Genomic DNA, 60,948 nt, shown 5'->3' on the forward strand with positions numbered 1-60,948 from the left:
TCCACGCACTAATATCCACCAGAAATCATTTCTGGTAACGGGATCAAAATTCTGGAATTCTCTCCCTGAGGATCTTAGACAGAAGGGCTCCATCCATGCTTTTAAAATTAAATTATACATGGATTTACTCAGTGGAGAGCTAAAATAAACTCCCATGAAAAATACAGCCTACATATTCTGTCTGCCTATGATGTCAAATTTCAATCCTTGTTACGTGTTATTTCTTTTTTATGTGTGTGCATCAAACAACTTTACTTGACATTTTTCATGAACTTTTTGCTTTGATGAGCCATTTTATTGTAAATTGTGTTTTTGCTCCAAGGGTTTTTTCCCAGAGCATAATAAATATCTACTCTATTCTATTCTATTTTGTTTTTAATCTCAAATATGAGAGGACCTGTCAGACCCCTGCCCCTCCCCCCCCCCTAGAAAAAAATCCTGGATCCATCCCTGAATGGATACAATTATTCTCATGAATATCAAGTGATCATTGAGAAATCATCAGGAACAGTATTAGCAGATTAGGCTTGTAAGAAAAGGAAAGAGTGTAGAGAGGATCATTGTAAGAGATTGTAGAGAAAAAGCTTGTCCAGAGTCTGATACAGAGCTTATCACAGTAGAAGATGTACCTACCTGTGTTTGCTGAGAAGGGTAGAATAGGTTCTAAAGGTTCATCAAGTGTGAAGGAGATTAGAGGAAAAGCAATTAGGAAGTGCAACGTATGATTGGTGACAAAACTGATAAAAAAGATAATGAGGAGGAAGATGGTGTGACTTATGGCTGCACTGAGGAGTGAGGCTGAAACAGAGCAGCGTACAAATTCAATAACGCATGACAAATAACATTTGCAGGACCATTTTTCTTGCAGTTATAAACTGACGCTCACAGAAGAACCTAACAGATATTCAGACCAATGATCAGACATAATATGATTGACCAATCATGTTATCTTTCAAAACCCATTGTGCAGTCTTCATTTTCTTAATCTCTTTCAGCAGCAACAGGCAGTCATTGCCACTTCAGTTACCACCTCTGTAAGGGCAGTCATTGCCACTTACAATTTAACTACAAATCCATGATCTGAGAACCCTAGCCCGTTTCCTATCAAAATAAAATACATCTTGAATATTCAGTTCCAGCAAGAATGCTACTGATATACTTTTCAGGTTTAGACCCATAGGATTCTAACATTTTAATAAATTAAAATTTACTGCCAATTTTCCACAGATACTTTAATCTCACTACTGATTTCACTACATTTTGTGTTATCTTCACAGCTAGGAATTAAGGCTAGGGGTGGGGGGTTTTAGGAGCAACTTATACTGGGGGTATGGAGTACGGGAGGTGCGGGTGACCTTCCCCAGAAAAGTTTTGAGATAAATGCTTCACAATGGTGAGTTTTACGGCTTTCTGAGGGGTATTATATTGATCCTTACCCTATTCTATAAGTAATATTTATCCAATTAGGTAAAATGGATTAAATTTTAAAATTTCTCTGAGCTCTGGAGGGGTTATCCCCCAAAACTCCCCCCTTGCTGCGCCACTGCTTCAGGTCACCTCACCTCAAAACATTTTGTTCGAATACCCTCTACGGAAACCAAGTAGGTGAGGGCGCTGAGGGAAAAGAGGGTCTTCTCCCACACTCTGCCTCTTCCGTTATTCAGGGTTCCCACTCGAACTTCATTATAAAATTCACAGTTTTTTCCAGGTTTTCACGGTCTAAATGTCTTCAAATTCACGGTTTGTAGATAAGGCATTTTAGGCAGAAATATTGATCATGTAACAATCATCAGCCGCATGTTAACTAAAAATGTAACAAACGCAACAGATGTCTTGAATGCAAACGTGGCAATGAAAGTGCTATCTCTCCTGACGTCACATATCGTTTGCAAAATTCACGGCTGGCTAAAGGTTGTGAGTGGGAAAATGGAGGGACCAGCATGCCAGGAAAGTTAAGAAGAGTCTGAGTTTTTGAAAGTGCTAATGAACACTTTGGTTACCAGTCTTCCGGCTTTAGTACAGGCTTAAGGTCAATGTGTTGTCGTGACACACGGAGCAATAATTGCGCTTAATATAAGAGTGCAGATAAATCCAGCACGTGACTGACCTTGAAATATGGTCGAAACATCAATTTTTCTTTTAATCCGTCAATCGTTGTTCTACATTTTCAAAATCAAGATTGAGAGATTTTTAAGGTTTTATGACTAAATTCACGGCTTTTTCCAGGTTTTCAAAGTTGAGCGGAAACCCTGGTTATTTGCTTAACCTCCAGGGTATTAAAATGAAATTTTTTGAGATGATGCTATCTGAAGATAATCCTAAATGTACAGTAAACAGTTATGAGATTATAGTATTTGCAGACAATTGCCACTTTCTTATAATTTATTAACAAGCATACTAGGTCCTTAGCTGGGTCAAGTCCTAACAGACTGGCTTCACGGACTTCTGACAATAGCAAGACTCTCAGTTGCAAGCAGAAATTCAATAATCATCAGCCACAAATCTTACCTAGAGGAGTATGCAAGATGAGCATAATTTACAGAAAGCGTTCAATCATTCATCCTAACAAAATAGAAAGCCCAACAGGATAATCAAAATAGAAAAATTCTGTCAAGACCATTTTATTAGTGATTTTTTTTTAGAACATTCCATTGACACATTAGTTCAAAAGTGAGCGATGATAAGAAATGAAGAATTAAGTAGGGTGGGTAATGAAGAATAGGGGAAAGTTTCAATGCACTGGTGATAGGCAGATAATTCGAAGCGCAATTAATAAAATGGTTGAGAATCAAGGCTCTACTGCGCTCATAGCAATACTATCAGGCTTACAGAGTACAGAAATCTAAAATTAAACAATAATAATGATGAAAATTCTCCAAAAGCTTATGTGATCAGACACAGAAGGCGGTGGCCAGAAAAATTTTTATGGAAAATAGGGGTTGATGTGCAGGTGGGGTGTATTTCCAGGGTGGAGGAGAAAAAATATTATGAATTGAAATACAGTTGCGTGCCTCTTTCACTTAAAAGTAAATATGTATGTATAAGAAATTAAATTTGGTGATACATATTTAAATTAAAATTATTACAATAGCCCCCAATGTGATCACAATACATACAAGCCCTCTCATTGTTTTACTCACGGTACAGCATTTCAAATGAAGTTATTCACAATGTTCGATTCCTTCAATGATTTTGATGACGCAAAGCTTGTAGGAATTTTTAAGCTTCACACCTGGTTACAAGGTACATCAATGCAAACGCATGTGAGTTATTGTCTAAATGTGAAAGAATGAAAAAAGCAACATGTAACCTAACTACTTGTGCACATGTCTGTACAGAAAATATAACCCGTTCTAATTTCATTCATGCGATCACACATTTTTCATTTCAGTCCACCAAAAACCATTCATGTACTTAGACATTAACTTGCATGGCTCAATGTACTGCATAACCAGGCCTAAAGAAACTGAGCAAAGGATCATTCTTCAAATTATTTTCAACACTGTTCCAAATACAATATTGTAGCAACGACTAATTTACCCCAATCCCTCCTATATTTTTTTACTAAATGAGATTCAAGCAATGCATAAAAAAATAATCAGTATGCCACAGTATAAGTTATTCAACAATGCCATTTAAAAAAGTAGCAACAATTTATTTGTAAATCAAAATATTCCATGAAAAAAATAAACTGCTAGATAACTGTTGTTCACTGAGAAACAGCACACATGCTAAGTTTAAAGCAACACGCATTCCTTGCTTCTACGCAATTCTAGGATCCACCGTGAATGATATTCAATTTTATATTTATGCAAAGGATTTAAATAATTGCTCTCTAAGTGTATATTGCCACGCAAATCAGTAGTACACATTATACTACAGTCAATAACAAATAGGTATCCACAAAAAAATGATAAATCAAACCAAACAGGGCCTTCAATGCCAACAAAATACATGAGGAAAATGGAATGAAAAGTTTTATTTCCTGAAAGCAAAATAACCCCATACATATTCCTTATAGGAAAGTGGGATTAATGATTCATAAAAATACAACACACAACATACAACCAAACTTCACATTTAAAAAATATTGTGCCATTTCCTTAGACAAACCATAACAATCACAGGCATTCACAATCACTGAACTTATATCTGTCCCAAATAAATCAACCCAAACATTTTCACAATTAACATACACACATAAATGCATTCGCTATAAAGCTGTCACAAGTGCTTAACCACCTTTGCAAGACAATGCACAAAAACATAATAGGCTAACCTTTGTTCAAGTAAAGGTACATATTCCATACCTGTAATTAGTAATTCCACAGGATTCCTTAATTTGGAGTAAGTAAAGGTTTCACAGGGGCAGATCCAGGATTTTTTCTGGGGGGGGGAGGGGTCAAGGGTCTGATAGGTCTTCTCTCATTTGAGATTAAAAACAAAAACAACAATTACAGTAGAAAATATTCTTTGTTTATATGAAAGTTATTAATATTAAATTAAATGATTGAGGCTCCGTAATAAACAAAATAAAACGAACTTAATGATAAACTCATTAAAAATCTTGTCTATTTTTAAGCACCTGGTGGGGGGCACGAGCCCCTGTGCCCCTCCCCCCCCTAAATCTGCCTATGGGGTATCAAAAAACAATACTTGTCATCATTGGCGGAACCAGAGAGGAGCTATAAGAGGGGATATAGCACCCCCTCGGGTATCAAATTTATCTCATTTACGCCGGATAAAATAGTTAGTTGCTCGAACCCCACTACTGCTCGAAAGAACCCCCTAGGTCCCTCACCTACCTACCCTTGTACCTATCCAAGATCCACCACTGCTTGCAATGAATTTAATAAAATTGAAAAATGATAGAGGCCTAACTTTTGAGAATACCTAACTTACATCTTGATATGGCATACTGTTGAATACAACTGGGTAGAACGATAAGGACGTTAGCAATTTTTACGAGTTGGTAGTTCATCCCCATGAATAAAAATTCAAGTAAGGTATACATCTAGGTTACTACTGCTGTAAATCACTCTCTAATACAGCAAATTTTGGCATGCACCAAAATGGCAAGACTCTCACATAAATGGGACCAAGAATGAAAGCACCCCAATCTCAATGGCTGATGAGTAGAAGCACACCAAGATATGAGAGGTAAATAAATAATGCATACTTCATGATGTTTAAAATATGAATAGCTATGTTAAATAATTTCAATCTGTATCTTTGCTCTGCCTGAGTTTAAAACATACTTCAGTCTAATCGGATTGCAGTAAACTAATAGTATAAATACTACAACAATCACAAAAACAAATGTAAGGCACTTACTAGCATCAAACCCAACTGAAAATGCAACATTACTGTTGAAAATACCTATTTAAAAAATTTGTAATCCCACAATTCAAAACTGCATGTTGTCCTAACAATTTTTTATTACATATGTACGTATGTAGGGCTAAAATAACTAATTACAGTGGAACCTCGTTAAAGCGAGTACGGGCTATAGCGACACCCCCACTATTACGAGAGATAGCCGATGCACCGTCGATTGACCCTATAATAAGCGTGTTAAAAAATTCGTTTTTACGAGACCCTTTCGGTGTTGGCTCTCGCCATAGCGAGGGTTTCACCGCCGGAAGACTTTCATCAAGACTCCTTAACCTCTGTAATTGCTAGCGATCTGTTAGAAATGAAGTTAATGGAGTGCTCAGTCTCAAATTTATGTGGTAAACTGTCGTTCGATAAATATAATGATTGACGAAACAATGCTTTGCATGATTTTTATTCAGTGCGGCGCTTATAAATTGTTCGAATAGTTGGTCGTTATTTGAGTAAGGAAATTTAGTGATGCAAAAAAACATCGCCTTTTGCCTGGATTTATGCTTACGTTTATCGGATAGATGTTTATCTGTCGCCGCACCACTCCTGTTCCTGTATATCTGTTCGCAACAGGTATATTGGCTATTATTTGCTCCACCTCCGGTAAAGCGACAATTCGCTATAGCGAGTGATTATTAGTGAACCGTGGGGTGTCGTTATATCGAGGTTTCACTGTATGTCAGGCTAAGATGATACACTGGGCTAGAATGGAAAATTAACTGGAGACAATGTAATTTGGACTACTATCTACAGCTGAAACAGTTCAAATAATTTGTTCGACATAATGACTTAATTAAGTCCTATGAAAACCATGTTCCCATCAAAATATAATTTCCTAATAAATTACGACAAAACTAAGACATGCCAATCCATAAAAAGTATAGTCAACCAATTAAGACACAGCAGGTAAGTATCATGTCTTTCAATTGCTTCTGTCAAATAGGTAATTCACCAATAAAAAATTTATTAAAAAAAAAGATGTAAAAGAGCATCAGAAGCACAAGATAAAAATATTGAAGTCAACCGACTTTCCACACAGGAAAAAAGTGAAAGGCATAAAATAGATTTGAATATCTAGCTCACTAAAACACCCATATAAATTTTTCTAAAGGCGAGTTGGTTAGGAGTATGTAATATTTTCTGAAGAAAACAGCATTTTTATGAGCCATTTTTAAACAAAACAAAATCGTTATAACAAGAACAAAAAGTGCTCATCCACAATTCCTTTTATCATTAGTATTCCTCAGTAGGTTTCCTTTCTCAGGGCGGTTAAACATTGAATTTAAATAAGCCAAGAGTGCAAGACATTCCTGGATAATTTGTGAATCGCAGCCTCGAGGCAGCATCAGAGCTGAATGTGTCAAATGGAATAAAAAAAACTCAGATGATGCTCAATATTTTTATCAGACTCATGGCACACCATTAGGAAATTATTTTGGCTTTTCACCAGATCCACGCCAAATCAATAATTAAGAATACTCAAGTCTTTAACAAAACATGAGCTTTTATTACACACATTGGACAATAATTTAGCTTTTTCAAACAACTGGTGATTACTTAGGATTCCAACACTCATAAGACAACAAAGATTTGCTTTACATCACACAGCATACAGTGATTGCTTTCTCCAAATTTTCTCCATATCACAACAATTCCATTAGAACCTTCAACATTTGCGATGGACATGTTACCACAACTGAAAATACTAACTAACAGCACCAGGGAAAAAATGATAGCTCCCAAGGGTTGCAAAATTATTTTTTTAAACGAAAACCTCTTTAATCAAATATGGTTCTAATACCTTATGTTCTGCACTATTTTAGAAGCAATTCATGATTAAAAATATAAAAAAACAGATAATTCAGCAAAAACAAAACTAAACCAATAAGGCAAGACCAGCAACTAGAAGATTACGGACCTTAGAATTGTAACAAAAAAAAATTCGTAGGTGCCATACAAATTCATGGATTTGGTGAACATTTCCTTCATTGTAATATTAAATGCTATATTCTTTCAATGCAACGTACCCTTCGCAAAATGGCACGATGATGAGGCTAAGAACAGGTTCACATCAAGAGGATGATTTCCCAGAAGTCTTCAGTGATACTCAATCAACACACATCCACCAAAATATTGACACGAAGGAGAAACATGCACAAAAAATCATTGCATCCATTATATAAGTGAATCAGCAATGCACACTGCAGTCACTTTTATTGAAACTCTTCATGAATATTTACTCAGCTCCCATCATGAAGGGAATTTTGAAATCATCAAACAAACATGCATTGTAAGGTTTATAAGCCTGTAACCAATGTTTCAAGCTAGTTATACTTAGTGGATTAGGAAGAACAATTAATGTACAGTCTCTTGTAGTGATTTAAGGTTTAATTGGATGTTAATTTGAGAAAAAAGTGCTAAATAATTTAAACACCAGACAAAGAAACAAAAGACACAATTTTCTATTCTCGAAAGTCTTTGAAACTGAAACACTAATTAACAATATGCCTCTATACTGCTGATGGTTGAGGATCAAATAAGATACATCTAAATCCCACCAGTATGCACAAAGGAAAACAAAAATCGAATGTATGTATCTGAAAAATAGTTTACAGATTCACAAGAAAGACAGTTCACAAGTTATGACAATACTATCAATTACTGTTTTTTTCTAATCTGCCACACATTTTTAGCAAAATAGTGGCCTTCACGTAAAAAGCAAAATGGATTAATAAAGATAAAACTCACTCGCAGGAATGTTCTTTCGAAACTTTAATCATCCTCAGGTGGTAAAAAGTTCAAAATTATGGGAGATATATAAATTTGGAGTATAACTTTAGAGTTTGTATTCATACCGTGATTTCGGACACACATGATGTTGGTGCTTTAGAAATACACAGATAACCAATTCAAATAAAACTGGAATTTCGATTTACCTGCAATAAGGCAAGTACTGAGTGCAAATTTTTAAAAAGATAAGGTAACATAACTTTTCCCAAAAAGGATTACCTTTCATGCAAAAGTAAATTTAAATTGAAAACTGGAAAATAATTTGCATGAAAAAACTAAATTCGCATTGCAATTTTGGAAAAAATGCATAACCAATTAGATAAATACTGCTCCATTACGTATACAATATAACATTAAGACTTCCACCTCTGTCTCATTAAAGAATATTTAAGTCCACATGAAAAATAAAGTATGGATAAAATAAAATATTTATAAGACATCTCATACTCATCACAATAATTTTTATGGACTACAGTGGCAACAGAAGAATTCAGAGCACAATTAGCCAAAGGATTATCGCAGTATGATGCCCATTATAATGGCAAACAACAGTGGGAATGAACATAAAGAGATTCAAGCAATAGTCCCAACTATAATAAATTTACATTAACAACTAAAACATTATTCAACTACCCATAACTTATCAATAAGTATATAAGACACGTGCAACTAATCAGTCCCATTACATTGTCACTCCATCTTCTCCATCACGATCAGAAGTTTTAAGTATCAGTCTACAATCCTTCTAATTATTATTAATGTACACATTGAAAGAACTTCAAAATAATTTGGCAAATACCATGAGCACGATGGTTCATAACAACAAATGGCAATTGTTTTAATGTATGCTTATAATGTATTGATTAAAAATAAAAACCCCTGCTAGAGCTTATCTTCACATGTAGCACTCACTCGATCCAAATCAATGGGTATTAAACATCTTGACTCCACTACGCATAAAAATGCATGACTAGCAATAAAAAAAGTAAGCACAAGCCCTATCAACAAACTATATGCTCATGAATATCATGAGTATAAAAACATACAAAGTTGAAACAGGAACCATGAATTTAAAAAAAACAACATTTGTTCTCCATTTAAAGTCACCATAATAGAATTCTATGCGAATCATTATGGCCCAGGAAGAGATTTAAAAAATGATAAAATAAATATAGAATAACACGATCTATACGACACACAAGCACAAAATTTTTCCACAAAACAACACTCTTGATCCATCCATGGAAAAATTAATCACCCCAAATTAATACCCATAAATGCACTAGACAGTCTTAATACTCTGACGATAAATAAGCTCAGCTCTTTCTGGCATGAAGTTTACCCCAAATATGGTTTTCCAATTCGCCCTATGGAAGCTATATATATCCTCATGGGGCCACATACATAGTAATCAGTTAATTGAGCATCAACCTTACTCCAATCTTCACATTGTTCAACGACTGTGCAGTCGCAGCCGATGGGCTGCATTTAAAATTAAGGCAATCTCCAATGACTCTGCAAATAGCTCCACAAAGAGCAGAAGAGAACTTCTTAGATACCATATCACCTTTAGCAGGAAAAAATATGTTACCAGATGTTTTACAACACTTGAGGATAAAATTCTCAACCAATACATTCACAGAGAAAAAATTCTTCTGCCATTAATTGGAATGCATTTCATTTGTAATTGAGACATAGATCCTCTACCATACAGCCCAATACCCACATCATCTTTTTCTCTCAGATGATATCTGGTTTGTTATCCAATTTTAGCGGATATTTTAAATGCAAACCCTCCACAACACAGGCTTCCTGTATATCCAAATAAATCAAATGCCTCAAAGGAAACTGATTTTACAAATATCTCATAAACCTGCTCTCAATAAATACTGTAGGCAAATGCAAAATTATGGAAATCACAGCAAGGGACTTTTTCAGTTCAAAGATATTCCCACCTGGAAAATGAATGACCCTACAGCAATGACACATTCAAACCAGAAGATCTGGCGTCAGAGGAAAAGAAAGACCTTCCGGATGTTCACTCAGTAGCATAGCAGTCACCCAGTATAGCATTTCTGATGATGAAGTACCAGCAATTGTGTTTCCAAAGAAGGGTTTTTCTTTGCTTCTGCAATAAAAAAATACAAAGCCTGATTAGGAATAGCAAAAACAGAGAATACAAGTCTTAAGTTTTCAGGGGTCGTTTGTTCGAGACATTTTTCAGGGTACCAGAGGGATATTAAAAAAACTTCTCAATGAAATGGCAGTTCTAGAATACCTGAGGGTATTAAAACAAAAGATATAGACATACAATCTTCACCGAACTGGCCAAATAAATACATACATAATACATCATGATGATAACCTTTTTTTGTATTACCTCATGGTTTATGGATTACTAACACCTGATAGCCCTCTTTAATGTATGCCCTAATTGGTATACCATAACTATTTTAACAAAACTGGTAAGGAACGAATGACTTTGAAAGACTGTACGCATATCCAATTGTTAACATGGCAATTATCACTTTAAAGGCAAGAACAGTAGCCATGAGGACAAATTCAGAGACCAACTTATTTATTCCTCATCTAGAAAATGCACTACGTATGGTGTATTCATCACCACATAAAGATATTTTTTCCTTCCAAAGCCAAAGCTCATCCTTGGCAGCACTTAAAATGGTTGCAACAATTTTAAGTAAATTCCAATATAAATTTTTATACGTAATTATGTTGTAGAGAACAAATGGTTTCTTTTCAAAATCTCAAAGGAATACACAAGGGAGACATACATCTTGTTTTCACGCAAACAAAATAACAAATTACACAACACAGTCTACAAATTTATTTCACACATGAACATTACAAAATTTTACACTCACCTGCTTGGTTTTTTGGACTTGTCAATGAATGTAATGCACCACCTGAAATGATAAATGAAAAAATTACATCATAGTAGACAAGTTTTCAATTACCATTCAGTTAGATGAATAGTAAAACACAGCAGTTAATTTATGCACCACAAACATAATATTCTACCATGATTTGGCACAATAATTCAAAGATCTTCCTTGGATTTAGTAGCAATGAGATTAAAAATGAGGTTAAGAGCTAATTTCTGCTTCTTCACTGCAAATAAAGACATGTAAATATGCACTTGCAACGTATAAGCGGCATTTTTCATTACATAGGAATGCAACAGCACAGGAATCTTGAAGTTTTAGTATTTAAAACAATATTGTCACCTTCTGCCAAAAAGCCAAATCCAAATCTTGCATCACAAGCTCTATACTTTGCAAAAGTTCAAAATGTTGGCAAGTAAGTAAGTAAACTTCATAGCATGCAATTCTTTAAGCTGACATTAAATACATGAAATGTCAAAAAAATATCTTATGCATGAATAGAGGAAGAACTCTAGGGCTTCATACTGGGTCAGATTCTCTACACCTTCCAATTGATCAATGGGCAGCCAACAACAATGGAAGATATTACAGGTGATGTGTGCTCTCCCTTTCCCTCTCCCAATTTGCCCTTTCCAGGACATAGATGTATGTGATCGTCTGTTATTGACTGTTAAAACTCCCGATGTAAAGGCATCCCTGTGATGTTTTCGGGGGCAATTGAGATAAATAAATAAATACATAGAGTGTTTTGAAGGGGACTATAGGCCCCAAACCCCCCCCCCCCCCTAGATCTGCCACTGGCTTCAATTTATATTCTAGGGGGATTTTTTCCCATGCAAATCCATACATGAATAAGAATAGTTAATGACAGAAAAATGGAAGAAAAATATATTATCACATACCGAGATTGAGGATTTCTCTTTGGCTCATGTCCCAAATACCACAGTATATCTTCCACCTTCCATTCTGCAAGCTTAACGGCGCCCTAAAAAAAAGAAGGTTAAATAATTGATTAGAATCATAATGAATGGTTCACCAAAAAAAAGCAAACTTTTCAAGAAAGTCAGTAAAATTGTAAAAAAAATTTGCAGGCTCTCTCAGACACCAATTCATAAAATTTTTGGAAGTGAAATGTTCAAAATGTGTCTGATTTCATTGTTACTATGTATCTTTGGCCTGTACATGTAGGCCATTGTTAATTCTTTTTTAATTAACAGAGTCAAATTTATCAACTGAAATGAGTGAGTTTTACCAACATTACATAAAAATACTTGTAAAGGTGTGCACTAATGCTTGTTTCACAAAGAATATTGCTGGTAACACAAAATGCATCACACCAAAGACAATTACTTGTGAGAAAATAATATAATCAGAATAAATCAATGATGTACAAACTATATACGCAATGCCAGAAAAATGAGCCTAACTTACCCGCTTATCTTTGTAACAAGACAACTTTGCATGACTGAACTCAAACATGTAGGTCTTGAAAGACTTGGAACGCAAGTCAGCAAATCTTAACTCCCCATTCACAATGGTCGGTGGCTTAGTCTGAAAGTAAAGGTCTGGATTTACTCAATATGTACATGCAAAATATTACATAGAGCTCCTCACACACTGTTCAGCAAGAACTGAACCAATCAAACAAGGAAGGTCACCAAGTATCACCACCAGATCACGTTCAAACTTCCCAGTGTGATAGAAAATGAAATTTTAAGATATACATACATAAGTGTTTTTTCTCCGACGTCCACGGGACCTTAGAATAGGGTGGTTTCCTATTATTTTTTTGTTGCCTAAATCGAAAGATTATTACTCCTGGAGTACGTATTTCACGCTTTTAGATTTGTAAATGACGATATCTATTTTGACGCTTAAGTATGAATGTCGGGAAGTCTCTCCGCATGACGTATTTCTGGTTCCCCCTCCCGCCCTGCGAGGTGACCTTGAGGCGAGGCTTAGCGCTGATACGACGCAGGCTGCTAGCGGCTAGCCTAGTACCCTGCTGACTGGTAGCGCTTGGCTTAAATAAGGATTATTAATAGCTTATCAAACAAGGAAAACTTTCCGACCTTAGCCAGTTTTAATAAGTGATTATTAAGACATGTTTCCCTGAGCTCTGCGCCTCATGCATGCAATGGTAACCTCAGACGACGTATAACTCCTATCTTCTCGTGTAGAAACTAGGTCCCTGTGACGTCACGTGGAGTGGCATCGCATGGGCGCCAATCTGGCCCTTTTCAAATGAGGATAAAAATGGACCATTGCCATTCGTCTAACCCGGTATTTCTAAAACAAAATAATTTGTATATTATGAATACACTGATGGTGGGTAACGAATCACAATCAATGCCTTTCGTTTTCTTTGATGAAGGAAACCACCCTATTCTAGATATCTTTCATAGAAGGCAACACAGCAAACTCCCAATTATCCAGGCTACAGTCCAGCCGGAGAGAGTTGTCCAATGGAAGTTCAAAGGGAGGGGAGGAGAACCCTGCACCAGCACGGTTTGCAGCCAATCACTGTCCCCCAAACGCACCTCACACTCTTGCCTAGTAATACAATGTTGTCACATGCATAATAATAATATCAGGCCTAACTTTTGCACAGTGATAAACCAAACTAAATAATTAAAAGTCACGAAATATGTATAAAATTCGAAGAATCAAGCGAGATGGGGTGGAATTGATTCATCATGAAACACTGACTTGCAATTTTCCACAAAAATAAAATTTAATTCGACTTGAGTTTCGATGTTACTACATCATTTTCAAGGTACAACTGAGGCCTTGAAAATGATGTACAGTGCAACCTCGATATAACGACACCCCACGGTGCACTAATAAACACTCGTTATAGCGAATTGTCGCTTTACCGGAGGTGGAGCAAATAATAGCCAATATACCTGTTGCGAACAGATATACAGGAACAGGAGTGGTGCGGCGATAGATAAACATCCATCCGATAAATGTAAGCATAAATCCAGATGAAAGGCGATGTTTTTTGCATCACTAAATTTCCTTACTCAAACATCGACTAATTATTCAAACAATTTATAAGCGCCGCACTGAATAAAAATCATGCAAAGCATTGTTTTGTCAATCATTATGCCAATGCACAACCGACGAAGCCATTTTTCTATGCACTTAATTAGTTCATTTACGTGATCATTCTATTATTTTGGTATTTTCCACTGAAAATTCAAAAATGAACTGATAAAACAGTATCGCGGTTATTTAATGCCTCAAATGTTTCCATTGGTGTATGCTTATTGTTTCTGTACGTTAAGCGGCAATGAAGTAAAATAACGCATTACATTTGTTTCTACAGGCGAAAACGGTGGAAGGTTATATAACGTTCCCGCCTTGGAAGACATTTTCTATCAGATAATGTAATATCTTCATCATCTACGGTAAAAAGTTTGCTAAGTTTGAAAAACGATGTGATTAAAATTGCCGTTGTTGAAAAAAGTTTCTTTATGACTTTTACGCTCGCGACGTATTTGAAATAATACGCTGAGTTTACCACGGCACTGCAAACGAGAGTTAGTTGTTCTGTGAGTTCTTCCAGCGGCCACCAGAGGATGCTCGGCTACCCACGTGACAAAAGAGAGCGCCAGTACGACTCCGACCACTGACGTGAATAGTTCACCCTTGTAAATCCGCAGTGGAGAATAAATACGTCCATCCGGACAATTCACGCTGAGTATCATTGCTTCGTACATCCTACATCATCGCTAAGGCACACTATACCTACCTTTAGAGGCATCATTGCAAGAAATACCTCATACTGCAAGGGTTTTGTCGGGGAGTTGTATGTAACAAAGTTCCGTTTCGTGTATGTTATATGACGCGGGGAATACTTCTGAAGATACTTATGATCGGAGTCCTTTCTTCCACGACTTCGGGTTTACACCACAGGCATCACCAGCAATTATGAGGGGAGATAACGCTTTGGTGCTTTGCATTAGTATAATCAACCTTCCGCACTCTTAAAATTCTCGATTCGCAATCTATCCCTGATATACTCCGCTTTAGGCTTAGGCGTAGCCTCTTTCTCAGAAGTTCCCGCAGATTTGAGTGGACAAAACCACCCGAACAAAGCTCCTTATAACTCTTCATCGTCTGCATTCCCTGGGCGCTTTTGTTTGTTTTTAATTTTGCAGAGCGAATAGGAAGATAAATGAATTTCGAAACTCTCATATTACTCCTTTATTTTTATTTTCTCGCTTAGACGTGTTTGGTTTTTTTTTGGCCATGGTGACTGCCATCAAATGCTTTCTATTCACGCAACTCACGGACGTACGGGTATGCTGCAGACTGCTTTCTGCCGCCCGAGGAACAAAAGAAGATGAAGCATTCGCGAATGCTAATGCCACAATATTTTCACCAAAATTAACTACTTATTTATCGAACGACAGTTTACCACATAAATTTGAGACTGAGCACTCCATTAACTTCATTTCTAACAGATCGCTAGCAATTTCAGAGGTTAAGTAGTCTTGATGAAAGTCTCCGGCGGTGAAACCCTCGCTATGGCGAGAGCCAACACCAAAAGGGTCTCGTAAAAACAAATTTTTTAACACGCTTATTATAGGGTCAATTGATGGTGCATCGGCTATCTCTCATTATAGCGGGGGTGCCGCTATAGCCCGTACTCGCTTTAACGAGGTTCCACTGTAGTAAGCTCAGTTGTACCTTGAAAATGATGCAGTAACATCGAAACTCGAGTCGAATTAAATTTTATTTTTGTGGAAAATTGCAAGTCAGTCTTTCATCACGAAATATGAGTCTAAAATTTTTCTTCCTTTCAAAATAATCAACATAAATATTCTCTTTTGGGTCAAATTGACCCAGCCGGGCATTCTGGTGTTAAACGGACTGCTACGCATATCACGCTAAGTTCCCGAGTGCCTATTGCGGGTCACGGGGCGCGAGAAGAAATCGGAGGGGTGCAGTTTGGGGCAGGATTTTTCTTTTGAGATTTCACAGCCATATGAAGTACTGAAACAAGCCTAAACTACCAAAACAAGCCCTTTCTTCGAATCACCAAAGCAGGGGATTCTTCCTTCGGGTCCTTCATGCTCTTCGTCCCTTCCGGCTCCTTTCTTAAGGGAACCCTTTTGTTTACATGTGAGGTGGGCATCTCCCTTTCTTACCTGGCAACCTTGCCACCTGCCCCAAAATAGGCCCTTCTAAAAGTCAACGGACAAGTCTCAGCTGCCAGACTGTAATGATGGGGAGAGGCGACACAAATTACCACAAAAAAAAGATAATTCAAACTTTTACTGCAATTTCTCGTACAGTTCATAATTTTCAGAAATCAAACGAATTACTATTTATGCACATAGCCTGCCAAATTAGCCTGTTTCCCACTCTAACTAAATTATAAAATTCACGGTTTTTTCCAGGTTTTCACAGTCTAAATGCCGTCAGATTCACAGTCTGTGAATAAGGCATTTTAGACAGAAATATTGATCACGTAATAATCATCAGCTGCACATTAACTACAAATTTAACAAACATGGCAGGGTGGAAGGGAAGTGAAGAAGTGTCTGATTTTCCGCCAGGGTTAATGAACACTTTACCGGTTACCGGTCTTCCAATCACAGGCTTAAGGTCAATGTGTCGCCATGGCTCATGTACCAATAACTGCTCTTCGAATACACGTGTGTAGATAAATGCATGGACAGTGTCTGCACGTGATTCGGCCTTGAAACATGATCCAGACATCGATTTTTCTTTTCATCTGTCAATCGTAGTTCTACAATATAGTTTGAGAGATTTTTAAGGATTTATGACGAAATTCACGGCTATTTCCAGGTTTTTTCACGGTAGACTAACTTCACGGTTTATTCACGTTTAAGTGGGAACCCTGTCGATCTTTTTAGTGGAGATAACGTGATGGTATCCACATTCCTACCGCTCCATATACTCCAGCAAACCATCTGTCTGTCTCTAGATGATCGGGAGTTTGCTGTAATACTACAATGCCTAGAATGATGCAATCCACGACACAACAACACTGAAATATCGTAGCAATTAGCCCAATTCACATTTAAGGACTCTTCTTTCCTTGCTAGGCATAAAGAGCAATGCAGAAGGGGCTGTATTGCCACCATATTGTGGCAATGATGGGATGGTGCCATTTGACACAAAATGTGCAGGAACCCTAGGCTCTAGGCTGGCAGCTGTTGAGAGTGAACCGTTGAGAAAATAGCTGGTGCTACGATTACAGCTATTCGAAAGCAGCCACATAAAATGTCACCAATTGAAGAAAAAGTATCATACTTTTACCATAAAAATTACTGAATCAGCTAAGAGGTGGGGGAACAGCATTACAGTGCAACCTCGATATAGCGACACCCCACGGTGCACTAATAAACACTCGCTATAGCGAATTGTCGCTTTACCGGAGGTGGAGCAAATAATAGCCAATATACCTGTTGCGAACAGATATACAGGAACAGGAGTGGTGCGGCGACAGATAAACATCTATCCGGCAAACGTAAGCATAAATCCAGACGAAAGGCGATGTTTTTTTTGCATCACTAAATTTCCTTACTCAAACAACGACTAACTATTCAAACAATTTAAAGCGCCGCACTGAATAAAAATCATGGAAAGCATTGTTTCGTTAATCATTATGCCAATGCACAACCGACGAAGCCATTTTTCTATGCACTTAATTAGTTCATTTACGTGATCATTCTATTATTTTGATATATTCCACTGAAAATTCAAAAATTAACTGATAAAACAGTATCGCGGTTATTTAATGCCTCAAAGGTCTCCTTCCATTGGTGTATGTTTATTGTTTCTGTACGTTAAGCGGCAGTGAAGTGAAATAACGCATTACATTTGTTTCTATAGGCGAAAACGGTGGAAGGCTGTATAACGTTCCCGCCTTGGAAGACTTTTTCTATCAGATAATGTAATATCTTCATCATCTACGGTAAAAAGTTTGCTAAGCTTGAAAAATGACGTGATTAAAATTGCCGTTGTTGAAAAAAAGTTTCTTTTTGAGTGTTACGCACGCGACGTATTTGAAATGATACACCGAGTTTACCACGGCACTGCAAACGAGAGTTAGTTGTTCTGTGAGTTCTTCCAGCGGCCACCAGGGGATTCTCGGCTACCCACGTGACTAAAGAGAGCGCCAGTACGACTCCGACCAGTGACGCGAATAGTTCACCCTTGTAAATCCGCAACGGAGAATAAATACGTCCATCCGGACAATTCACGCTGAGTATCATTGCTTCATACATCCTACATCATCACTAAGGCGCACTACCTACCTTTAGAGGCATCATTGCAAGAAATACCTCATACTGCAAGGGTTTTGTCGGGGAGTTGTATGTAAAAAAAAAAGTTCCGTTTCGTCTATGTTATATGACGCGGGGAATACTTCTAAAGATACTTATGATGGGAGTCCTTTCTTCCACGACTTCAGGTTTACACCGCAGGCATCACCAGCAATTGTGAGGGGAGATAACACTTTGTTGCTTCGCATTATTATAATTAACCTTCCGCAATCTTAAAATTCTCGATTCGCAATCTATCCCTAAAATACTCCGCTTCAGGCTTGGGCGTAGCCCCTTTCTCGGAAGTTCCCGCAGATTTGAATGGGCAAAACCACCCGAATAAAGCTCCTTATAACTCTTCATCGTCTGCATTCCTTGGGCGCTTTTGTTTTTTTTTATCGTGAAGAGCGAATAGGAAGATAAATTAATTTCGACACTCTCATATTACTCCTTTATTTTTATTTTCTCGCTTAGACGTGTTTGGTGTTTTTTGGCCATGGTGACTGCCATCAAATGCTTTCTATTCACGCAACTCACGGACGTGCGGGTATGCTGCCGACTGCTTTCTGCCACCCAAGGAACAAAAGAAGATTAAGCATTCGCGAATGCTAATGCCACAATATTTTCACCAAAATTAACTACTTATTTATCGAACGACAGTTTACCACATAAATTTGAGACTGAGCACTCCATTAACTTCATTTCTAACAGATCGCTAGCATTTACAGAGGTTAAGGAGTCTTGATGAAAGTCTTCCGGCGGTGAAACCCTCGCTATGACGAGAGCCAACACCCAAAGGGTCTCGTAAAAACGAATTTTTTAACACGCTTATTATAGGGTCAATTGACGGTGTATCGGCTATCTCTCGTTATAGCGGGAGTGTCGCTATAGCCCGTACTCGCTTTAACGAGGTTCCACTGTATTACATAGTGAGGAGAAAAACTTATCTAGTTAGCTAATGGTTAGTATCGTAACAAGCTTTTCTTCTTTCTATCCTTCCAATGCAATTTTATTGAGCTGGTATCATAACCTTTTCATCTTTCAGAACCCAATTTTATACAAGGATCCAGAGAGAATATTTCACTCCTTCAAAACCACGAGATAATTTTTAGAATGGTAATACATATTGCTGGATATTTAGAATTGCCGAAGCATTCACTTAGGAAATATGGAAACTGGAATCGCTTTAAAGAATGACCAAGACAATGCAATTACCAATTTATTTCATCATGCCTGAATTACCAATTAATTGTCTGCAGCATGTCAAAGAGCATGAAACCCATTCAGACTGCTATGCACTAGTATCTTGGAAAAAAAAACATTTTCACCAAATTTTCTACTGATAAAACAGACACATCCATTTCATGAACATCAAAATCTTAATGTAATCCTAGCTTTTCAAGAATAAAACAAAATGTCAACCATCCATAAAAAATACACCTGTTAAACTTGTAAGACAACACCTATGAAATACGTCATTTTAATGAAACCGATTTCAAGAGGAATGTAAATGAAAAAAGGCATACCATTGAATGTAAGATTTAAATAATTACAAAGTAAAATCATAGAATTTTGACGAAAATCTACACAAAAAAAATGTTTTTGCTATCATGATGTCAAGTATGACTGCTCTACTATAAAAATTTTCTGCATGTTGATCCATCTCAATTGGGCAATGATTTATCAAAGATTGAGAAAGGGCTCTTTCTTCCATCTCTGCAAAAATTTTGAGCGATGTTTCAGAGATTCTTTTCCAATCACTAATCACCTCAAATGGATTGAAACAAATAATAATTCTATGCCAATTTAATCATAAATCAAATGAGCCCATCAAAAGATATCTGCCAGGCTCTTGGTCTAAAAATGTCTGCAACACAAGTAGATGTAAAGTAACTATTCAAATCTTGTTTTATGAGATACAATAGTGATAAACTCACCCTGGCCAGATGAGCAGCCTCAGAGAGCAACGTTTTTGGTGCCAATGCAAGGAGATTATCTTTGCGGTCCGCATCGTCCCAGGATGCCCAGCGAAGGACCGCATCCAGGACTCCCTCCATTGGGTGAAGGGGTCTCACGAGGGCACCACCCATCACTCGCTCTTCGAGGCCCCACGTCTCACCCTTCCCCTTCAAACCAAGCTGCTCACACAGGTCCAACACCAGCTGACCAGACAGCTTCTGAGGCGTCACCTACCCAAGGACAACAGAGAAGAGACGAGTCAATTTGGTAAGACCAGAAAACAACGATTCTCCACAGCCATCTTTAAGTGTGGCTTCAAACATTGGCACAGCCACAACAGGAAATCCAGGGCAGTGTTTCAAGTCCTCCAAAAGAGAAAAGTGATGAATTTTACTAAGGTTGGTTTGGCACCACTTCTTTGTTGGTTCCCATTCTGGTTCTTTGTTTGGCTCACACCATTGGTTGTCAGCACCAGTTCTAAGTTCCAGATCTTGATCATATTATGTAATTTTCATTACTTATTTCTTAAAATCTTTTGGAGATTTTTGTTAGGTTACATCAAAACTGCTTAAAATAATGCATCTAGTAATCTCCAAAAAGATTTGGGTTATGATATAAAGAAGGAATATAAGCACTAAATAAACTGCAGCAAGCATTGTATTAAAAATTTACATGAAAATAGCCAGAATCAACACATAACCTCCCCCTTCAATGCCATCAAAAGCTTCAATAATATGACTGATGTCTTTTTACTTTTATGTCCAAAACACCATCAGGAGACAAAGGCAATTGCGGTGATGAAAAATTAAAGATAACTGGCCAAGTGAACATCACCTGGGCCTCCTTGCTGAAGCTAAAGAGAAAGCTGGGCCCACAATAAGCTCCACAGAGTACCGATCCCAGGGAAAAAGAAGATTCAGGCCCCTTTCATCACTGAGCACAAAATGGGGCCAAAAATTTGACCCCAGGATTCTGGGACCTGAGGGGGTCTAGATCCCAGGGATTTTTCCCTCAGTTCCCACTCTTGGTGAGTCCACTAACACTACCGAATTTTTCTCAACCTTCACTATATGCTGTTAGTGAACTGAGGTGAAATGATTCATTTTCTAATGATGGAAGAAGATAAAGACAACAATTTGCCACTGTGGCAATATGGAAAAAGGACTCATAGGAAGCCAGAACTCATGCACAAATTTAGACAAGGACATTTCAAATCAATTATTGTTAACATAAATTAATGTAACACAAAATTTGATAAAGTTAATTATGCAAGTTGTTGAACAATTTAACGTCATTTTGATTTCAAAGGAAGAAAAAATTAAATACCACTAGTTTTATAGACTAACCCAGTTTATAATAAGCCAAGTGCATTATTTTTAGCATGCCCAACGTTTTGTGACCCACTGCTTGTCACTTAATAGGAAGGTTGGCTGCCATATTTTCCATCATACAGGTTTTGAAGCATTGATTTCCATTACGATGATGACTTCTACAGATTTTGCTTGCCCATTCCAGCCCTTTGAGGAGTATTTGATTGAATATATGACAATAGGGTGGTTTCCTATTACTTTTTTATTGCCTAAATCGAAAGATTATTACTCCTGGAGTACGTATTTCACGATTTTAGATTTTTAAAAGACGATATCTATTTTTAGCGATTAAATGAAAAGTGAAAATTTTCAAGCGCGTGAAAACGCCACGCGTAAGTGGGAATGATGGGAAAAAGTCCGTGTGATGCATTTCTGGTTCCCCCTCCCGCCCTGTGAGGTGATCTTGGGCGAGGCTCTAAGCGCTGATACGACGCAGAATGCTAACGGGTAGCTGAGTGCCATGCTATCTGGTAGCACTTGACTTAAAAAAGGTTTATTAATACCTTATCAAACGAAGAAAACTTTCCGACCTTAGCCAGTTTTAATAAGTGATTATTAAGACATGTTTCCCTGAGCTCTGTGCATGCATTGGTAACCTCAGACGATGTAAAACTCCTATCCTCTCATGTAGAGACTAGGTCCCTGTGACGTCACGTGGAGTGGCATCGCATGGGTGCCAATCTGGCCCTTTTCAAATGAGGATAAAAATGGACCATTGCCATTCGTCTAAACCGGTATTTCTAAAACCAAATAATTTGTGTATTATGAATACACTAATGGTGGGTAACGAATCGCAATCAATGCCTTTAGTATTCTTTGATGAAGGAAACTAACCTATTGAAGAATGGGTTTCATACCGTAACATGAACACAGCTAGTTCCCTTGTCACTGTTTGCCGATGAGTCTGGAGGGAAGATATGAATCCACACTTTGAGGTCTCCTGACGGAGGCATCCAGCCACCTGGGAAGGCCTTTTTGCTCTCCGAATCCCTGCAAGTCACTCGCGGTGTAGCGGTCGATTCTTCACCAACCGACGCAGCAGGAGATATGGATGCAGCCACAAAATGTCGCTCCAAAACCTCCCGCATCTTTTTTTCTCGTGCTTCTTCTTCAGGGGATATGTCAAAGAGGGAGTAGAAGAGGGAGACAAGGTCCAGAACTACTTCAGACTCACGCCTGGACCATCCAAGGGAGTCGTTGCCCTGGAAATGTTCAAGATACAAAAAATTAAAATTATTAATTATACTTCTGAATGTAAAAAATGCTATTAAAAAAATTCTTATGGATTACAAGTTGAACAATTGAGGGTTCTTTCAGAAGGTGCAGTGTCCACTGCACACTGTCAGCAATTAGCAGCATGGCTTTGAGTCCCTATACATTCAATAGGGCACAAAATACTGTGCCATGGCCGATAGAAAAGGGTGTCATATCATCGCATAATTTGATGAGTCTGAAGGCACCAATAAGAGCCCATTATTATTTCAAGTCATGACACCAAGCTGTCAACAACAGATGCTATAAAGTCAGTTTTGAAAACAGCCTAACCTTAACACATCTTGGTTCTGTGTTCTTCAAATTTGACCTCTCCAAGGAGACATTTCTCCATGATTTCTTCTACATTTTCTTTTGTTAAATATTTCATAAGCTACTAGTAGTAAAATTTCACCATGAATAAAATAACAAATGAACAGGAGGGTTTTCATATATGTACATCCGACACATCTGCAGCACTTTACCCTAATTTTTCACAGCCACACTATATCTACACATCCACTTGCCGAGTTGTTATAAAGTGCTAGACAAATTCAAACAGAAGGATGGTAAAAATAGACACACTAAATGGAGGGTAACCAAAAGCTGAAATACAGTGTGGTCATTAAAAACTGTGGACATGTGATAAAAATAATTTAACACTGGGATTTGAAGACTTCTAGCAGATATTTCACTAATTTCATAATAATGGATTTAATTGGATGAAAGAAAATCCTGATCAGATGCTAAAAAAAGTCAAAAAAATAGTAACAAATGATATGGTAATTTGCATCAATCAGTAATAATAGCTTTAACCTCACCTCTACATGCATTAGAGTAGGGCCCCAAATAGCAGCCAAATTCTCCACTGGCATCAAATTCCGCTCTTGCTGCGAGTGAACATAGTTCAAGTGAGACAGGAGACGACGAAGTGTGAGATGATTGACAAGCGGCAGTTTCTCCAGAAGAATGCGATACAATTTCACTTTTTCCTCTTTGTCCTCCGACTCTGAAAAGAAAACAATACCAGGAGAATAATTAAAACATTGAAATTTCAAAGAAAGCAATCATATTACAATAACTACCGTATTTACCCCTAGAAGCCGCGCATTTTTTTTCTGGAAATGCCGGTGAAAAAATGGGGTTGCGCAGCTTACACGAATCCTCCAACTTTAAATGTAAGCCGCATTCCATTTTTCCTCAAATTCTTAACGTTTATTTCTCCAGAGTTAAGCATTGAAACTAGGACACCTTCGCAGGAATTACATTTCCAACATTATTTAACCGTATTAATCATGGAAACGTAAATTTATCGATTTAGCAAGGAATTACGAGGTCCTATATTAGACCGCACCCAAGAACCATCAGGAAGTTTTTTTTCCCTCACGAGCTGGCCCAAAAATGGGGGTGAGCGAGATACACAAGGGCACTGCATACACAAGTAAATATGGTACTAACTTTAAGTCTCCATCAAACAATCGAATAGGGTCTTTTAATGTTACGAAAAATAGCAATGCAAGAGAAAGTAAAACCATAAACACATATAAAACAATTCACTCATTACAATATCAGTCACAAATTCACAACAAAACTTGCGTAATAGATGTCTTGACCCGATGGTATTTACATGTATGCTATGAGCTGGATACTTTGATTGTACACATCTTCATTTCTCTTTTCTCTTCTTTAATAAAAAAGGAAACAAAGATGGAAGGGGCGAAAGAAAAAAGCCACAGACCAACATTTAAACAAATCAAGACCCATGAGGAAACATCAGTCTTTTCCATACTGTGTTCCATCAAGAGTTACTGTGGTGCTGACTCCATGGGGCCTGAGGGGGCCTAAGCCCCCTCAATAATTCGTTATGGGGGTGCGGAAAAAATGTGTCAGGCTTGTCGATTTTCCCCGGAGTGTCCAGATATCGAGATTCTAGTTATCAGGGTTCTAATGTTGATCATATGACTGACATCTTCTAAAATGCTTAAAAACTTAAAACTCACTACTTATAAAATTTCCTGGGGCAAGATCCCCAGCTTGGCCCCCCAATATTTTTTGTAAGTCAGCATCCTTGAAGAGTTACAAGGCATTTAACTTCAATCCAAGCAGAATTGTATACCCTCATGAGTAGCAGTAATAAGACTATCTACTGCCTGTAGTTCATTCACTAAAAACATTTCCATAGGGCAAGCAAACCAATTTTGCACATAGCATATCACTATGTCACACTATATTCTGCACTCAAGGTAGGCAAAATCTACATAAAATTGAATTGTTCAACAGCCATTTTATTTTTTACTATTATTTTATTAGTGTAGTGTAAGTTTATGAAGTTTCAATTTCTTAAGAAGCCACACCATGAGAAGAAAATAAAAATGACCATAAAACTTCTTACCAGCAATTTTGCAGAAGTCATCATGTAATGTGGGGGTCAAAAGAGGCTCTGGGAGATCTCTGAAAAATCGCTTGAGAACAGCAGCAACATCGTACTCTGTGTAATCACGTCTAGTCAACTGTACTTCCCAAGCATTTCGTTGGAATTCAGTTAAGAGTCGTGTGACAGTGGAATTGGATCCACTCCGTCGATATATGCCTTCAGACATCCCCCCTAAAAGTGAAAGAGAAACAACATCAGTTTATCGCATTTAATGGTAAATTTATGGCTATATCAGTAACATTTTCAAGTTTTAAACGTTTTTGTCTCGTGCAAGACTTTAAGGAATATGCTCATGATTGTGAATGAAAATCAAAGACTTGGTAATTCTATACTGCAGAGTTTTGTACCTGATGAGGATATTTTATGCCAAGCCCATGATTGTACAAATAAACAATTAGGAATTAACGAGTATTTGCCTTTAAAATACAGTTTTTCAATTATTTATTCATTTTATTTTATTTTATTTTAATAAAGAGATACACATACAGCAATACTGCCAATTTAAAGTGCACTTATAACAACAAAAGGCATACATATAGCAGAGGTATCACCGAATAATCTACTCCCATTTCATTTAAAGAACAAATACATTTCAATAATCTTATCGGAGATGTAGGGAGATGAAAACAAGTTGTGGAAGATGGAGATGAATTGAGGCAGTTTGTTTCAGAAGCAAGAGACCTGCACGGACTGTATTGCCAACGACAATTATGAATGCCGACCAGCTACATAGTAAGCTTGTTTCATGAGATATTTTGTAATAAAGAAAATTTTCTTCTCTCAAAAATGTAGATTTCTGGATGGGAGCCATGGCTAAGTTTACACTTGCAAGTGAGTCTACACCCACATAAAATAATTTCATGACAGGAAACTTAAAGTGATGAAATAGTATAGCACTGTATACAGTTGCTCTTCTGTTACCTGCTCCATTCTTTGTGACACTTATTTTCACCAATTCTGTCTAAAATTTCTGATTACATTCTCTGAATGCCTGTTATTTTACAGATTTAATTGGAATTTTTCTTCTTTAACAGAACATTTTAAAATTATTTAATTAGAATGAGAGCAACTCCTATCTTTACTTTTCACCTGACCCATTCCTTTACTGCTTCCACCATAACTAATGTAACAAATTTATATTATTGAATCTATAATATTTGCATGCTATCAATAATAGTTGTGAAAAAGGTAGTAATTTTTAAATGAACATTAGCAAAAGGCTATCATTGATCAGCCGATCCAAAAAATAAATCTTTCAAGATGAGTATTTTTCATAGTTTTGCAACAATGAGCAGCTGGATGCGAGGAACAAGTGATCAAAATACTGTTAAGGTAGAATGCATTTTCAAAATGCAGCGAGAATAAGAAAATAGGCATGATAAGTACCTCAAATTAGTGACAACCAGGAACATAATGAAATATGAACTCAGTAAATCCAGTGTAAAGCTTAGTTGAACCAGTTGTTTCAGGAGAGATGCGGTGTGATTGTTCCATCATAAATGAGAGATATTCATAGAAAAGCTAAGATTTTAATATGATGTGACAGCATAAAAATGTGTAGTGAAGTGCAAGTAATTACTTTTAGTGGAAACAGCAAAATCTATTTCATTTATAAGTTCAACCACCATGAATAGAAGAAAATGTATGGCCATAGAAAAATCTGAATGCACAGTTGAAGTATTGCATGAATTGTGCAAGAAGCATTGATTCCTGTAATTAAAAGTGACTAAATTTTAGCAAGTGAAGAAAAACTTCATTTCAGTCATTTTGAGATAAGGGGAACATAACTAAAATGAATTCTGAAAAATATGGGTTGGCCAAGAGCTTAATCAAGTTGGAAAAATATACCTCCAAAAGTGGTTTTCAATTAAAAGTTCTTAGCCTAGCCCTTAGCCTAGCCCCTAGCCTAGCCCTTAGCCTAGCCCTACCTTAAGTATTTTCCTCCCAAGCCAAGCTAGCAGATGATAGATAGATGATAGCCAAGTTAGCAGAAAAAGCAGATTCTTAAGTATATTTTTCCAGCTTCATTTGAATGCAAAGAGTCTCCCTTCTTCAGACATTTTCACTTAAGCCAATAAGCAGCACTCAATTATTCTATCCTTAGATTGAGAAAATGAGTATAAAAATTCAAAACTATCAAAATATATTGCTCACCATGCGTGTACACGAAATTTAAGCACTTGTCCACAATAACTGGGATTTTTTCAAGCGTCAATTGCTGCTCTGCAATTCCTGGGCCTGATTCCAAAGCTGCAGTCTTGAGAGCAGTCTTCCAGCCATTGATGGCACTTTTTGAGGCGAGGAACTTATTACTGCTGCCAGCATTGGGCCAGAACGTATTTCCCTCTGTTGCCATAGGTCGCAGATATATCGAATGACCTCCCTGAAGGTCTAAGAGGATACTCGGACCACACCCATCATCTTCCTTGTTCACCTCTGAAAATAAATAAATTAAGCCACAAAAAAAGTTTCATTAGAAAATGAATAACATAACTTATAAATTTGATTATTTTACACATTATGTGATGCATTAATAGCATTGAGCATGTGGAAGGGATAGGTAAGACTTCACGAACAAAAAACCTTCTCCATTCAGCATTTCTTGTACAAGTTTAAAATGGGGGAAGTAGCCTGAAGGAGGATATTCTTCCAAATTCAAAGTGAAAGGAGGAGAAAATAGTCAGGAAAACAAATAGCCACAAGGTAATATCAGCAGCTGCATAATCAAGAGTTGACAGAATATAACTTTGATGTATTTGGTCCTTGTTTTTCATGCATAAAAATTAAAATGGTAATTATTCATACTTTTCAGAAAGAATGCATCTAATGGTTCAAATATGTAAAATTCTATTTTTAAGATACTTGAAAAGTAGTTATACTTTACCAGGAAATAAAAGTAATGGAGAAGTGTAAAAAATTCAAGAAAAATTGAGTTTTGGCGAATAGAATAGACGTTACTCTTTAGTTTACTTAATGTTTGCAGGTGAACTTCTGAGAGAGCCCATACACTCAGAGGGCTTCAATGATGGAGAGGGGAAGTAATGACAGAAAGAGGAGCAAAATTAGTGTTGCCAAATGTGCACAGGTTTGTCACTGAAAACATGTGAGTGATGGGTGGCCACAGGTGCTTTAAGCCCACTGCCGAGACAATATACCAACTCATTTGGAAGGAAATGAGGATAAACACAGAAGCCCATGACATTGTCACCTACCACGCCGAATGTGGCACTGCTGGTGAAAGGCACATTAAAGACATACAAGGAGAATGCATGAGGTTTGGCAATATAGCTCCACGAGCAGATTCACAATTTTAACATGACGGAGGTTGAGAGCGACCGAATTTCCTAAGTGCTAGGCCACACCTACTGTCTGCTGATTGGCAAATGGAAAGTCACGCATCGAGAACTTTCCCTCCCCTCACCTCCATTTGTTTTAGCCACATCAGCTCTCACCCGCAAAGATAAAATGAAATGAGTGTGGCACATACTTACTTATGGACCGTGCGTACTGGAGATTTGATTCCTTCGCCGATGATGAGCCGCTAAGACAGTAGAAAAATACCCGTTGATAGAGAAGCATCCATCCTTTACACCAGTTGCCACTTATCCCTTCCTGTGAATGCAATGAATAGTGATTACATACATCAGAAAACACAACAAAACTGCCATTAACTAAGAAGAAACTATGAAATTAAAATGTGAAACTTTCATTAATTGTTTCAGTTTATAAATGAGCTTACACATAGAAAAATAAAGAAACGAAAGAGACGTAGATGTTCACTAGAGAAATGTTAACAATAAATACATTAAAAGCAATACAATTTTTTTGCGATTCCACAAACTTGAGATGGTGATGTTTCGGTCAATTTCAACTACATACACAGAGAGTATGTAATTTATTTATCCATTAGATGTGATTGGTTTCAAGACAATATCTAGTTAAAAAGGGTACTGGTTAAAAGTTTATCAAAGGTTAAATCTTTTTTAGGTACATCTTAAGTAAAGTTCCTACAATTTTAGAATTAGAGCCAATATTATAAGAACTAGTACATATTTACCAATACATGATCCAAAAATGAAAAATAACTACAATCAATCAATATGATAATATGTATTAATTACCGCAATTACCATCAACTAGAGCCTGCAATTCAGTTCCCCAATTTAAGTTAAAGAGAGAAATAAATTGAATTTCTTTCATAGTAAGCACTAAGCAAAGACTTACAAAATACTTAAGGTAGTACAGAATAAATCAAGAGCAGACATATCCCCAGACAAACTATTAGAACTATAATTTGATAATAATATTAGAATCAAAGGCCAATCATACATTAAAATTTTCACATTTTCTATACGCACCGAAAGAAAACTAAAAAGAAATCCTTGCACATCATGCCCCTGGCACATAGTAAAAAGGACTATCATTTTGTAATTTATTTTGTTTTTGTTCTTCCTAAAGTTACTTTAGTTAAATATATTTTGCATTTCTATTACACTTATAATACTGGCATGCTTTTTGTAAATGGTGGCTTAATAGGACATAAATAAAGAGAAAGGGAAAATGGGCAATGGGTTGTTTATTTACATATTTCTGGAATATTCCTGTCACTTTATGATAATTGTGCATTTCAAACTCATTGTCGGGCATAATGTCCCGTAAGCTCTTTATTAGGCATTTCAAATTAAAAAAATCCTTAGCAAATACAAACTGTCGAATACTTAAGAAACATCCAAAAAATACTACAGTGCAACCTCGATATAACGACACCCCACGGTGCACTAAAAACACTCGCTATAGCGAATTGTCGCTTTACCGGAGGTGGAGCAAATAATAGCCAATATACCTGTTGCGAACAGATGTACAGGAACAGGAGTGGTGCGGCGACAGATAAACATCTATCCGATAAACGTAAGCATAAATCCAGACGAAAGGCGATGTTTTTTTGCATCACTAAATTTCCTTACTCAAATAACGACTAACTATTCAAACAATTTATAAGCGCCGCACTGAATAAAAATCATTAAAAGCATTGTTTCGTCAATTAATATATTTATCGAACGAGAGTTTACCACATAAATTTGAGACTGAGCACTCCATTAACTTCATTTCTAACAGATCGCTAGCAGTTACAGAGGTTAAGGAGTCTTGATGAAAGTCTTCCGGCGGTGAAACCCTCGCTATGGCGAGAGCCAACGCCGAAAGGGTCTCGTAAAAACGAATTTTTTAACACGCTTATTATAGGGTCAATTGACGGTACATCGGCTATCTCTCGTAATAGCGGGGGTGTCGCTATAGCCCGTACTCGCTTTAGCGAGGTTTCACTGTACCTATATTTAGCTCAGTATATTTTGTGAATTATTAGGCACTTCCAAATTTTATTTCAATTTATGAGCACATAAATTCATTGAGAAAAACAATATATCTAAATACCTTTTTGAATATTGCTACCAGATTCATATAATTTAAATATGAAATTGGTTAATAAAAAAACAACATGATGAGAAGGATTCACTGATACATTCTAGGCACAAATATTGGCCCTGTAGCAAATCACTTCTTTCGAAGCATTTTTTTATTGAGAATGTCACAAGAGAAAGGTAATCATTATTGATATTAATTAAAGATTTCACACATATTTAATCAAAATACGAAGGTATCATGCATATCCACGAACACCGAAGAGACATAAATGATATGCACCCAGCTATGTAAAAAAAATTCAAATTAGAAGGCTACAAAGAGGAGCCCAAAAATATGCTACAGAAACAATAGAGTGAACTTGCAAATGAATGCAAAAGAACTGCTGAAAAGAGATATTTACCACTACTGGGAATTAAACTTCTACCAACCAGGTCAATTAGGATACTTTGATACCAATCAAGATTCTCTAAATTTTGCACCTTGAGCTAATGATTATCACCAAATTAAATTCCTTGTACAACAAAACATAGTAATCAATAATACTTCCCATGATGCACAGCCAAAAGATGGCTTTCCCCATATGATTCGTTGATTAAATTCATCCCTTCAGCACAACAACAATTATTTGAGAAACATACTACTCAATATCATATCTATTGAAGAGTTATTAAATAATTTATATTTATCGGCACTAAAAAAATGCAATCATTAAAGTCTTAGTGGCTCGCATTTAGCATCCAGAGGAAAGGTTATACCCGTGCATGTATGCAATGTCAAAACAAGGAAAGATCTAAGGAAAAAAATTACCAGAGCAGGTGCAGGTATAAGGCATGGACATATTTATAAAAGTTTAACCCTTTCCATGTGGCTCACTCTCCTGAAAGCTACTTATCACATGTGGCAGAAAAGTGAAGGGCATAGTAAGTGAAACAATAGACTATATTACTTCCTAGAAAAAGAGATACTTATCTAAAAAAAAAGTAAGGGGGAAAAGTATGACTCACTATTGGTCTGGGGGTAACACAATCCATATCAGAAGGAATGAGGGTATAAGAAAAAGAAAGTTTGTCCAAGGTGCACTACAAGAAGATCGAAAAGGTACGTTCACAGCAGCCAACCGTGCGATCATAACACATACGTTCACAGCAGCAAAAGTTATAAGAGCATGAGATTTGTCTTACCAACCAATTATGTGAAGGCATATTTGTTTTAATATCATTGCAAACTCAATAATGATAGTGAATATATTGACCATTCACCAATTTCCACTCCCATCATAATCATATCAAACCCCACTTTTTCACAACATGCTTCATGGGAAAACAACCTTTATGTAGGCGCTTCCTGCTCTCGAGAAGTCCAGCACGGCAAAATTTGGAAAGCATGACGGAGGTACGACACTCTCGAGAAGTTTCTGCATCCACTGGCGACGTTCTGTCGAGGAGATGGAACCTAGTAATAGGGAATGGGAAGGCAAGGAACCTCCACCAGCAGAGCGACCCATCCAATTGGACTTCCCCCCGATCACACCAAGCTCAAAACAGGATAGGACCTCGCCCTCGGAACTTTTAGTTCCAAGAAGAATCCATGCAACAAGTGCAGAGTAGAATGAAACAAGAAACAAAGAGCAGGCAAAACATATCCAGGATAGGAGAATTTTAACAGTTCAAGCCAAGTATCAAAGCACAGGAAAGAAGCCAAAGGTAAAATGAACAATACAGAAACATGGGGGAAAGACGAATATGATTTATAAACAATGGAGGCAGGTGTACATTAGTAAAACATGAGAATAGTAGTAAGCAGGGTGAGATGAGGGTACAACAAAAAGAAAAGAAAAAAATAATGATTAATCACATCTAATTTTGAAATTAATTATCATAAGTGATTACAAAAAAAATTGGAAAAGGAGAATAAAACAGAAAAAGAGTAGGTCACAACTGTTAATAATTTATTTCAAAACAAAAATCAATGGTTGAATACGCTGACTCAAATCAATAATTTTACACTACAAAGCCTAACTAATCCAGCAACAAATATCAATAACTACTAACATTGCAGAATGTTTTACAATTAACACAAAAAGAAGTAAAGGCAATGAGAAATAGTATGAAATCAAATACAGTGAACAATAATTGACAAAAATTTTGATGATGAAAAACTGAATAAACTATTAAAATGATGAAAAATGTAAATCTACTGGATTTCTAAGTATTACATATCCTGTATGAGTCCAGAAATACAACACAATGACAATAATTGAGGTCGTTTAAGGTTTCTTCAGCGCAAGAGGATACAGTTTTCTACTCTGTACATTCTCATGCGTGTAAATTAGCAAAAAAGTATTGGAGTGGCACAATGAAAAACTTATTATAGGATATGTAACTCCCCTTCACTATGCTAACATCACTATACATAACAGAGACACATATTTTGTTGAACTGTGACAGAAAAAAACATGGTGACAAAAAGGAACTTACATATGCACGTTCCATTGATTTTTCCATCTAACCTAAGCTTAAGCAGAAACTACATCATCACCTTGATAATGAAACATGTATTATGAATATTGAAACTGAGGTTAGATAAATAAAATCAATGGAACATGCACAAGTTCTTTTTCCAGAACTTGTTACAAAATCTGTACTATCTAAAATAATAAAAGAAGAAAAATTACTGCCTCAGGGTAAGGATTAAGTAAAATCTTCCTCAATACAATGTTAACAATAATGTATTAGTTTGAGTGTAAGCACGAAGGAGTGCAAATTCAAAATTTATCCGAAGGAGCACTCTTCTTACCTTGGATTGGGCCGATCTTGTGCAATGCGTATGGATGCGAGCTGCTCGAGAGGTAAACATGAGGATGGCCCAGCACCACCCCGCTCCCTCCACCACGTCAACTTCCCACGGCACAGATTGAACCACCGCACTTGGGCACTACCCCACGAAGTCCCGGTCACCACTCCCACTGTCCCTTGGCTCAGCTGATAGAGCAACCCAGAATGCTGCAATGTGTGGTCCACTGCAAAATCACACCGGCTCATATCTACTCAGGAGAAACAAAAGAAAGCATACATCAGTAGTCCATCTATTAATTAATGAAATTATGTCCTAGGACTGGAGATTCCGAAGCCAATTTAAGTTAGACACTTCAGTCTAGCCCTCAGTGGATCAACAGCCATTTCCATCCCCATTGGTGACAGTCCTATCCACTTCAGTCTTTTAGACAGGACATATTCACTTCAGTCATTAGTAGCTCAACTTCAGCTTTTTCATCATTCCAATTGATGATTCATTTTTGCTAATAACCACTTATATTAGAGGTGGGTCTCTTGTATAGTCCAATAGTACTACATATTTAGGAAGCATTTTTTTAGTATTTGATATAAGAGGAGCAATAGGGTGGTTTCCTATTTATTTTTTATTGCCTACATTGAAAGATTATTGCTCCTGGAGTATGTATTTCACGCTTTTAGATTTTTAAATTAAGATATCTATCTTTCGCGATTAAATGAAAAGTAAAAATTTTCAAGCACGCGAAAACCGGACGGCTAAGTATGATTGCTGAGAAATGCCCATGCGACATCATTGTAGTTCCGGCTACCGCCATGTGAGGTCATCTTGGTGCGAGGCTATGAGCGCCGCTACGATGCAGGCTGATAGCAGATAGCAGAGTACCCCGCTAATAGGTAGTGCTTGGCTCAAATAAGGATTATTAATACCCTACAAAACAAAGGAAACTTTCTGACAATTGTTAATCTACCAAGGCCTAAACTTCATCAATTAATAGATGTACCATTGACCTAGGCTTTTTTTTTGTTGTATCAGGTTAAGATTCGGATCCAAACACAGAAAAGGTTACACCTGGAGTAAGGATGCAACAATCCTGATTCATGGGCCACGCTGACTCCTTGAAAAATCCTGTGGAGAGGGGCAATGTTTCCCTTCTCCCCACCCTCCTGTTCTGCCCTTTGTTCTAAATAAGGGGGTGGAGGGAAAGGGGAGTTATATCTTCTCCATTTAAAATTTTGCACAGCATTAAAAAACATAGCAGAGACAATAGGGGCAAAGGCACAAATAATTTTGCGAATTGGGCAGTGTCCATTAAAAAGTGATTCACACCCTCTGATTTTCAGTGGAGCAGGAGCAGTCCCCTCCTCAATATCGTTTATCAGTAGATGGGGGAAGGAAAACCCTTCCCCATCCACCGAATGTTGCCCTCTGATCTGGAGTATGAATTTGTACGGAATAAAGGCATCACAAAAGGAAGTAAAAAAGAATAGAAGCCAAATAATTGAGGAGGAAGGAAATACCAACAAGGGACACTACTAAGCTGTACACCAGAGATTTTGATCAAAACTGGTAGGATGTTAGTGTTTGCTAATAAAGTCACAAATATGAAATTTTCCAAGCCAAGAAGCCTATTCAGCAAAGATATTAGCTTCTGAATTTCTGAGCTCTCTGACCATTTTCTGCTAAGCGGCCCACTCGCATCATGGACCCATAGCGAGGTGGCTGGCAGCAAGAGCACAAGAGGACGGCCCTATGCCAGCTGGAAATATTCCATGGTTAAGCTATATTTCTGATGGATAAATAAATTAAACTCAGGACTGAGCTTTAAGTCACCGAGTGCATCTACCGGGTTGTGGATGGTGGGTCAACCTCTAGATGTAAAGGTTAGCTGCGATATAAGCGAGTTTACTTGTCGAATAAGCAGTCGTGGACAAAAAGTGGCGGCATGGACAAAAAGTAGCATGGCAGTGGCGTGGACAAAAAGTGGTATGGGCCTATCCCTGGGTAAGAGAGGCCATCTAAATGAGACATTAAACGTAAATGAAGATACCGTGACTTGGCGATGGAGGCCGCCAATAATAATGCCTCACATCACCCGGGGGAGAGGGCAGCAGCTCTTCTTCATATGAGTGAAGGTGGAGACCACGGTGGTCAGTATAGCGACACCCATTTCACTTCAGGCATTGTAACATTTACTTTAACAGCTGCAGTGCTATGATGTAGAAGGCAAGAGGAAACCATCACATTATTATCCCGAGAAGTCAAAGCTACTCCAACTTTAAATTATTTGACATGATGGAATTCTCTCAGGTAAAAATTTCCCAAGGTAAACTATTCCCACATTTGGATCTCCAGGCGGGGACTACCCAAGTAGGTACGTTGGTCAATTGTGATAAAGTTATGAGGATAGGTACATGGAACGTTATAAAGAGGTTAGCGGATAAGAGAGAGAAATGGAGAGCTGCGTCAAACCAATCTTAGGATTTTTGACTGATAATGATGAAATAAATTAAAATTTGGTGCAGATGAAATGCTTTCAAATGGACATAGCAGGAGGAATAGAAATAAATAAATACAAATTCTTAAACAAATCCCAGGTTTGAGGGAGGGCTGCATAATCAGGTACATAATACAGTTTTAATACATAATTCACAGGCACCATTCACGAGCAAAAATATTCAAAACATGTGTGATCCATAATTAGCACATTCAATGATGCCAATCCTCAATGAAACCCTCAATCATAGGCATAAGCTTATTTAATGTGTAATACTGATATCCCTTCTTCCATTAGAGCTCGGCATATTAACCATTGGCAGTGGGGATCACACACTGTGATTTCAATTAGTAAAATGACACCTATCATATTAATCCTAGCAATATCCTTCCCATACACTCCCATCCAATATAATCAGAGGAAGAAGGAATCATAAAAAGGTAACGAAAGTTTTATTGTTCATTTATACTTAAAGATTTTCTTTTTCACCAATCACAATCGTTACAATCAGTCAAAAAAGACTAAGGGATAGTCAAAGCATTGACACTAAAGTGTTAAAATGGAAATACCTAGATTAAAATGAACTTGATAAAGGATGCAAGGGAGATGATTGTTCTAGTCATTTTTTTTTCCAAGTTTCCCCCAGGCTAATGACTGTATAATACTCAATGTTAGGTAGGGAAAATATCCCATTAAAATGCCATGACAGATTTAACTTCAAATTGCTTCATTAATCAAGGAGATACACAATCCTTTTCAATGCAGCTATGAAAATTTCGATTAATATCAAAGGACTAAAACTAAGGTAAAAGAAAATACTCACCTATTGGAGAAGTCTCTTCAGGGCTTGACACAGGCTGGTTATAGAAGATGCTCAGCTTGGCATCAGCTGATTGGTCTGCAGGTGGTACTATTATCTGTCCAACAGAAGTTCTCTCGCCAGCCACCCCATTCAAGAATTTCATGGCCTTCTTCATACTACTCCACTGCGGCAGACCTGCACGACGGAATCGGAAGGGTGAAGACGGCTCCGAATCCCTCAGCTCCATCCCTGCAGTGCTACCCACATCAGCACTTGCCGAACTGGCTATGGAGTCTTTCCTAATGGGTGGAGGAGGAGGTGCAGGCATGGAAAGCGTCACACCCGCACCAGGTTGGACATCACCCCTCTCCCCCAAACCTTCAGCACCACTCTGATCTGCACCCATGGCATGCACCTGAGCATGGTTCTTGCGTATTCTTCTGGCAGGTTTACGCAAGAATGAGGGCTCGTTGAAGGAGCAAGAAATGTCAGGGACTGACACTGATTTTTCACCACACGCACCGACGCCATCGTCCCCAATCCCACTTTCTTCAGCAATGGCACCTATACTACAGTTTCTGTCGACACTTGCCCTCTTTGAAGCATCTCGCTTCCGTATCCTGCCATAAGGCGATTCTTCCTCTTTGGAACTGTCGAAAATGTTAGCCAACTGAGGGGAGGAATGTGACTGCTGGCCACAGCCAGATTCACTAAACAAAGGATCAAATTCTAGGATGAGGGAAGGGGTAACACGCCTGGATGGGGAAGTTCTAATATCGAGTTTGGCTCTGACAGGAACAGGGATGTCCACTTTGGTCACTTGTCCAGGGCAAGCTGGGGACTGAGATTTCTCACTGGGCCAAGTTGGTGAGGTGGGAACAGGAGATGGGGATGGGATGAGTAGGGGCATACGATCTGGAAATGGAGGGCGAACAGGGGTCAAAGGAGCTGGAGGCTCGGGAGTTTTGGACGAAACCCTAGGGGATGATTCAGGATTGAAAATGAACGGGTCACTGCAGTCACTGGTGACGGTCGACCGAGGGGTTACTATGACAACATTCTCATACTCCTCAGGGAGATGTTCTGATGCACTCAAGAGCTTAACTCGCCCAGCCCTTTCACTCGAGTTCCCTTCTTCTCCCACACTTTTCTCTGGTTCCGATACACGCTCGACGGCATCGTAAAAACTCCATGAATCACAGCTTAGAACAGACAGTTTCTTCGGGGTAAGACAGAGTCCTTCCGAACCTGAGGAGTAATCACCTGTGTGGCTGCTTCCTCCCCCACCAGAAGACGGAGACCCAATGGCAACATCTTCATAAATACCCTCTTCAGTATCAGTGGGGGAATCTGTCCACGATGAGAAGGAGCAAGGGTAGTAAGACGCAGACTGGTTAGATCCTGCATATGTTTCTTCAGGTGATTCCTCTTCTCCACCTTGGGACCTCTTGCCATAGTTCCTTTCTGAGTGTGGACGAGGGACAACACTAAACCATGGGCCAGACGTTGATCCAGGCAGGGATTGGACTTCATCATAGACAGACTCATCGGGGAGTGGAGGTGGAGGGTAAAAAGGTGGTTCAGGTGATGGCGTCATTTCCCTATCCCCTCCATTGTCGACTATAATAGCATCTACCTCATTGACACTTTTCTCACTTTCTACAGGCTTGATGGACCACTTCAGCTCTTCTTCTTTGAGTGGAGATGGGAAGGTTATGGAACGGAACAGGTCCTGGATCTCGTTGAGTGTGTCACCCATTGCAACAGGTTCTTCGACAGTGCTTGGGTTTGAAACTGAACTTGCATTTGATGGGCGCCTGGTGAGCGTGGAAAAGATGTTCCTCTCACCCCGAGCAACACCTTTAAGTCGTGGCAGTGGTATAGGTCTTTTGGCAGGAGTAGGAGGAAGTTTGGCAGTAGATGACAGGTCAGTCAAAGACGATGACAAAGCATCTTTTTTAGCACCAACCCCTGTTCGGGGCAGTGGAACAGGGGCAATGGGATCCATGGCACAATTCTGAAAAAAAATAAACACATTAACCCAACAAAAATCAACAAAAGATACTAACAACATAATTTATCAAGGAAAACCTTAGACATTTAAAAATATTCAACTATTTAGGGTTGTATCTATATGCATGATACACCAAACCAAAACTAGACATTTCTTAAACGATAGAGGTAAGTAATATGGAGTAGAACTCATTGCTTCAAACACAAAAACACATTTTATACAAGCATATTATGAAAATGACTTCTGCAAATGAGAACAAAATTGTCTAGACAAATAAGAAAATGATAAATTTCTATCATATCGATCAAAAACTCATTCCAACTCATTATGATCTGAGATAGTTCACAATGAATTATCACAGTAAATACATAGCTTCCAATACCTATTGGAAAGTTTAAATGGATTCCCGGAGACAACTAATGGAGGGATATCATTACCTATTCATACAAAATGTATCACCAAACAACACCACACATGCGAAGAGTTCCATCTGATTAAAGCAATAACTTGCATCTACATTAAAAGGTGTAGGTTTAACACAAAAAGTGGACTCAAACAGCGCACTTTCAAATAATCATAGAACTTACCTTAAAGTAATGTCTCCTTCCAATTCTTTAGTAATTCATAAAAAGTACGCTATTCCCCTAAAACTGTCCTGTAAAATATCATCTTCACGATTCGTTTGGTAAACTCCCTTCCGTTTAAGTCTCTGGAGCAAAATAGACCGGTCACAAATGCATGACACTAGCCCGAAGTAGCGTAGATATGTTGCCTAAACATCAAAGCATTCGTCAACTCCACAATACCAGGGTGTGCCACATAAATATCAAAGCACAGTCTTCAAGGATCATTCCTTTCAGTGGTACTAAATGATGCAAGGTAGTTCATTACCTGACACATTCATAAATGAGCATACAATAAAACACAGCATTGGCCTTTAAGTATTTCAAGCAAAGTTGACTGCGAATAACTGGTAGTCAGAAGTTTCTCCACCATGACTCAACTTCGAAGAAGTGACAATTAATAAAAACTTGAATAGAAAATATTTAAGTTACCCTCTCTTTCCCATTTCCCATATTTCCAGAATATTTTGAAGCATAATTGGATTCTCCTGTTAAGATATGCAGCACTTATCACTCAAAGATAGATAACTACACAATCATACAAAAACAAGGACAGCAAGTAGATGAGTCATATCTTCTCGCCAGCAGATTCGATTCATCTTTCGAAGCAACAGGTCATTGATATCCCGATGTAGATTGAGAATTGAAGGCTTAGTACTGAAGAATCATCACCGAGGATAATCCAAGGATCCAAACTTCCGACGAATTTATTCAAATTATTGTCGCACAATACCACTCAAACAGATGATCACATCCCGGAAAAGTAGTGAGGAATGTTTGAGCGCGTGTCAATTGTTTTCCTATAACGCCATTTCCCATTCGTATGAAACCGTAGCAAAACGTACGCAAAAGATAAATTGTGTTATCGAGTGCCAGTACTCTACTTTGTGGAAGAAAATAATTTTCGCATATATTATGGAGTCTTAAATACTAATTATTAAGACCAGATCACATTTCACTGCAGACGCAGCCGAGAAAATACCTCACGAAACGTTCGGAACGAATTACTAACGCGCAATTTACAAATTATAAATCGCGGCGTCACATTGTAATTCAACGGTTAAAATCTGCAAAAATGCATTAAATTCAATCAGAGTAGACAAACGAGCTAAATATATTATTTAAGCGAATCAAAGAAAATCGCTATTGAGTGATCTTGATAAAATTATATAACATGATACTAGAACATATACTAAATAACAAACCTAAACAATTTCTCCCTTGCTGCTTTCAATTAGTTAGTGCCTTCACTCACAAACAGAGCGTCAATTTTTTCTCAATTTTTGCACCGAAATAAAACAAAATCATCGTATCAACTTTGATATGTATTTCAATAATTAAAAAGTTAAAAAAATTGCATGAGGGTAATTTCGATGACATGCGAAATGATTTTTGAAGTTTTCTTTATTCAATCATTGGAATTTAGAATCTGTGCAATGAATAAAATAGGACAGTATTTTCTTGAATTGAGCATTTAAATTTTTCTAAGAATTTCAAAACATTGCTTTTATTTGAAATGTTTACTCTTAAATGCAATACGTCAATCATTTTTCAAAATATTATGTATGGACCATATCATTGGCCAATTAAGGTGGAGGGTACCACTATTTTTCCCAAGATATTATCACAGATAAAAACTGAAGAACTGACAAAATAAATAGCAAGTAGTGGCCGACGTAAATTTAAATTTCACGAAACTGAGCCAGGAGAATGAACGTCTTCCAAATAAGAGAAGTTATTCGGATAAGTAGAGGGTCTATCTCATACCCTCCAAAAACCGTAATGTGGGCTGAAAGACGTCGCGCTCTAGTGATTTCCTCTGCGCTAAGACGAGCGTCTGACATCAGTACGGATTGGAAGCGGATATTGTAGGGCGTACCTTCTCTTTCCGCACCGCTAGCGACTTCTCGATCTCTGCGTCTTGAGCACAGAACAATTAGTGGGCGGGCTGTACTTCGGAGGATTAAATTAAACCCACCGACCATGAAAATGTACAACTGAAGAGGTAAATTAGGCTCTCTTTCTGCCATTCCGTATCCCCGAAGAGAGGCGTAATTGGTATCTCGTGCCTTATTGCAGTTTATATGCATGCACTCCTGTTTCACGTCGAGTACCTGCTAGATCGTAGTAAGTTAAACTTTTTTTGGGGGGGGGGGGAGTTCATCTGGAGAGGGGTAGATATTGTGGGACCTTCTGGAGTGGTTTCAATTCGGAATGCACTCCCCAAAACTCACTCAGAGGCTGTTACACCTAGACCAGTGCTCACGACCTTGAGCACCGCACTGCAAGTCATCCCGTGAACAGTGTCGGAGCTATGGGGGAGGGGAGGTAAGGAGGTATTACCCCCAATAGAGCAAAAATTGCACAAAGATAACAGGATTCTATCTAAAGTCAGTACGTACCCCCCTCCCCTCCAGACGCTTAAAAAGAGGCAAGGATTTTAATGCGGTTATCATTGCGTTCGTTTTGTTTTGTACATCACGGAGCCTCAATCTAAGCCTTGAGCCCAAGTAAAGAAGACGGATTTGCCGGTCATTGGTCATTCGCTAGTCGGCGCATGAAAAAAATCATCGCCCAAGTGGGAAAGAGTTAGAAAACAGTCGTTATAATGCATGCAACTAATTAATATTTCCGTACTTATAACTTTCATTTTAAAATAAAGAGAATATTTCGTACAATAATTGTTGTATGTTTTTTTAATATCAAATATGAGAAGACCGTAGGCTCGAAGATTTTCGCGGCGTTGATCAGACGATCTCTGCAGTATCTTCGGGGTTTTCACCGCGTCCGTTGGCTTCTGGCGACAACAGTTTCGCTGACATTGCAGTCAGCGAAACTGTTGGCTTCTGGCGACAACAGTTTCGCTGACATTGCAGTCAGCGAAACTGTTGTCGCCAGAAGCCAACGGACGCGGTGAAAACCCGAAGATACTGCAGAGATCATATGAGAAGACCGTTTACCTGCCAGACCCTTGTCCCCCCCTCTCCAGAATAAAATCCTGGATCCACCCTTGTCCATCCCACTGTTTTCGTGGATTCAAATGGAATTCTCCAATGTTGTGATGCATAAGTGGCTTAATAAGTAAGCTTCGGTGAATATATTCCAAAAACAAATACCTTACGCGTAATATGCCGGTAGCGAGTGGACGGAAACTAGAACACCGCATGACATTTCCAGATTTCCTCGGCGATCAAGAAGCTCTGTAGTGACTCAACGTCTGAGATCACGAAGGAAATGAAACGAAGGAACCATTCTTTCCTCCGAATTCAATTAATTGATATAAAGGCACTGAATAAAGTAAGCGTGTCACGCCAAAGTGTGACGTAATCTTTAATTTCAGTCGCAATATAATTTCGATTGCATTGAAGGATAGGGCGAATATAATGGTGGGCCCGAACCCCAAATGAGGAAAGAAATCAAAACTTAAGCTGTAAAAGTGCTATCTTAAATAGGGTAGTTTCCTTCATCAAAGAAAACGAAAGGCATTGATTGCGATTCGTTACCCACCATTAGTGTATTCATAACACACAAATTATTTGGTTTTTGAAATACCGGTTTAGACGAATGGCAAGGGTCAAATTTTATCCTCATTTGAAAAAGGCCAGATTGGCGCCCATGCGATTCCACTCCGCATGACGTCACAGGGACCTAGTTTCTACACGAGAGGATAGGAGTTATGCATCATCTGAGGTTACCAATGCATGCATGAGGCACAGAGCTCAGGGAAACATGTCTTAATAATCACCTACTAAAACTGGCTAAGGTCGGAAAGTTTTCTTCGTTTGATAAGGTATTAATAAACCTTTTTTAAGCCAAGCGCTACCTTTCAGCAAGGTACTCAGCTACCCGCTGGCAGCCTGCGACGTATCAGCGCTAAGCCTCGCCTCAAGGTCACCTCACCGGGCGGGAGGGGGAACCAGAAATACGACGTACGGAGATATTTCCCGGCATTCATACTTGAGCGTCGCGTTTTCGCGCGCTTGAAATTTTTCACTTTTCATTTAATCGCGAAAAATAGATATTGTCATTTAAAAATCTAAAAGCGTGAAATACGTACTCCAGGAGAAATAATCTTTCGATTAAGGCAATAAAAAAATAATAGGAAACCACCCTATTGATGTGGTATCTCACATCCTTATTTTTTTATTATATATTTGTAAATATGAAGTATTATGGGAGCCCAATTTTACATTACTTAATCCAACCTAACTTAATTAATCTTACATTGATATAGGCTCCTCAAAGTTATAATCCATATTCGGCTTATTTTAGACTAGTTTCATGATCCTGCCTTCTATGGGTAAAGGTGAGTCTTCCCTTCAAAAATTCAATGGCGAACGAAGTGGCCACGTCCCACGACGCCTTGGTAATACGAAGATGGTGAGGGTATGCACAAAAATGCAAGACTTATTTTTCAACCATTCTTCTGATACTCTAAAATGAGACTCTGGAGTAAAAAAAAAATTCGGCACGCATATATGAAATACACCAAAATATTGTGATTTTACATGTGTTAATATGTTTTTCTTGAAACCGAAGGTTTCAGGAGTAATATAAGGGTTAATATTTGATTCAAAAACTTGCAACAAAAAATAAAAAGGGCTTCTCACAAGTTCGTGGGTTTCAAAAGCCTATAAATTTTGCACTATTCTACGGAAAATTGAACGTAGTATTTCCAAGGGACCTACATTCAGGAGGCTTCCAGCAGGGACGGATTCATCATTAAATTTGGGGGTGGGGGCTCATCACCTGGGATCGGGGATTCTGAAATATCCCCCGGGAGAGAGGGGCGTTCTCCGGTGCAACTTTTTAAAATATCCATATTCTGCGCGTTTTGGAGCCTAAAATTTCATTTTTATTCTCACCAACACGTGAAATTAAACAATTTTGGATATATAAAACTGAAAATGTTCTTATTTTGGGGTCCTGTATATGTATTATTCCTTTACCTTTATTCCTTTACTAGGAACTTACTACGGGCGTCGAAACGTTAGAAATGACGGTGAAACTCACCCGGTGGAGAAACCGAGAGAATGTGCTTCACTCCGTGCGCCGACGAAGGGCTAGATCAGATTAAGTTAAACCATCTAAAACGTGAATCACACGATCATTTTTAAGTCCCTCAGAATGAAAGCTTCAGCGATAGGTTTTCAGGGACCAAAAGAGTGATCGCTCGATCCATCATTTTCTGAGTCGCTCGGTCATTCCCACCGTCCTTTTTTCCATCGCTTAATCCGCCACTTTCCGCATTTACAACTGTCATTCAATTAAATGACATGCGTGGCGTTACAATCACTGTTGGTGGCCTTGCGTTCTCATTGGCTGAAAGACGGCGTCAGGTTTCAGCTAAGAAAAAGAAACGTGCCCAATGATGAAAAAAGGGATGGGACTTCCATCCCTCGAGCCATTGCGGAAAATTATACCGAAAAACGGTCATTTTTTTCGTCATCATCGGAGCGATCGTCGTAGCTGTCCCTCGTAAGGGATGGAAAAAATGATCGTGTGATTCAGGCTTTAGGATTACAATTCTAATAATGAACGTGCATAAATAAATTAACATTTTGCAGAAAATTATGCCAAAAATATCATTTTATTACGAAAGGGTAAAAAAATGCGCAAAGGACGGAATTTCATGCCCTTCGATGCAGTGCTGAAAAACATAACTTCCTGAGTGAAAGCAATATATAAATTCTTTTTAATCCACAAGCTTCAATGGCTTAAGTTATCGCCCCAAGTACCGTACATTTATATTTGAAATTTTGGAAAATTCCCAATTATTGCGAGGGCCTTTCATGTTAGGAACAAAATTTTGTCGATAAGTGACACTCTGTCACGGGAACATCCACAAGTGGTGTTATCATTCATGATAAAATCCGTGGAAACCAAACACCCATCAACAGGACACGTCCAACAAAAATCCTTGAGGCTGGTGCAAGCTATGATTACAGCGACAGAAAAAGGACGTGCTGAGCGAAAGAAAAAGGGATGGAAATCTCTATTGCCAGGGGAGGTCTGGGCTGATTGGGGGCCCTCGGTTGGGCCTCCCTTACCGGGCGATTCGGGTGTCCTCCCCCGGAAAATTTAACGAAATTGCATTCCCGGAAATGGATTTTGACGCTCTCCTGGCTCTTACACGTAGATAAAAGTTTAAAAAAATAGCAATTTCGTAAGGAAAAATACTATTAAAAGTGAGAATTTCACAGCTCATAAACTTTAATAATACACTATGGTTGTATTATCTATTATTTATTGTATTTGTTCCTCGAAACTTAGCTAAAAGTCTAAAAAGAAACCTTTAAAATGACCTATTTGAATAAACCTTCAATAAAAGCATTGCAAAGCTTTTTTAATTCTGACACCCTTATTTAACTTATTTTTTATGTAATCTTACTACAATGAGCACGTTGTAAAAAAAGCAGCTATTGAAAACGTAGAATTTTATTCTTTCATGTAATCTGAGACTTAATTTATTACACGTTTCACATAGATACGCTTCTCAGTAGATGCGAGTGCTGTGGGGCCCCACCAAGCTAAGGGCCCTCGGCGATCGCTGACAAGCCGGCCATATAGCCATCGCGGAAAATGATCGCGGGAAACGGTAATCATTTCCGACATCATTGGCGCGATCGCTGGAGCTGTTCCGCAAAAGGGATGGAAAAAAATGATCGTGTGATTCACGCTTTTACCAATAACAATCCAATGTTTCTTCTACGTAACATCAACAATGGATACATTTTCAACTCGATTCAGGAAAGATTTCCACTACGAGTTTTTTTGTGCTGTAAATTTAATGGCGAAATATGTTGCTACCGCAATAATTGCGATTGAGTAAAAATTTTTCACATTTTTAAAATGAGAAGTCTTGAAATTTTATTTCTCCCAGAAGCAGCTCTGGGTTAGAAAAGGTTAAGCATAGCCACCTAGATAGACTCTCTTTCTAGGTGGCTCTGGCTTGAGTGAGATGAGTCAACAAATGGCCCATAAAGTCATGGTGGGCAGTCTGCATGTCCGACGAACCCTAGTGAACCACCACCACGTGTCGCGGCCCATCAACCAATTTCCACTTCCGATTTCGTCAACCAACTCCACATCCCACGCACGGCTGGCAATTTAAAACGAAATCCACGCCATCCGGATATATTCTATTTCATCGGATCGAGCCAATCTCAGTCGGGGGCATGGGGCACGAGGGGAAAGATAATGCTGACGGATATTATGGGGGGAGACTACCTCGGCGGAAAGCTTAAGTTGACTCATCACTACACCTCAATTGACTTCACCTCCTAATTTCCCTGCTGCCATTCAAAAGTAATGTCATATGTGTTCCCAAGAGATTCCATTCCCAGGAAGGCTGATTTCTGTTGCCACTTCGATCGCATTTTAATCGGTTTTCAAAAATGTCCGCGGCGCGGTGATGAGTGCAATGCGATCCACTTTTTTTCAATATTTTCCTTTGAAATCTTTGTTATTGCGAGGAATTGCACTGAAGAGTTATGTATTTGATAAATAACATCATCATGAATGTAAATTTCGGTTGACACCCTTAATTATACCTTATTTCCCCGTAAAGCCCGGAAAAATGTGTACCTTAGCGACACGAGTGGCGACTTTTGTAAGCCCATTTAAATGCGCGGTGGTTGATAACACATTTAGAGGCCGACTTGAGGATCCTCTTTTGTAGCATTCGCGTGTGTTTCGTAGAAAATATTGAGAATCTTCAGAATTTCATTTCTGATGCCACAAAATGCGTCTCAAACGGAAAATGAAAGGCAACGTGAGGTCGAGCATGAGTAGTCCATCTTTTTTTATTTGAATTTTGCAAAATATTTAACAATTTAGAAAAAATGTTATTTTCGGATTCACAGTCGAACAATACATAGAAGTAAATTACTTAAAACTATAAATACAACCATTTTTGGCTTCTTAGTAATTAATTGCGAGGCAAACTCCTTTTCGGAGATGAGCAAAACACGCCACTTTTCACATGGCGCTCGAGTCTAAAATCGTTCGGTGGAGAAAATCTTAGGGCTAGCGTTTAAAGGAAACCACATGTACTTTCATTGTAAATGGAAAACTTCCTCCAAAAATTTCATGGTTTTCGAATTATAAACAAAAACTATAAAGAAAACTAACCATTTTTGGGCTATTTCACCATTTTTCGCAATGCTGCGTGTCACAAAATGTTGTTCACAAAGCTCAGATTCTCATTTAATAATAGTATTCTACCGATTAAGGTAGGTTTCCATGGAGTACTAAAGAGGTGATCTGGGAGCCTCCCTTTCCTTCCAGAACTGCCTTCTTTAATTCACTGTAAGGCCTACTCTCTTTCAATCTATCTAAAAATCCTATTCTTTTCCTTCCCCTCCCTCGTTTCCCCAACATTCTACCCTCCAACACCATTTTCAACATCCCCTCACCGCTAAGCACTAACTCCATCCAAACGTTCTGTCTCCTGCGTATCTCATCTAAAAGCTTTCTCTCCTCGCCAACCATATCCAGCACTTCGTCGTTCCTTTTCCTCTCCGTCCATTTCACCCTCTCCATTCTTCTCCATACCCACATCTCGAACGCCTCCAATCTTCTCTCGTCTTCTTTCCTCAGAGTCCACGTTTCCGCACCGTAGAAAGCTACACTCCAAACCAAACTCTTCACTAACCTTTTCTTTAAACTCTTACACAACGATCCTCTCAGAAGCTCCTTCCTGCTCATGAACGCCTCCTTCGCTAATGCTATTCTCTTCCTGATGTCCTTACTACTGTATCCGTTTTCCTCTAACGTACTGCCTAAATAGTTGAATTGCTCAACCTGCTCAAGTTTTTCACCACCCACCTTTATCTTGAGTCTCACATTCCTCGCTCGTGATGCTTTACAAAACCGCATTACCTTAGTTTTCTTGTGATTAATCCTCATCCCAAACTCCTCGCAACGTTCGTATAACGCATCCACTAGGGCCTGAAGCCCCCTTGCTGACTGACTGATCAACGCCTGGTCATCCGCGAATCTCACTGATTTGAACATCATTCCTCCCACTTTTATCCCAGCTTCTAACTCATCCCACGCTTCCCTTACCATCTCTTCAGCATACACGTTAAAGAGCAGTGGCGATAGAGGACAGCCTTGCCTCACACCTCGGCCAATGCTTGCCCACCCAGATTCTCCGTCCGCTATCCTCACTTGCGCAGTCTGGGCCATATACAGATTACAAATCAGTCGTCTATCCCTCCAGTCTACACCTATTCTCTTGAGAATATCCATTAACTTTACCCAGTTCACCCTATCAAACGCTTTTTCAAAATCCACGAAACACACATATACGTCCTGCTCCTATTCTAGGTTCCTCTCCACGAGGGCCCTCATTATTGCTATTGCATCACGAGTTGACTTCCCTTTTCTGAAACCAAACTGATCTTCGCCCAAATACTCCTTTGCCCTCGCCTCCATTCGTCTGTTCAATATCCTCAGCACTACTTTAGCCGCATGGGATATTAGGCTGATAGTCCTATAATCTCCGCATTCCACAGCTTTCTTCTTTTTCGGAAGCGGAATTAAAACCGTCTTCACGAAATCCTCCGGCCAACATCCCTCCTCATAGATCTTGCGCACTAGTTCGAAAAACCTTTTCTTACCTTCCTTCCCTAGACTCTTCAGAAGCTCGCACGGGATGTTGTCCACGCCTACTGCTTTCCTAGCCTTCATATCACGGAGTGCTCTCTCTATTTCTGAATCTAATATCTCCAGCCCAAGATTATCCTCCTCCACTGCACTTTCCTCCTCTAGAGTCAATCTCTCTGGTCTGTTCGTTCCGTCATACAGGTCCTCCACGTATTCCTTCCACCTACCCTGTACCTCTTCTCGCTCGGTTAGCATCCTCCCATCTTTAGCCTTAATTTTAGACATGGCTTGTCCTCTTTTGCCGCCCGATAGCGACTTAACTTTGGCGTACAACGCGCCTACTTCTCCATCCTTCTGGAACTTTTCCATTTCCTCGCACTGTCTTTTCCACCAAGCCTCCCTTGCCCTCTTAGTTTCACGTCGTAATCGATTATTCAATTCCCTATACATTCTTTTGCCCTGTTCTGTGTCCACGTTCTTCCACTTCCTCCTCTCCTCCATTTCATTTACCATTGCCTCAGTTATCCACGGCTTCTTTATCCTTCTACTGTCAACGTAACCAATTGACTTCTCCGCCGCTTTGACTATTCCCGTTTTTAAATTATCCCATCTTTCCTCTACCGTCTTGGTACTTTCAATCTCCCGTATACTAATGTCCACTAGCTCCTGATATTCTCTCCTCATACTCCCCTTCAGGGCTTCTACGTTCCATTTCTTCGCCTTCCTAACTTTCATAGGTCTTTTGAATCTTACGTTGCATTTCATGAGCACTAGATTGTGGTCCGAATCCGCATCCGCTGCAGGGAAGCTGCGCGAGTTTTTCACACTGTTCCTAAACCTCTGTCTTACCATAATGTAGTCTAATTGATATCTCCCCGCATCCCCTGGACTTTTCCACGTGTACCTTCGCCCTTTGTGATGATTGAACCACGTGTTTGTGATGAATAATTTGTTTCTCCTACAAAATTCTGCTGCTTTCTCTCCCCTGTCGTTCCGTATTCCTAGACCAAAATCTCCTATTTCGTTTCCATCCCTCCCTTCCCCGACTGAGGCGTTCCAGTCCCCCATCACTACCAGATTTTTCTTACCCGGTGTGTCTCTAATTATTTCCTCGAGCTGTTCATACACCTCGTCTAATTCTTCCTCCCTATGATTGCTAGTGGGCATGTAAACCTGGACCACCACAAGGTTGGTGGGCCGCGCCTCAATTTCTACCACCAGAATCCTATCGCTTACCTGGTCTATACCTACCACACGCTTACCCATCTTCCCGTTTAATACTAAAGCTACCCCTCGCTGGCTTTCTTCCCCTCCACTATATATAACCCTATACCCATCACTCCAATAGTCCCCCCCATCCCTCCACCTCACCTCGCATAATCCTAAGATATCTATCCTCCCTTTATCCATTTCCCTTTTGATATTTTCTAACTTTCCCGCCCTCATCATAGTCCTCACATTCCACGTCCCCACATTTATAGCAGACTTCTTCTTCTCCATCTTCTTGGTCTTCTTTTCTTCTTTCTTCATTGCTGCTGCCACTGATGTTGATGATGATAAGTCTCTGCAAGGATTTCGCATGTTGACGACCCCGAGGACCTTGCCGACCTCGCTGCCGTGCCCGACACCCGCCCTTTGCGGACGGGTCCCGGGCGATGAGATTCCGAGGCTCATTTGGTTGTACTCCATGTGTTCAGGGAAGAGATAGTTGGTAGGGTTTCCCACTTCCATTCCAACAGTGTTTTTCACGTGACACCATCACGTGGACTACCTTTCGTCTGGCTCCTACCCTTCGACCTATCTGGCATGGGTTGCCCTACCGGGAATAATTTAGAATTAATCCCGCCAGTGCAGCTCAAGGGGTCATAGGAGCGCGCAAGCCTTTCCACCGCGGCAAGGTTGTAGCCCAAGGGAAAGGAGATTCTCATTTAGCACCGAAAAATACCCATTAGACAGAAAAATCAAAACTAATACAAAATTTTCCAGTGAAAACTATATCTTGACTGGGCCATATTCCAGTTAAATTTATTAATCGCACGTAGTGGGTTTCACCGTAGAGTTATTAATACTCTATATATTGAGTTTCATACTACAAGGCAAGGATCATTAGCCCGCGGCCCACCGGCTAATTTCCTGCGGCTCCTAGAGGCTAAAGAAAATATTGTATCTCACCACGCAATGAAAAATAAACATCGACACACCCGTCAAAAATAAACAATGTCAATAATCGCAATGATTGATTGGACTTTTTAACCAATAAAGATTATTGCTCTCTGAAATTATACGATTTTTACTTTATTGATGTGGTGATAAAGTGACGTGGAGCATTGTGGCCCTCCGTACCAGGGTCGGTCCTAGCAGGTGCGGGGCTAGGGGCGAACCTTTAGTGCGGGGCCCTTCACTTAAAATATTAAACTCTATACCCCATCTACAAACTCGAGCATTTTGAATCCCTACCACTCTCTGGCTAAGTATGTGTTCCCCTCCCAAATTCAGACTTCGTAATTACGCCGTTATGATACCATCACGCAGTTGAGTTCAAAATAGTATAATACAAATAAAATTTGTAATTATATTTATTCATAATATTATAAAGTAAATCGATTCGGATCATCAGTGCTGTTGCTGACTTCAAGAAGGGCATCTCTAACTTAATTTTCAACTTCAACTTTCAAAACTATCGAGTATTTTAATTTTTTTCACGAACGCGGGGCCCGGGGCGGTCGCCCCGCCCTAAGGCCGGCCCTGCTCCGGACGATATGAAATCAATCTTTGGTCCTCGCGTTTAAAAAGGCTGAGGACCCCTACTCGAAGGGTTTCACTATAGTGAAGGCTTATGAGATGAAATATGGGTGGGGCATTAAAAATAAATTGCGAAACTGCTGTATCTTCATTGTCTTATCTTAATGATGAAAAATTTATATGAAGTTGTTCGGAAGATTATCACCTTTCTTAAGTATCGATTACTATGTGTATGTAAGTGGAAAGTGCAGATTCAAATAGTTTTTTGAGGGCATGGGCAATGCTGTAGTTGGGCCGGTACGACGCGGCGTACCTACCCCCTAAAATCCAAACTCGTTATAAGCGTACCGGTCAAACTACCTTTTTAAATCTGTAACAAATAGCCTTACTGTAAATTGTCCAATGGATTACAGATAGAAAAATCGGAAGTGATTATCTACTTGTTCAGAGTTATCTCGTGGCACAACTTGGAACTAATATAAGAGTTGGAGTTTAACATTTCAATCGCGGCCGGATACAGGTTCAGATGTTGGCAAATTTTTGTGAGTACCGCCTAAATTTTTTCCCAAGTACAGCGCTGGGCATGGGGAACAACTCGTTACGCTAAACATGCTGAAAATGACACCATTCAGAGTGTCACGGGAAATGTAAAGGCTCATGACCCCTTTTCCCTTAACTACGCCTCCATTATCTCCTGGCAACTGATACTACGATAGTAGCCAACATAGATGTCATATGAATTGAATGAGTTCAGGGTCTGCATGAAGTTATCCCGGAATTAAAGCGTGGTTAATATTTCAGGAGCTGACATTAATTTTTCTAACTCCGCAATCGTTACCAAGGAGCTGAGATAGATTCGATATTTTTAAAATTCGTGGCTGCGGGTTGGCAATACGTCTACATGGATGTTTTTGGTATAAAATTCGACGTAAAATAAGAAGTTTTTCGTAATAAATTTATCGTCGGTTCCGATGCTTTTCGGTATAAGTATCGGCGTAAAAAACATGTTTTTCTAAATAAAAAATAGCTCGTTCTGCAGCTCTCCATGGCATCTAACTGCTTGCAAAAATTGGTTCATTGGTTCATTGGAGTCATGTAATTGTGACGGTAAACTAGGAGAAACAAAATTAGCATATTATGGTGCTGTAACACAAAGGCATGTAAAAAACTGTTCTCCAAAGAGACGGTTTGCGCTGCCCTGTTCTATAGACCTGTTCTCAATGTCATTCGGTTATACTCCTGCAACACTGGCTATCCCAATGAGCCAGACGTACAATTGAAAATTAAGAGAAATTAGAGCCATGTTCAACTAATACCTACGGAAAGTCGAGTTACCCGGCTGGAAAGTTTTAGGAACAAGAAAAAAAGCTCTTCTCACGGTCCTAACTTCAACATCTCACGCTGATTGTGAGATCTTGCAAACAATTCTTACGTGCTTGCATATCTTAAATCTGAGCGAGTTCCTGTAGTTTTGTCGGAAGTAAGTCGAGCCTTTTACTTCTAATGTCAAATGCCGGATGCAGCGGCGGTCTGGCCAGGTCGGTTGATCTGGTAATCGCCGAGGGCCCCGAGCTTAGGGAGATCCCCAACTGGCTATCCCAATTAGATTAGTTATCGTGAGGTGTATCTGTACATGAGCGTTTATCGTGAGGTGTATCTGTACATGAGCGTACCCAGCGAGGGGCAGGAGAAGCAAAAATCGCAAAAGTCGTTAAGGAAAATCAGTACTAGATTGAAACGAAAGTTTTCAAAAAATTTTCTTTAAACCCACGAAAAATGATATTAATATAAGACAATTAACACTTTTTTCAAGTAAATGATTTTAAAAACTAATAAAGCGCTGTTATAGTTTTCTTAAAATGTTAGTTTCGTTCACCTCTTCCATGATTAAATGTTACAACTAGAAAAACCATGGCCTGCCCCCCCCCCTAGTTTTGATCCTGGGTACGCCCTTGCATCATAATATGAAAGGTGTAATAAAAAATACTTAGATTACTTGAACCAAAAAATTTTTACTTAAAATTATGCAATTCTACGTTTCCATTAGTTGCTTTATTTACAACGTGCTCGGTATAATAAGATTATATCAAAAATAAATGTGTCAGAAGATATAAAAGAATCTGATGATTTTTTAAAGGGTTATTCGAAAAGGTTATTATAGAGGTTTTTTTAGATTTCAGTGCATTTTCAGGGAACAATTTCACTAAATAGATAATAGAATCGTATTAAATTATAAAATTTTATATATTATGAAATTCCCACTTTTCATAGTATTTTTACTTGCGAAATTGCTGTTTTTAAATTACCATCTATTTGTTTATATCTAGTTTTTAAGAAATTAAATCAAAACTAGAAGCTTGTACGTGGTGGAAGGGCTCCATTTTATCAATAATAGACACTTTGTTACTTCCATAGTATAACTAATAACTTCAGGATTTACTTTGTGAAACCTCTCCATATTGGAAGTAAGGAAATAAAACTTTGTAAGGTTCACTGTTATTTAATTATGGGCAGGTTTAATTATGACCTGACGATGTAACCAAGTTACGAAACCCGGGTCGTGCCCATTATTAAATAACAGTGAACCTTACAAAGTTTTATTTCCTTACTCCCATAGTATATTTTTTTACCGGTTCGGCTGTCACACCATTATGAAATACTGAAGATATTTTCTGAAATAGCCGAAACAGGCAAAATTTTTTATAAATATATATTGGAAGTAACAAAGTGTCTGTTATTGATAATATAGTTTTTAAGAGGTAGAATATCGTTATAATCCATTTCCAAAAATTTTCCGTAGGAGGACCACCGAATTCCCCGGCAACAAGGGCCCCATCATGAGCCCCAGCCGAGGGCCTCCAAGCCAGGGCCGGATTTAGCCCAGGGCCTCGGCCCCCCTTTTATCCGGGCCTGCTTCAAGCATCCCAGACCGCCCCTGGCCGGATGATGTACACAACGATGCGGAAAAACTGAGACGATCACGTGTGCACGCGGGGTGACGTGAGCCTATGACGTTCCTTTACTTCCTTCCTCCCCCCTCTCTATACCGACAAGGAGGATTCGCGATTCACGAGCAAAAAGCTGTCTGTGCTTCACCAGTCATATCTAATTTACATTCGCTGAACCGAAAATTCCACTCATGACCTGTGAACGTCGACTCATTCAAAAAGAACACTGTAATTATAATTCGGTTCCTTTAATTTTAAATATGAAATGAAATAATAATAAAAATATGAAATCCATAACATTAATTAGTTGTTTCCGGCATGACTTTATGGAGAGTAAAGCGAAGTTTTCTCTACTCTTCATTACCATTGCATTGAAATTATCCAAGCTTAAGACAGATACAAATATAAAACCAAACTTTTAACTATGTTTGTGACTAAATTTATCAACATTGCAAGGAAAAATGGGCAAAACAGTGAGAAAAATGGCCATTTGTAAATATTATCGCAACTTTAAAAAAACGGATGTTGTGTAAAAACTGGAGATATTCCTATACATAAGTCGTGTATTAATATGAAAAACAAATAACACAAAACAAACGGATTATCTCTCGAAGGAGATTAACTTCCGGTTGAATGCAATCCACCATTTAATTCAAGAAAGCCGCGGCAAGATAACTAATCTAATACGATTTCCTGCATCAAACGTTCTGGATTTCACTCTAACTCGTTCTCTACGGTTGACTTCAAAAATCTAGCACCAAAAATTACACAAGTAAATTAAGGTCATACCAACACTAAGCATAAAATTTTCATTAGTTCCTGCGACTGAGAGAACATAGGATATCGGCCCTGAAGCTGAATTGATTCCCAGTAATATATAGCCAAAGTACTGGCTAAATAATTACATCAAACGGAGAGAATAAAAATAAAAATCAGCATATTAGGGTGGTTTCCTATTATTTTTTTTATTGCCTAACTTGAAGGATTATTACTCCTGAAGTACGTATTTCACGCTTTGAGATTTTTAAATGACGATATCTATTTTTCGCGATTTAATGAAAAGTGAAAATTTTTAAGCGCACGAAAACACGACGCCTAAGTATAAATGCTGGGAAAAGCCCGTGTGACGTCAATCTGGTTCCCGCTTCCGCCGTGTGAGGCCACCTTGGTGCGAGGCTATAAGCGCCGCTACGATGCAGGCTGCTAGCCGGTAGTGCTTGGCTTAAATAAAGATTATCAATACCCTATCAAACAAAGGAAACTTTCCGACCATTCGAAATTTTAATAGGTGATTATTAAGAGATGTTTCCCTGAGCTCATGCTCATTGGCAATCTCAGACGATGTAACACTCCTGACTACTCTTAATAGCATCTGGGTATAGCCACCTAGAGTGTCTCTTTAGGTGGCTGTGATCTGGGTCCCTGTGACATCACGTGGAGTTGCATCGCATTTGGCGCTAATCTGGCCTTTTTCAAATGAGGTTAAAATTGACCATTAACAGTCGTCTAAACTTGGATTTCTAAAACAAAATAAATTGCAAATTATGAATACACTAATTTTGGGTAATTAATCGCAATCAATGCCTTACGTTTTCTTTGACGAAGGAAACTACCCTATTGTTTCTGCTGTTTTGGAATTAACAGAAATGCACACAGCAGAGTTTTTTTTCACTGCTTGTTACTCGGTCAATTGAGAACAAAATTTTCAACCAATTACAATCCCTTTTTAAACATACGTGCAAAAAGGGATTGCTGAGGGCTGTACATGGAAAATAAAATTATATAAATTAAATTTTGAAGACACATACCCAAATAAAGAAAAGATAACAAAAAATATATGAGGGGGTGAGATGCCTAGGGGTACAAGTGATTTTCTTTCTAAACAGAATTCAGGTACAGAAATTGATAGAATAGATATACAAAAACTTGGTGGCCACGGGATTCAAGCGAGTCTCTGTTCTGTACTGACAGCGAGAGGATAATCATGTGCACTAATGAATATCTAGTTTATCTCGTTTGTTTTTTTTACCTAATTTCTGTTCCTAACTCTAATTTAGAATAATAAATAACTTGTACCCTTTGGCTTCTCACCACTTCATATGCAATATGTAAAAAAATTGCAATTAAAAAATAAAATTAATTAAAATGGAAAACAGACAAATTCATAGAAAATTGAGAAAAAATACATATTTTATTATTAATGTGGTTGGCTATAAAAGGTCAGAAGGTATTTCAACATGAATTTCAGTGCATGTATTTTAAAAATATCGATGAAACAAGGGTTGCCAACTTCAAGTGATGCCAACATAATCCCAGGCAATCATACTTCTTCAGCATTTTTATCATTGAAAATTTATTTATTGAAGAAGCACAACATAGATATTTTTTATTTATTTCGACAAATGACTGCGGCATAGCACGTAATACACAGTAATGTTCTTTGAGTATAGCATGCATGGCACTGTCACCGTACAACGTTGGCCCGGGTACAACGTCGGGTACCCGGCGATTTAGTGGTGACTAAATATCAACATTAACGATAAGATTACGGTGAATATTGATCGGCAGACGTGTCAGCTGGAAATATCTAAATATGACGACAAACATTTTGTAACGCATTAATTAATCACACTTACTATCGCTGACTAATGACATCAAGTAAGTCACTCGTGGTCACTACACTCTCAGAAGCGTTCGAAGGCGAGGTAACATTTCTATGGACAAAGGACGACGAGGATTGCATCCATAAAACGTCATTAGAAGACTATGGTTGCGACAAATTGCAACAGATGCGTGCAATACATGTGTACGTCGAATGCGCAAATGGATGCCACAGTCGTGTTCAGTCACCAGATAACGGGATTTGAAGCCAATAGAAGAATTCTTCGAAATACTTAGGTTCTGATCCAGTAATTTAATGCAAGAAGGAACGTACCACAATACTAATGAAATTCGTAGCGATATTGGGCGAAGAGAGTCAATTGATCGATACGCCATTCTACGATGTGAAAGTAGATTAAATCAAAACTTATTTTTACAGATTTAAAACACATGCATATTAAATTTATACATGAAAATGATGGCGTAAATGTGCAAAAAGACAAATTTAATCTATGATTATTGTGCTTTCGAAGGTAATAACTTTTTTGGCAACACAGTGCATTTTAAAGCGTGAAGTATTCATGGACTACAACATTCAAGCATTATGCAATCAGAGCTTAATGGCCGGTAAAAGTGACACAAATTTGGCTAATACGAGGTACCTCAGAAATCGAATGGCTCTTGATCAGGAAGTTTTCAGCAAAAGAGTTATAACTGCCAACGGACGACTTTATAAGAAGTAACAATAATGAATACACGCCGGTAATACATTATGCATATGGTTTAATCTAGAGAATTTTTAAATCATTGATTGTCACCCTAGTGGCGACGGCTGGGTAAAGTCCTCGCTTACTATTTCTGGGGTCGCGGATTCGAGACCCGCTTGAGCTGGTTTTTCACCATTTAGGCTATTAGTTTGTGTAGACTTCTGCTTGTCCGGACCCAGGAAAACCTGAACACAGACTACGGCTTCTAGGATTTCGGGGACAAAAACTGTCCAGAAGAAGTATTGTTAGATAATATTATAAATATAGTTATAATGATAGTAATAACTCTCATTTTTAATAGCTTACATCAAGTTTTTAAATTTAAAATCATTCGCTTCAGTCAATAAATGTCCGTTGAGCAATGACCTAATTGGTTCACTTCCACTAGAATTGCAGAACGCGAAATCATTTTCCTGCTGGTGACGATGATTCTAGAACGAATTATTATCTTCGCTGACCCATAAAATGAGCGCTATGAGAAACTATGGAAACTAGGTCTCGTACCGAAACCTATGAGAATTCCACTCATCCGAATGTGTTCACAGCATATCAACTGGGTCCTTCAAATCTTGAGAATGGAGACCAAGTCACGTATCGAAACGTCGCGACGCGTCGGCGAAGATCGAACCCGGTTTAGCAAGTAATAGGAAGCCTTCAAGGTTGATCCATTAAAAGTTTTCGATGTTTCGCAAGATTTCTGTAAAATATAAGCTATAAATCACATGTTTAGCCTTTACGCAAAAGTTTCCGGATCATTTAAACTACCCTTCTCAAATGAATTAAAAATTAACTTTTGTATCGACTGTTTAAAAAAAAATAAAGACTTCACTGCGTAACCGCATTGTGGTTAAGGTCCTGAGGCTTTTTCCGCGTGTATTCATGCATTGATGCATGAATATTTAGTAGGTCCGAGATATCACTCCTGGAGTGCAAGCAAAATATTGTGCCGAAAAAAATTACATAAAAATCAACGGATTTACTTAACCATAGACACACGAAAAAATAGACACCAATTATTTTCTTTACTCGATTTTCAAGGAATGCTATTTATTATCAATGCACTTTGTGATTGCCCAGCAATGGGGTAGCCAGGGAGGAAGTCCGGGGGGTCCGGACCCCCTTCGAAATTTAAAGCAATGATTTTCCTTTATAAAAGAAAACAAGATATTGAAAAATGATACATTTACAAAAGATTTCTTTGACAAATGAGGTTTTTTCGATTTTGAAAAGTGTTAAAATTAGTTCAAACCCATCTACCTAGTACCCAGTTTTTTTCTAAAATTTCCCTCCTGATTTTGGACCCTCCTCCACGAACGAAATTCCTGGCTACTCCACTGTTGCCCAAGGCGCTTTGTTCGCGCGCTCAAGTGAATTAATGGATAAACGATGAACGGATGAGGAAAGTAATACCTTTAGAAATCATTATCCACATAGAGCCCTATTTCTCCCCGAAATAAGACCGATCATTCATATGCCTAAGACAAAGAGTACTCACTATTTAAATTGACTGGCGGCAACACAATATATGTTTGCTGCCGCGCACTGACAGCCTGCAGGGATTACGCATTTGGGTTCAGGGATAGAAAACGTGCAGATACCAAGTGAGGGAAAACGGCACAGGGATCCCAATCAGAACTTGACATCGGCGACTCAACATTTGAGTTATCATTTCTCTTATCATTGAAATATGATACTAATCCCCGATTGTCTTACCAATTAAGATCGCTTCATTCTGGGTCAGGCAAATTATCGTGACGCGTTAGAAGGATTGAGCATTTTTTTAAAGTAGGAAACATTGAAAAATCTATGGTTTTCCTGAGAAAAGTTCAACCGATACAGGTGTGATAAAGTGGAAGTTCGACATACTAAAATAAAAGGTAATTTGAGTTTTCCACAATTATTTAATGCGTATGACGCGTTCAGGCTAACAGAGTCGTCATATTGTACCAGATGATGGCTCTGTGAGCCGAAACGCATCGTATTTAAATTATAACCCATTAAATATTTTGGAAAAGTTCAATTACCTCTTATTTTAACATGATAAAAGAGTTTGAAAATGGAGAGAATGACCGTATTTCGCTTACCTGCCGGCAAATCCTCCGGATATCTCCCGTCCCTCCAGCATTGTACCCGATGATCTTCAACGAATCAGCGTCGACACAAACACAAAGAAACACAAAACACCGTCTTCGAAAGAAGACACGATTTTCAACTTCCGCGCGCTTCAACGGCGAAGGTGGTGGTGGTCCAGAACCATATAAGAGCCTGCAGATCCCTTTGTGAACGACGGGAATAGACTGGTAAACTCCCTGCGCGTCGCTCTCTCATCCGGAGATAAGGCACGGAGAGATGAATAAAAAAACAAAAACTTCCTGCATCGCATTCCCCCGGAGCGTAGGAGTGTGGATTAGCGGGGACGAGCGAAGGCCTTGATTGGTTGCAAGAGACGCGGAGCTGAATCACTCGCTGAGTCGACACTGAGGAAGAGGGGAGGGCGTGGGCGCCGGGAGACAAAACAACCATTCACATGTGCGCGCTGTGTATCGCAACGATTGAATGAAGCACTAAACTCAAAACAATGGAAAGACGATCCCCACACAAACCCGTGCCGCGCACAGAATGGGGCCGTTCGCTAATATTTCATTGCTGATTATAACTATCATTAAAGTATTCTACCGATTAAGATAGGTTTCCATCAGTGCTGTAGTCGGGCCGGTATGGCGTACCTACCCCCT

The 60,948-nt window shown here is 38.6% G+C and overlaps 1 protein-coding gene across 1 annotated transcript; it reads right to left on the minus strand.

The window, feature by feature from the left end:
* Positions 1–6,869: 6,869 nt before the first annotated feature.
* On the minus strand, positions 6,870–60,535 carry LOC124159260. The gene is made up of 14 exons (XM_046534955.1): positions 60,298–60,535; positions 36,928–38,923; positions 33,614–33,860; positions 32,145–32,382; positions 28,888–29,008; positions 27,551–27,832; positions 25,355–25,567; positions 23,784–23,971; positions 22,569–22,913; positions 20,320–20,571; positions 12,510–12,629; positions 11,981–12,063; positions 11,058–11,099; positions 6,870–10,303 (listed from the first exon to the last, which is right to left on the minus strand). Exons 2-14 carry the CDS (start codon positions 38,912–38,914, stop codon positions 10,165–10,167), a joined length of 4,257 nt encoding a protein of 1,418 aa, XP_046390911.1. The 5' UTR covers positions 38,915–38,923; positions 60,298–60,535; the 3' UTR covers positions 6,870–10,164.
* Positions 60,536–60,948: the final 413 nt, after the last annotated feature.

The sequence above is a fragment of the Ischnura elegans genome, chromosome 5 (genome assembly GCF_921293095.1).
Source record: "Ischnura elegans chromosome 5, ioIscEleg1.1, whole genome shotgun sequence".
Taxonomy (NCBI): domain Eukaryota; kingdom Metazoa; phylum Arthropoda; class Insecta; order Odonata; family Coenagrionidae; genus Ischnura; species Ischnura elegans.

What these genes read in the sequence shown, in the direction of transcription:
- LOC124159260 (XM_046534955.1), bottom strand. Translation starts at nt 38,914, where the DNA reads ATGGATCCCATTGCCCCTGTTCCACTGCCCCGAACAGGGGTTGGTGCT. An exon ending in TGAAGAGACTTCTCCAATAG is followed by an intron (nt 33,861 to 36,927) that starts GTGAGTATTTTC and finishes TCTCCTGAGTAG; the next exon opens with ATATGAGCCGGTGTGATTTT. An exon ending in CAGGAAGCGCCTACATAAAG is followed by an intron (nt 29,009 to 32,144) that starts GTTGTTTTCCCA and finishes TTGCATTCACAG; the next exon opens with GAAGGGATAAGTGGCAACTG.